Source organism: Talpa europaea (assembly GCF_964194135.1).
Source record: "Talpa europaea genome assembly, chromosome: 4".
Taxonomy (NCBI): Eukaryota; Metazoa; Chordata; class Mammalia; order Eulipotyphla; family Talpidae; genus Talpa; species Talpa europaea.
In genome coordinates this window covers 60,240,415-60,312,503 of record NC_140070.1, presented here as the reverse complement: position 1 = coordinate 60,312,503, position 72,089 = coordinate 60,240,415, and the positions used below count along the sequence as shown (strand labels likewise).

General features: G+C 39.7%; 1 protein-coding gene across 1 annotated transcript; it reads left to right on the top strand.

Moving 5' to 3' along the window:
• The first annotated feature begins 45,695 nt into the window (after positions 1-45,695).
• On the top strand, positions 45,696-67,059 carry TM4SF18 (transmembrane 4 L six family member 18). Its single transcript, XM_084231622.1, has 4 exons — positions 45,696-46,018; positions 48,662-48,751; positions 61,295-61,437; positions 66,360-67,059. Exons 1-4 carry the CDS (start codon positions 45,803-45,805, stop codon positions 66,556-66,558), a joined length of 648 nt encoding a protein of 215 aa, XP_084087748.1. The 5' UTR covers positions 45,696-45,802; the 3' UTR covers positions 66,559-67,059.
• Positions 67,060-72,089: the final 5,030 nt, after the last annotated feature.

Genomic DNA, 72,089 nt, shown 5'->3' with positions numbered 1-72,089 from the left:
ACTGATGCAAAAATCCTCAATAAAATTTTAGCTATCAGAATCCAACAATGTATCCATAAGATAATTCACCACGACCAAGTTGGATTCATTCCAGGGGCACAAGGATGGTTTAACATCCGAAAATCAATCAACGTTATCCAACACATCAACAAAAAGAAATATAAAAACCATATGATAATATCAATAGATGCTGAGAAAGCTTTCGACAAAGTGCAACACCCATTCATGATAAAAGCCCTTGAAATTCTTGGGATACAAGGAACATACCTCAACATCATAAAGGCCATCTATGACAAGCCAACAGCCAGTATCATTCTCAATGGTGAAAAGCTGAAAGCAATTCCATTAAGATCTGGAACAAGACAAGGATGTCCACTCTCACCACTGCTTTTCAATATAATACTGGAAGTCCTAGCCAGAGCAATAAGACAAGAGAAAGACATCCAAGGAATCCAAATAGGAAAAGAAGAAGTCAAACTATCACTATTTGCAGATGATATGATAATATATATAGAGAACCCCAAAATCTCCACAGAAAAACTAATTCAACTCATCAATCAATTCAGTAAAGTGGCAGGATACAAAATCAACACGCAAAAGTCAGTAGCCTTCCTATACACAAACAATAAATCTGAAGAAGAAGAAATAAAAAAAAACCATCCCTTTTATTATCGAAACAAAAAAAATCAAATATTTGGGAATAAATCTAACAAAAGAGGTAAAGGACCTATACAAAGAAAACTATAAAACACTGTTAAAAGAAATAGAAGAAGACACAAAGAAATGGAAAGACATCCCCTGCTCATGGATTGGAAGAATAAACATTATTAAAATGGCCATCCTACCAAAAGCAATATACAGATTCAATGCTATTCCAATCAAAATCTCAATGTCATTCTTCAAAGAAATAGAACAATTATTGATGAAATTCATATGGAATCACCAAAAACCCCAAATAGCCAAAGCTCTACTGAAAAAAAAAGAAGGGAATGGAGGCATCACACTCCCAGACTTCAAACTATACTACAAAGCCATAATCATCAAAACTGCATGGTATTGGAACAAGAACAGACATACAGACCAATGGAATCGAATAGAAAATCCAGAAATAAACCCACAGATTTATGGTCAACTAATCTTTGACAAAGGAGCAAAGAATATGCATTGGAGCAAAGAAAGTTTGTTCAATAAATGGTGCTGGGAAAACTGGGTCGCTACATGCAAAAGAATGAAGCTTGACCACTACCTCACACCATACACAAAAATCAACTCAAAATGGATTAAAGAACTAGACAGAAGATCTGAAACCATAAAATACATAGAAGGAAATATAGGCAAAACACTACGGGATTTGCACATCAAAGACATCTTTACAGACACATCACCCAAAGCAGTGATAGTGAAGACAAAGATAAACAGCTGGGACTACATCAAATTAAAGAGCTTCTGCACAGCAAAAGAGACAATAACAAAAACAAAAGAGAAACCCCACCGACTGGGAGAACATTTTTGCACCCAACACTAATGATAAAGGACTGATCACAAAATTCTGCAAAGAGCTGATGAGACAGCAACAACAAAGAAAATAATCCAGTCAAAAAATGGGCAGAAGAGCTAAAAAGAAACTTCTCTGAAGAGGAAATGCAAATGGCCAACAGACATATGAAAAAATGTTCAACATCACTTGTAATCAGGGAAATGCAAATCAAAACTACCATGAGATACCATCTCACACCAGTGAGAATAGCACATATTAAAAAAACTAGCAACAACAAATGTTGGCGAGGGTGTGGAGAAAAAGGAACTCTTCTGCACTGTTGGTGGGAGTGCAAACTGGTCCAACCACTATGGAGAGCTGTGTGGAGATTTCTTGACCTACTAAACATAGAGCTTCCATATGATCCAGCAATTCCACTCCTAGGTATTTACCCAAAGGACACAGAAACATCCATTCCAAAGAGCACCTGTACCCCTATGTTTATAGCAGCACTGTTTACAATAGCTAAGCTTTGGAAACAACCCAAATGCCCAAAAATAGATGACTGGATCAAGAAGATGTGGTACATATATACCATGGAATATTACTCAGCATTCAAAAAAGATAAACACATGCAATTTGCAGCAACATGGATGGCGCTGGAAGGGATCATGCTCAGCGAAATAAGCCAAAAAGAAAAAGAAAAATACCGGATGGTCTCACTCATAGCAGGAATCTAGAAAACTTAAATAAGGGACCAGGAAAATGAATATAAGAAAGTGAAAATCAAAATCAACAAAAAACTATGAACCAGAGACACTTTTTGGGGGGTGGGGGGCGGGAGGGGAAGGATTGGGGTCAGAATGGGGCATTTGCAATTGTATGGGGGAATATAAAAATAAAATTTATTATTTAAAAAAAATTACCTAATAACCAAGTAATATCTAGAGACCAATATCTCTCTGAAATACAGATGCAAAAGCTCTCAGCAATATACTAGAAAATCAAACCCAACAATATATAAAAATAATTATATATCACTACCATGAAGGATTTATCACATGTATACAAGTTGGTTCAACATTTGAAAATCAATTAATATAATCCATTGCATCAACAGAATAAAAAAAGAAAATCACAAGATTGTATCACTAGACAAAATTGAACACCCATTCATGATAAAAACTTTCATCAAACTAGGAATAAGGAACTTCTTCAACTTGATTTAAAAATCTACAAAAATATTACAGCTAATAACTTACTTAATGGTAAGTAAGTAGAAGCTTCTCTTGCTATAATCAAGAACAAGGCAAGTATGTTCCCTCTTACCACTTCCTTTCAACATCATACTGGAAGTACTAATAAATGCAATGAGACAAGAAAAAGATATAAATTTACATAGATGGAAAAGGATATCTCAAGCCTCACCCCCCCCCAAAAAAAAGTATCTAGACATAGATCTTACACCCTTCACAAAATTTAACTCAAAATAGATCACAGACTGAAATACAAAGTGAAAAATCAGAAATATCTTAAAAGATAAAACTGGAGAAAACCTAGATAATCTTGGATTTGGAATGGCTTTTTTTTAGATTCTATACCAAAGATCTGTTCTGTCTTTATTCAGAGATAATAAGATTGTCTCAGTAGAAAACAAAAAAATTGACAACAAAAAAGTACTATAACTAATAAAAGATTATAGCAAGGTTCACATACAAGGTTCATGTGCAAAAGACTATGGCTTTCATACATACCAGCAATGAAAATTTTGAACAATTTAAATTTAAAAATTTAAAAATACAATAATATTTACATTCACATTTAAAAAATGAAATATTTAGCTATAAATATTATAAAATATCTATAAGATTTATATGAGGAAGGCTATAAAATGCTTATGAAACAAATCAAAGAATTTAATAAATGGAAAGATATTTCATGGTCATGGATCAGAAGACTCAATATTGTCAAGATGTCAGCTTTTCCCAACTTGATCATAAATATCAAATCACAGCTAGTGTTACTGTGACTGTAGATAAACTAATTCTATAGTTTTCTTGGGGAGGCAAGAGACCTAGAATATACAATATGATATTGAAGAGAAACACAGAGTAGAAGGATTGACAATACTTGACTTCAAGTCTTAAAATAAAGTTATAACAATCAAAACAGTACAATTTTAGTAAATGAATAAGCAAATAGATTAATAGATCAGAATAAAAAGGCAAGAATAGACCTATACCAATATAGTTAGTACATCTCTGACAAAAGAACAAAAGATACACAATGGAGCAAAGGTAGTGTTTTTAATAAATGATGGTGGAACAAGTGGATATCACATGCAAAAATAATGAAAAAAAAAAAAGAATATGCTTGTAGATCTCCTACCCCTCACAAAAATTAACTCAAAATTGGTCATAGACCTAAATGTAAAATACAAAATCATAAAACCTCTAAAAGATAACATCTTTTAGAGAAAATCTAGATGATTTTTGGCTTGGCAACAACTTTTTAAATACAACACCAAAGACTTGATCTATGAAAGAAATAATTGACAAGCTAAACTTTATCAAAATTTAAAAACACTATCAAGAGAATGAGAAGACAAATCACACATTGGGGGAAAATTTTTGAAAAAGACATATCTGATAAAGGATTGTTAGACAGAAATATATGAAGAGCTCTTAAAATTCAACAAAAAAGCAACCTGATTTTAAAATTGGCAAAAGAGCTAGCCAGACACCTTACCAAAGAAGATACACAGGTGACAAAAAAGCATATCAAAAGATGCTCAACATTCCCTAGACATCACTAAGGAATTGCAAATTAAAACAGCAAGATACCATGCAGAATTCTATTATAAATAATTATATACATTGCTTTTTCTCAAATAACTGTCCAGAAAACTATATCCATGTGATACAGGGAATTTCTGTTAGAGTTCTATTGGCAAGACTAAGATATATGCTGCATTTTCTCAACTAACTCTGTAAAGAAATATCCATGTGATATTACAAGTCTACTGTAAGAGTTCTACTAGAGAAAAAAAAAATGACAATATACCGCTACAAACCTTTAAAAATGGTCAAAATCCAAAACACTTGCATCAAATTCTGGACAGGGCAAGGAGTAGTAGGAATTCTCATTCATTGCTTGTAGGAAGGCAATTTTGCAAGACAATTTAGCAGTTTTTTTTCATCAAACTAAATATACTCTTAACAAACAATTCAGGGCCGCCTGTGGTGGCGCAGGCGGTTGAGCATCGCGCTGTGAAGCTGTCTGCAGCCTCAGCAGTGAGGGTTCGATCCCGGCCGGCCAGTGAGTGTCCCACATGGCATGGCAGACCTCTCCTGCCTCACCCACTGCTCCCCTCAGCAGTGTATTTTGTCAGTCTGCCTGTTCTGTTCCCTGCTCTGTCTCTGGTGAATCCTCTCACCCTCCTGCGCATCTGGCCTGTACCCCGGTTCCTGTATAAAATAAATAAATAAATCTTTTAAAAAAATTCAACGATTGTGACACGTAATATTTACCCAAAGGTTTAAAATTTACATCCACACAAAAACACACACATGAATGTTTTCCTTTATTTATAATTAGCAAATTTTTGAAGAACCAAGATGTCCTTCATTAGATGAATGGAAAAATAAACAAATAAACTTTGGTACATACAGACAATAGCATACTATTCAGCACTGCAAAGAAATGAGTTATCAAGCCATGAAAGACTTGTACCAACATTAAGTGTGCATTATTAAGTGAAAGAAGTCAATCTGAAAGATTCTATCCTATATGATTCCAACTGTATGACCTTTTAGAAAAGACAAAATTACGGAGAAAGTATTGAGATCAGTGGTTGCCTGGGTTAGGGAAAAGGTGTAGCAGTAGAGGGAAGACTGAATAAGCAGTGTATAGAGGGTTCTGTAGCACAATGAAACTACTCTATATGATACTGTAATGGTGGATGTATGTCAGTATACAGTTGTCAAAACCCAAACAATGTACAACAGGAAGAGTGAACCCCAGTGTAAACATGGACTTTGGATGATTGTGATGTCAATGTAAGTTCATCAATTATAGCAAATGTAACCACTCTGATGCAGGATGTTGATGATGGGAGAGGTTTTGTGTACATGGGGGTAGGAAATGTATGGGAACAGAACTCTCTGTTCAATTTTGTTGTGAAGCTATAACTTCTCTAAAAAATAAAGTCTATAAAAAATCATCTGGTAGCTTTCAAAATTCTCAAAGCCTAGCCGCACCCCAGATCAATTAAGTAAAGATATGTAAATGTAAACTAAACATCAGTAATTATTTAATATGTAATCCCAATATACAGTCAATGCTGAGAACTACTGCCCTGGGAGAAAGTTATCTACTGTAGGGGGTCTCCGACCTAGATGCCAATTCTAAAATTGACCAGGCCCCTTTTCCTGAAATTCTGATTCAGTTGGCTTGAGTTGAGTATTTTTTAAAAGCTATTCAGATGATCTAATGTGCAGGCAAAGTCGAATTACTGATCCATAGTGAGATTGGCAAATTCCTCAGACATATGCGTCAGTCAATTCAGTTCTGACCCATGGCAGACATCACTAATTATCCCCAGAACTCTTTCACAATGAGCCCAGATATGGTCTTGGGATTCTTCTGTACTAAGCCAATCAGGCAGGAATCAATAAATCTTCAGACTTGCCAGTAGAACCCCCTTTGGCACCTCATTGTTGTATATTTACTCCATCTCCAAATCAGGATGACTCTGTTGGGCCTGCCATCCCCCATTTCTGTCTCCATCTCTATGTCTACTGAGAACTGACATAGGAGAGCTTTCTGAGGCTGCAGCAGTTGTTTAGGCTTTTATGCAATCCTGTACCTTCATACCATTTCTGTAATCTTTTATTCTCAAGGGCTTACTGCCAACATGAACTCTTTTGTTTGAACATGTCTGGTGCTATAAGAACTAATGAGATAGTGTTTAGGAAACATTCTGTATTCCCAAGATGAAAGATAGCATACTATTCATATAAAAGACATATTTAGTGGCCACTGAAAACTCCCAGGAGTTGGCTGCCTTTTTGCTTTGCTGTGAAAATCATTTAAGGCCAGGAGACAGACAACTCTGTTCTCTAGGGAAGATGCAGTGATGTGGGAGGGTAGAAGCTGGGAGAACTTCAGACTATGTCACTTTCTAGTTTTGTTACCTTAAGCAAATTTCTTAATGTCTCTCAGCCTCTCTCCCCTCAGCAGGATGCAAATGTCTGGCTCAGATTATGTATTTGACAGTGCTGGTGTGGATTAGACAATACCAGCTATTCCAAAGAGCTGGAGGGACTTGAGTTGATTTTAAAAGACCACAAAAGCAATGCATTCACACTTCAGAAAGAGGAAATGTGTAGGTCCCTGTTGATTAAGAGTCTAGGAAGGAGCCTTCCTTTACCAAACATGAGAATTAGGAGAATGTACATATTTAATTTTTTTCCACATTAATCTACAATTAAAAACAAGCCCAATGCTTAAACTCTAGAAGTCATTATGTACATTCAGACCGTTAACATTTTTATTCAAAACAAAACTCCTCAACAGACATACACTAATTGTCTATTCCACACCAAGCTAAAAAGGGGTGAAAAAGAAAGTATTCCCCAAATCACAAGAAGAAATGCCTACTACAAAATACAGATAACACATTTCATCAATCCTGTATGCACGTTTTTGTTACACTCTGATATACCTGAAATTGGAGTGCATTTTACAATTCAAGGCATATCCTATTTTAATAACAGTAATGTTTTTCTTTAATGGATTATAGAGGGGCTTCTTGAAATTGATCACATCTTAGATTTAGTGAAGTGCAGAAAAACTGTCTCTCATAGTTTCAGTGGGGGCTAACATTGGAAAAACACCTGTTTTCATTTTTTTGCAGCTGCAGAGGAATAGATTTCCCAAACCTCAGCTGCTTAAAGCAATAAACTTTTTTTTTACATAATGGTTTCTTTTTTTGTGGGACCCTCACCGGTGGCCGGGGATCGAGCTGGCGCTGCAGAGGCTAACAGGCAGCCTTGCAACCCAGCGCTCAACCGCTGCACCACCAGTGGAGGCCCTTTTCATAATGGTTTCTATGAGCCTGGAATCCAGGAACAGTTTAACACAGTGAAGGGTAAGTGATTATCAGGCTTTTCTGCCCTCGCTGCACTCCTACGTGCATGCCTGATGGCGGACACCTGGAGAAGGGTGTGGGCATGCATAGGTGGGTACACCTGCGCTAAGACTGGGTTTATAAGGGCAGCATCACAGGGACGCCAGCAGAACGGAAACAGCGAAAGAGAGAGAACAAGACCATGAGAAAACACCAGAGAGCCCAGAAAAACAGTGAAGATTCACCAGGGCTAGGAGGTCTGCCAGCCTCCTGACATTTACCCCCGCCATTTACCCCCGCCATACACACACTGCACCCCGGCCTGCTGTATACCTGGTAAAATCTCAATAAAAGCCTGAAAAAGCCACCAAGGACTCCAGGACTCTCCTTTACCCAATTGCATAGGATCATAGAGATTCTGCTCTGTGCCTTCCTGTCACTACAATTGGCATAAGTTGGCAGGATGATTCAATGCAGACAGGTATGTAGCCCCCCAAAGGCCTCGGAGGGGACGGAGGAGTAGCAGACCATAAGCCTGTGACTACACTGGAGGTTCCATGGCAGTACAGGTGGTGACCAAAGTCCAGGAGCTGCTGGAAGAGCTAAAGATGCTGCAGGAGCACAGGAGGTGGACAAGGTCCAGGAGCTGCAGGATGAGACCTCGAGTACAGGAGGCAATGGCCTGCGAGGACCAGCCCATGACCCCTGAGGCAGCAGAATCATTGGAGAAGAAAGAGGACCACGATTCGGAGCTCGCCCAGTGCTGATGGAGGAAAAAGCCAATGGACTTGGACTGACAACCCTGCCAGAAGACGGAGGAACTTTGGCAGGTTGATGTTGTATTTTGGGAACCCTGGGGGTAAATGGCATTGTTTGTACACCCCAGGAGATGGGAATCGGGGGGTAGCCGTTTGGCCTCTGTGGCCAAAATCAGCCTGTTACTGCCCAGCATTCCCAGATCCACAGTTCACAGAGTAATAGCCAGAGTAGAGGAAGGGGCAGGCATCAGAAGAGCCCAAGATTAAGGGAGGAAGCCCTCACCAAGTTCCTGTTGCCACACAGAGGAGATGAATCAACAGGTCAACTTAGAAAGGCAAAAGCTGGTGCTGAGATTGGGAAGCCCTGAGCGGCAATTAAGCAGCCTAAATACATTGAAGAAGGCCAGTGAGTCTTTTAAAATCACCTGTGAGTGATGCCCTGCTCATTGCTGAGTGAGGGTGAGGAGCTGAGGAAACTGTCCTTGGGGGACGGGTGGGGAACGTGGCTTGGGGTGGAGCCCACAGCCGAAAAGGGGACCCAAGAAAGGCTGCATGTGGATCATGTATGCCTGGATCGCTGACCCATGTGCTTAACGTAAAGGGTTGGCCTGAGTGCAGGGGTCTGCGTGTCTCATTGGTCACTATGAAAGCCGAGTGTTGGAGTGACCACAGACAGAAACCCTGAGGATTGGGTGATTACCCCCAAGAGGACAGAATCACCAGTCCAAGAGTGAGTGCATGCTGGGAGTGAACGTGGTGTGTAGCTTGTGGCAAAGACTACAGCCCGAGAAGTCCAGGAAGCCTGATGGTTCCCGCATGTGACAGCAGAGGCCTGAGTAGTTGCCCCCTCACATGAGCAGTGCCTTCAGCAGCAGAAGTGGTGGATCATCTGCTGGTGCCTAAAATCTTGTCTTTTGCCCCTAGGTTGGTGCCCTGCCTGGACTTACTTGTATTCTGTTGTATATTGTTTCACTGGCTATATTCAGTTGTATTCTATTTACTTTTGTGGGTCATGGCTGCAGCATTCATAATTCACCAAGGGAAACTTGTATATAACTGGTATATAGACTGTAAGGCAGAAAACCCTGAGGGGGTGAATCGTAGTGTTAATGATTATCAGGCTTTTCTGCCCTCCCGCCCTTGGCATTGATGATGGATTCCTGTGGTCCCACATGCATTCCTGATGGCGGACACCTGGAGTAGGGTGTGGGCATGCATAGGTAGGCACACCTAGGCTAAGACTGGGCTTATAAGAGTGGCATCATGGGGACACCAGCAGAAGAGAGAGAATGAGACCATGAGAGAACGCCAGAGAGCCCAGAAAAAGTGACTATTTTCCAGAGGCTAGAAGACCTGCCGTGTACCTGGTAGAATCTCAAAAGCCTGAAAAAGCCACCAAGGGCTTCAGGATTCTCTTTTACCCATCTGCTTGGATAACAGAGATCCTGTGCCTTCCTGCCATTACACATAGGTTCTTGGTTTGCTCATGAAGCTGGAGTCAAGGTGTCATGTCATCTGACTTCACTGGCAGTGAAGGATTCACTTCCAAGGATCATTTATGAGGTTTTGGGAAGAGGCCTCAGTCCCTTACAGTATGGCCCTCTCCAGTGAGTTTCTTATAAGGATAAGTGATATGGGAGGGAGGAAGGGATGGAGGTCGAGAGTCCAAGATGGAAAGATTGAACCTGCAGGATTATATAGTTACATGTCTGGGTCACACAAACCAACCCTTGTATAAAATGGTAGGACAAAAATAGATGACTGGCTCAAGAAGATGTGGTATATATGAAATACTATTCAGCAATCAAAAAAGATAAACTGAAGCCATTCACAGCAACATGGATGGAGCTAGAAGGGATTATGCTCAGTGAAATAAATCAGAAAGAAAAAGAAACCAGAAAAAAAAAAAAAGAAAAATACCAGATGTTCTCACTCATAGCAGGAATTTAGAAAACCTAAATAAGGGGCCAGGAAAAAGACTAATTATAATAATAGGTAAAAATCAAAATCAACAAACAACTATAAACCAGAGACACACTGAGGGGGGGAGGAGAGATGGGATCGAAGCAAGGGGGGTGGTGGGAACTGCATGGGGACTATAACCAAGATGAAAATGCATACATTGAGCAAAAATGAAAAATGATATAAAATATATATAATTAAAAATAATAAAAAAAGGAAAAAGAAAAATATCAGATAGTTTCACTTATAGGAAGAATATAGGGTAACCAAACAAGGAATCAAGGGGAAGAATAATAGCAATAAAAAACACAACAAAACCAAACAAAAATAAACAGACAACTAAAAATCAGAGCTATTCTGCAGGGGTGGGGGAAGGAGAGGGGTCAAAACAAGGGTGAGAAGAGCTCTAGGGACTATGGTGATGGTGCACAGGTCAATTGGTGGTAAAAATTCTATGGGGACTACACTTGAAAAAAGAAAGCAAACATTAAAAAAATGAACAAAGATTAAAATATAAATTATTTAAAAAAAATCTCCTGTTTGCAAATCTCAAAAAAAAAAAACCCAAAAAACTAGAAACTGGCTTTTATGGCACCCAAAGCATTATGTCATGAAAATAAAGTACTAAATGCTATTTTATCCTCCTGTAGAGCACTTTCCTTTTTACCTCACATGAATTTTGTTGGAAAAGATTGAGTATACATTTAGGTTTGGACTTTAGACTTTCAAGTTCATAGTTTCAAACTCATAGTTCAGCTGGTGCAGTGCTATGGTGGAGCAGCAAATGCAACGATGATGGAAGAATGTTGCAAAGGACATTTTGGGTTTTACTATTTTGTTCGGCTAGCAATGGAGAGCTTTCCTTCAGGCTTGTGGGAAAAATGGGGAATCAGTTTATTTAAGGAGTCTCTCTTGAAAGAAATGTCATCTAAACACTGAGGTTAGTTATTCAGTAATACTCAGTACCTTAGTGCTTGTGACCTGTATAGAGCAGTTTTGGCACCAGATGGGGCTGTAAGGAGAACATACACTCTGGGGATCTCAAACTTAGTCTGTTTTTGTATTCCAGAAAGGAGAGGCTCCATGTTCCCTGTCTCACCTATTGGAGGGTAGAGATGAGGACCAGAGAAAGCTAAAAAGGACTTGAAGAGAGGAGACTGGGGAGAGAAGAATTGGAGGAGGCACATGGAACAGAGAGACATGTGAAGAAGAACCCATACTTGCTTCTGATTTTGAACTTGCACCAGAGACTTGGGGGATATGGAAGAGACAGTTGAAAGAAACATGGGTGAAAGACCCATAGAGAGGTTGACAATGGCAGTCCTTATATTGATCTGCTTTGATTTTTATCATTTATTTTCAGACTTTCTTGGCCACTTTGGCCCCTTTCCTGTCGTTCCATACCAGAAGGTGTCTTAGACTTGTGGCAAGATTTTGTGCCTCAGTGGCCCTACTTTGGATAAACCCTGTTTGTCTGGGTATTTAACCACAAAGGGATGGGTAACATTGGATGTTTTATTGAAAGCTATTATCCTTTCATCTCTCTGTTGTACCTTAATCCTATTAAATTTCTTTATGTGGCAGAGGGCAGAACCCAGTTAGAGTGGGCAGGTTTGGTGGTCTTTGGGTGTCCCTCATTCTGCCTGCTAACATTTTTATTGAGAATTGACTAAGCAAATAATCATTGATAGAGTAAAAAGAATACACAGATATAAAATTCTGAAGCCATCAAATTCTGATTACCATAGTGTTATTGAAAATAAGAGGCCTGGTCATCTAAGATGAATTTAGGGAAGCCCTGGATATAGTCCACATAGCCTACTTGTGCTCCTGGCCCAGCACCATCAGCATTACTTGAAGCTGGTTTGAAATGAAAATTCTCAGTTCTCAATGCAGACCTATTTAAACAGCCCACCTGGGAATGGAGTCATCTGTATTTCAATGAACTCTTAAGGTCATTATGATGCTTATGGAATTTAATAAGCTGTTGGAGAACTACTGCTCACTGTAAAAGTCTTTCCTTTGGTATTAGATATATCCTCTATTCCAGCATCACCACCACCAGCCCCCTCCCAAGTGAAAAAACTATAGTCTTCCAGAGATACATGTAAGTAATAAAACTGAGAAAAAGTAAGGAAATGATTACAATAAAATCAACATAGTGATAACTTCCATGGAAAAGGGGAAGAGTTGTGTGTTGTGTATAAAGAGCACATAAAGGGCTTCTTAGCTGGGGGTGCTACTTATTTAAAGGAGTGTAAGCATGCCCATATGTCTCAGCCCAGAGTCTAGTAAGGCAGACAAATGCAAACATGATAGCTGACAGCTACACTCACAAGCTTCCCCCTAGGACAGTGTGTCAGAACAATTCTCTCTTTAAAAAGTAGATTCTCAAAACAAGTGATACCCAGCAAATTTTGTTGTCCAAGAGCTTTTTTTTTAAAGCTTTATCTCTAGTCTCCATTCCACCTCCTGGAGGTCAGAGCGGGGAGCTAAAAGTGACAGTCCTCCAGTCATGTGATATCTCTGGTGGCTAGCCCCATTCTGAGGCTTCACCCTAAGTCACCTCACATACATAAACTCAGGCGTCAAAAGTGGTTCATTTTGAAAAACTCCTGTCACTGAAGAAATTCTAAATATTTTAGGAGCTCTGTGCCTGGAAACAGGGATAAAGACCAAATATATTTCATATTATACCACACAAAGGAAAAGGTCGGAGGGTGGCGATTTGTCAATAAGAGATTTCTCTGTTAAGTTTGACATTTAAATGATGTATAATCTCAGTTTAGTTAGCCAAGGTGGAAGAGAGCTAGTATTTCCCAGTGTCTGTAACTAAAATTCCAAGGATGGCATTAATTGCATTGTGTGGGTCACAAGACCAACTTGTAGTCTCAGGGATATTTTGATGGTCTGGCAGGGACCATGTGTTTATACCAATAAGAGTTTCAGGGTGGTTGGGATGGGCCAAAGCTACTGGTATCACATGTCCCCTGAGGGGGAAAAAATGGATTCTAGATGGTCAAAACAATAATACGTCATAGCTATTAGGAAATGTGATAGGAACCCCACATGGGAGTACTTTTTGCCCAGGATGAAAAGAGATTCATGGAAAGCAGAAAACAGAGTCAGGTGACTCCAAAGATTAGTTGCAATTTGAACTCAGAAGTTCCTGGAAAGACATGTGTGTTCAGGAGTGAGCTGCAGAAAATTAGAGCAGATAATGGAAGGAATCTGCCTCCATCAACCACCTTGACTCATTTCTAGCCTGTTAGCTTCTCCAAACATGGAAATACAAGGTCATGTTGCAGAAAGAGCACATGGGACTAAGACTCAAGGCCCCTGACTTGATCAAGATAACACCCTTCACAATAAACATAGCATTAGATCAAATACAATTTATGGAGAATACGGTAAAACTTGGGCAGGTCTAGGGTGGAAGAAATGGATGGTGGATCAAACACTCTCTACCAGGAACTAGATACATTGTCACAAATATATTATAAATCTATAACTTATTGAAAAATAAGGCTTAAAACATATTTGATATTATTTTATCTTAGTCCTATAAGAGGAGTTCATCTTCTCATGTATCTCTTCACTTCTTTAGTGAGACCTACAAACTACTTTTTCTTTGTGGATCAAGATGGAAAACAGTTTAGTGGACTCCTGGGGGTGGAATTTCCCTTAAGAAGGGAATCACAGAACACAAGTACGTAAAGGATGAGTAGTCTAGAATGTCTAGGGAAAGGTGATACAGAGAGACCCTATGTGTTTTGGGAGTTGGAAGTGTACATGAAGGGACTCATGCTGTGCGCCCCCCCCCCCCCTTGGTCATCACTGGAGTTCTATGAGCAGTGGAGTCTATTTTGACTTAGAGCTTCAGTGGTTGGCTCTTAAAGGATAGAAACCAAAAGAGCTGTATTTAAGGGACAGCAACATGGGAGCCCCTGGCAGAGCTGAGAGTTGAGGGCGTTGTTCATGGTGAAAGACACCAGTGGTTCCTACAGGGACCAGCATCCTGAGGGTTCCAGGGGGAAAGGAGACATTGTAAGGGAACCAACTGGTCTTCAACAGTGACACTGGGTGGCCTGGAGAAGTAAAGACAGCACTGGATCAAGATGCTCTCCCCGGTGTAGAGGACACCTGAGCCTTTTGAGAGGTTCAAGAGGTATCACCTGAGCTTCTTGTACTAGACAAGGTAAGGGCTACAGCTATTTTGGTCAGTATCAGTGCTTTGAGATGTTGAAGTTTATACTAAATATGTTATAAAATGAAAGTTATAAAATAGATATTTCTTACATTTCTAGAAATCTTCAAATATGTCATTTTGACTTTTGCCAGTTTCCCTGCACCCCTAATGGTGGAAAACTAGTATTACTTTTTTGTAAATCTTTGTTTTACAGAGATATTATATAAAATGGACTCAATCATTACAGCTGTACTGCTAGTGGTGGAAAACTCAGCTCTTGACATCAGAAACATAACTTACTAATAGCAAGTAATACAGTTCAAAAAAACACATATCTAATCTCCACTGGGCATTTGATTTCATTCATGTAGTATTTTATGGTTGACAAAGTGTTTTCTGACATAACACCTTTTCAGGGTGATCAGGCAGGACATTTTTGTTGACACAAACAGATACAGAAAACAAAACCAGGATAGGGTAGTGTAGGGTAAGGAAAAATATCAGGCTTTTCTGCCCTCCCGCCATCAGGATAGATGAGGGAACCCTGTGATCCTGAATGCATGCCTGATGGCGGGCACCTGGAGTGGGTACACCTGGGCTAAGACTGTGATTTTTAAGGGCGGCGTCACAAGGACACCAGGAGAAGCTGAAGCAGAAGCCGAAGCAGAAGCCGAGAAGCAGCAGAACGAACGCCAGAGAGCACAGATAGAATGAAGACTTGCTGGGGGCTGGGAGGCCTGCCAGCCTCCTAGCCCCCCAGCCTGCCATATGCCTGGTGAACCCCAATAAAAGACCTGCAAAAAACCCACTAAGGACTCTGACTCCTTTACCCAGTCTGCATGGGATCAGAAAACCTGCACTGTGTCCTGTTCCTGCCCTTACAGGTAGTTACCTATGGTCTCTTGACTTTTGAAGAAGGGCTGTCCCGGGTATCCCAGGGCTGCAAGCTGAAGAATATGCCATATAACTTAAGGACTCACAAATGACTTATGAGGTTAGAATTATAGGAGCTTCAATTAACCTTTAGCTTCCAGTTCCAGGTAACACATTCTTTCACTGCTATCATTCTGATTCATGGCCATGAATGTAACAAGCAGATCCCTTCTGAGAGCACCAGTTCTCAGCTTCACCCAAGCTCGCTACCACTGTGATGATGTCATATATCTGGTGCCCCACACAGGGTGGCAGAATTGCCATAAGGAATCCAAATGAGTGTAAGGGCAGGAGGAGGGCACAGCGCAGGATCTCTATGATCCGAGCAGACAGGGAAAGGAGAGTCCTGGAGCCCTTGGTGTCTTTTTCAGGTTTTTATTGGGATTTTACCAGGTACACTGCAGGCAGGGGTGCTGGGGGACCAGGAGGCAAATCTTCACTCTTTCTAGGCATTCTCTCGTGGCCTCGTTCTCTGCTCTCTCGCTTGTTCTCCTTCTCTTCTATTCTCTTGTTGTCTTCTTGTTTGTTTCCATAACGCCCCCTTACAAGCCTAGTCTCTCAGGCAGCTGGGCCGCCACAGACGATGGAGTTCACCACATATCCGTACACTCAAGTGAAACTGGTGGACTTGGGTAAATGGTTCCATCAGAAACCGGGAAAGCCCCTGGCAACTCGGCTGCAGCGTTTGTGCCACCCAGGTGTACCCACCTATGCGTGCCCACACCCTACTCCAGGTGTCCGCCGTCAGGCATGCATTCAGGACCACAGGTATCATTAATCTAATGGCCAGAGAGGGGAAAAGCCTAATACTTTTTGCTTACCCTACAATGAGTATGAAGGGGAATTCTCCAGTAGCAAATTCCTCATTCCTGCTGTGAAACGCTCAGCATCAGGACCATTTATATTAAACTGCCTTATTCTCAGTTCATCAAGTACCTGCACAAGCTCAATGTATGTTTGCCATTTGGCACATGTAACGCAACCACCCCATTCCAGGTAGGTTTATAAACGGTTCGAGCAGCCACATGCTCGTCGCCGTTGTTTGTAGTCACCGTACTCCTCCGCACACTCCACGCACTCCTTCACCCTCGACACCGCACCATCACCACACCACACTCTGCTGCGTCACCCTTCTAAGCCAGTCTCTTAGCTCAGGTGTACCCAGCTACACATGCCCACGCCCTACTCCAGGTGCCCGCCATCAGGCATGCATTCAGGCCCGCAGGGTTCCGTCATCCATCCTAATGGCGGGAGGGCAGAAAAGCCTGATAGATTTTACCTACCCTACAGTCCACCCCCTCAGGTTTTCCTGCCATACAGTCCATATGATTCTCTTAGTTTATGAACACTGCACCCATGGCCCACAAAAGCAAATGAAATACATAAAAAAATGACTAAATTCAATTTTCCTAGGGGCAGAAAGACAGAGAAGTTATTGGTACCAGCAATGGGAGATCCCTCCCATCTGGCAATATACATGCTAATTTGGCATCCGAGGACAATATTGTCGCTGGCATCAGTGGCCTTCCAGGTCGTGAGTACCACACTCGCTTTGCCAGTGAAGAGGCATCAGTGGGTTCTACATGCAGCAGGAGTGGAGAGCTCATAATGGGCCACAGAGTTATTACAAATGTCCCCTTGAGGATTGCCCGCTGATCTGCCACCCCAGGGTGGGTAACAAGCATCCGTGGCGGCCACTGTGCAGTCACCCATGGTGTTATCTGTAAATTGGCCTCCAGGCCATGACCCCAAGGGGCTATCACAGCCACCCAGTGCATGGGGGGAGAGTTCACAGTCCAGAGCCATTCCCAGCCCACAGTCTGCCCTGGGTCCACTCCAGATGGGGCTGGCAATAGGATGTTGCTCTACTGTCCAAGTCCAGGTTTTAACAAAATGTCCGAAGTCTGTATTTGTAATTGGATGGGAGCAGCGGCACAATGCAGCGATGCCTCCACTGGAGCCAGGCCACCTTTCCGGCTCCTCTCATTTAATGTCTGCAGCACCTCCCATCTGGCCAGCATCTGAGTGGGGGCAGTGGCTCTCAGTCCTTGTTTCAGCAGGCCATTATACTGCTCTATGATCCCTGCAGCTTTGGGATTATAGGGAGTGTGAAACTTCCATTCAACACCCATGTTCTTGGCCCACTGCTCCACCCGGGCTCCTGTAAAATGAGTCCCTTGGATGCTCTCCACTACCAGTGGACATCCATATGCAGCACATAGGCGTGCCAATGATGCCAAAACTGCCTTTTGGTCCACATGTGGAGCAGGGTAAGCTGCCAATAACCCAGTAGCAGTGTCCACAGAGGTGACTGCATATTGTTGTCCATCAGAGCAAGGTAGTGGTCCAATGATGCCAATCTGCCAGCGTGTCAGGGTTACCTGCTCCCACAACACCTGGCCTGTGGATGCAAAAGAACTCCAGGGGTAAGTCCTGGAACACACTACACATTGCTCACAAATAGTCTGAATTTCTTCTAAAGTTACAAGTAGACCCCAGGCACACACAGTGGCCCACATTGTCTTTAGCCCTGCTTGGAGCAAGAGTCTGTGCATCCACTGCACAACATCCCACTCTGGAGCAGTTTCAAGCCATGGAACCCGGGCTAGGGTATCTGCCTCATCGTTGCCTGGTGAGGCTAATGGGGCATGTCCTATGACATGATAAACAGTCACCTGCTTCTGATGCCCCAGATCCCATAGATCTTTCCATAGGGCCTGGCCCCACAATGACCGATGCTTGACTGTCCAGTCATTTAGATTCCACATGGAAATCCACAGTATCAGGCCCCTGTACACAGCCCAACTGTCAGTACAGATTACTAGAGGGGAAGGCTCATGGGCCACCACCATCCATACTCCTCGCAGTTCAGCTCATTGGCTGCTCTGTCCTGTCCCAGTTTCAAACCAAATAGTGTCTGTTTCTGGGTGTACAGCCACCGCTGTTCAAGAGGCTGGCTGGACCTGGCTGGAGCCATCCGTATACCTGGCCTTTGCTGGAATCGTTGCTCGACCCTCCTTGTAGGGACTAGCTTCAGGTTTGGCCTCTATACAGGCTTCTGAAGTTGGTTCCATACTAACATATGCCACAGGACCAATAACCTCCTGCAACTCCGCCCTTAAGGGGCTAATTGACAGGGTGCAGCGCTGTTCTAAGTATGCCCCCCACTTTGCCAAAGTGGGCGTTTGAGCAGTACCACTATGGGGTTTTGTTGTCCAGTCCCGTACCCATCCAGCTATTGGGTAAGTGGTTCTCACTGAGACAGGGGCTGTGGCAGTTATAATTTCAGTAGATAGTAAGGCTGTATACACCACAGCTAACTGTTTCTCAATTAAGGAATACCTAACCTCAGGCCCCTTCCAGAGTTGGGACCAGAACCCAATAGGCTGTCGTAGCCTCTCTGATTTCTGCCAGAGTCCCCACCCGAACCCTTCCTGAGTAGCATGTGCATCGCGCTCATAGGGTTGGGCTGGGTCAAAAACCTGCAAGGCCTGAGCAGTCTTTACAGTTCGTTTGGCCGTGGCAAATGCTGTGTCTGCCTCAGCTGACCAATCCCACCTGGATCCCTTACGTATTAACATATACAAGGGTCATAGGAGCTGGGCCATGTGAGGTATAAATGCCCTCCAGTAACCCAGCAGACCCAGAAAGGCTTGCAGCTGCTTCACTGTGGTTGGAGTGGGGTAAGCTTGCACTTTATCTATCACAGCTTGAGGGATAACCTTTGTCTTACCCAACCAAACAACTCCCAGGAACTTAACTGACAGTCCAGGCCCCTGAGTTTGCTTTTGTTGATTGCCCAGCTGCATGTTTTCAGGCATGTTAATAAGAGAGGTACCGCCTTTTCCAGATCTGTAAGAGAGTCACTTGTCAATAAAATATCATTGATATAATGGTATAAATCACTGAAGATAGCCTTTCCCACCGGGCCAGATCTGCTGCCACCAGCCCGTGACACAGAATAGGGCTGTGCAGCTATCCCTGTGGCAGCACAGTGAATGTCCATTGCCGGCCTTCCCAGGTGAAGGCAAACTGGTCTTTACTTTCTGGGGCTATATCTATGGGGAAAAAAAGCATTTGCCAGATCGGCTACAAAATGATACATTCCCAGCTGGTGGCTCAGTCAATCCATCAAATCTGCCACTGAAGGCACTGCAGCATGCAAGGGGGGCACTACCTCTTCATGCAAGGGTGGCACTACCTTATTCAACTCACGGTAATCTACTGTCATGCACCAAGAGCCATGGTGTTTCTTCACCGACCACACAGGCGAATTGTAGGGGCTGTGGGCAGTACGCACAATTCCCACTTTCTCCAGCTCTGATATTGTGCCTGTAATTTCCTTGTAGCCTCCGGGCAACTGATATTGCTTGGTATTAGTCACTCGCCTAGGGACTGGCAGTTGTAGGGGCAGATGCTTAGCGTGTCCTCTCACCACTGCCTTTACCACACGCACTCTAAGGCGAAACTCTCCGACTGTGGTTTCTAGCCTTAAGCCACATAGTACATCCACCCCCAGGATGTAGTCCGGGATGGGCGATACATATACTTTATACTCTTTCGGGGGTAATCGCCCAACCCCCAGAGATAGTCTCACTGTACTCACCTTGACACTCTGGCCTCCATAGCCATCAATATAACATAAGTAGACCCATGAAATCTTTCCAGATTTCCATAGAGCAGAGTACATTCTGCTCCTGTGTCTACCAAAGCAAAACCCTTTGCACGTTAATCGGGGACCAGTGGATGGCAAGCTGCACAAGTGGCCTCTGGTCCCCGCCCATCCCCTGTGGATGGGTTCCTTGGCCCTCACCCTATTCAAAAGATCAGGCCATCACCCGAGGACGGGGTTGGCAGCAAGTGGTCTTCCAGGCACAGAGCTTGTGCCTGAGGCTTCCAGGCTCCTGCTGAGCAGCAGCCCTTCTCATAGGTGTGAACCTCTGTTCTTCTCGCAGCTGCCATAATTCCAACAAATATGCATTTTAGTGCTATCTACACCTGCTCTCACTAAATCTGTCCATATTTGATTATGGGTGACTTTAATAGGTTCTGTGATGCCGAGAGGCTTCCTTGCCCTCGGCATTCCTTTTGACTTTTCAGAAACTACCCGTATTCCTTTCTGAGAGCGCTGGCTCTCAACTTCGCCCAAGCTGGCTATCATTGTGACATCATGTATCTGACGCCCCACATAGGGTGCTAGAACTGCCATGAGGGATCGAAATGAGGATGAGGGGCATTCTTTAATACCAAGTCTCTCATCCCTGCTGTGAAACGCTCGTTGTCAGGACCATGGGTATTCACATTAAATACGGCCTGCCGCATCCCCAATTCCCGAAGTACCTGCACCAGCTCGGCGTACGTCTGCCATCCGCTCACTGTCTCCGGCACGTCTCCCGCATCAGCCCAGACTGTCCGCATGGCAGCCATTATCCACTCCAGGAGGGGGTGGTCGCCCCGGCCATACCGCCGGCTGTTCTGCAGCCTCTGTCACAAGGATGGGTGTGAAGTCACGCAGGCCAGTCTCTCCATCTCTTGAGCCGTGCAAATAATCCCATCCACCCCCAGGTCCCATAAACGTAGCAGCCAGGCTGCCAAGGGTTCCCCTGGTTTCTGGCGGAACTGTTTGCCCAAGTCCACCAGTTCCGCCTGGGTGTAAGGTCGGTAGGTAGTAAATTCCGTCATCTGTGGTGGTCCCGCAGCCTGACCCCCTGGGGCCATGGGTCGCTGCTGCTTCATTTTCTGAGTCACCACCGGGCGGGCCCGGAGCATGGGACCAACCTCCTCCTCCTCTCCAGAGGAGTCCGGCATCTCCGGGGTGGCAGGTTGGTTTACCACCGCCGGTTGAGACTCAGGCAAAGGGCCAGCCTCCCTCTCCTCCTCTCCTGAGCAGGGGTCTGGCATCTCTGGAGTCGCAGGCTGGTTTGCCACCACCGGCTGCGATTCGGGCAAAGGGCCAGCCTCCCTCTCCCTCCTTCCTGAGACGGAGTCTGGCATCTCCGGAAGGGTGGGTTGGTTTCTCCGAACTTCTTCCTCCAGAATCCTCAAATGTTGTTGCAGTATCCACATCTCTTCCCGCATCTCATTGTGTATGTGCTGGATTCTAGATTGCTCTTTCTGCCTGGACTCTCGCAGAGCTGTGAGAAACACCCACCCCACGGCTCCTGCCGCCTCGCGGGCCCTGCATCCACTCAGGGTTTCTTCTATTTCATACAGGGCCTGCTCCAACTGCCCTGGGGATCCATCTTCCTCTGGCCATACCTGGGGAGGTGCCCACTGGGCGAGGAGGTCGGCCACCGAGTACCATCTGCTCGTGGCCGGCCACCCAGCTATCTCTTCCCAGGTTCCAAAGGGTTTTGTCTGTATAGAGCCGTCCTGCTTCGAACCGTCCTGCCGTCTACACCAGTTGTAAAGCAACCAACCCATTCCAGGTAGGTTTATGAACGGTTCAAGCAGCCACATGCTCTTTGCCGTTGTTTGTAGTCGCTGTACTCCTCCGTACACTCCACTCCTCCACCCTCGACACCACACCACCTCTACACCACACTCCGCTGCGCCACCCTTATAAGCCAGTCTCTTAGCTCAGGTGTACCCAACTATGCATGCCCACGCCCTACTCCAGGTGCCCGCCATCAAGCATGCACTCAGGACCACAGGGTTCCGTCATCGATCCTAATAGCGGGAGGCAGAAAAGCCTGATACCTTTTACCTTACCCTACAGCACATCTCCCGCATAGGCCCATACTGTTTGCCCAGCAGCCATTAACCAGTCCAACAGAGCGTGGTCACCCTGGCCACACCAACGGCTGTTCTTCAGTCTCTGTCTCAGCAATGGGCACAGGGTCACTGAGGCCAGTTTCTCCAGCTCCTGTGCTGCACAGATGAGCCTGTCCACACCCGGGTGCCACAAAACCAGCAGCCGAGTTGCCAGGGGCTTTCCCGGTTTCTGATGGAACCATATACCCAAGTCCACCAGTTCCGCTTGAGTGTATGGATGATATGTGGTGAACTCCATCTGTGGTGGCCCAGCTGCCTGACCTCCCAAGGGCCATGGCTCCTGGTGTTTCCTTTTCTGTGTTACCACCAGCTAAGCCTGGGCCCGGGGACAAGCCTCCTTCCCCTCTCTGGAGGAGTCTGGCACCTCTGGAGTGGTGGGTCGATCTCTTTGGATCTCTTTCTCCAGAAACCTCAAACGTTTTCATAGGGCCTGTGTCTCATCTAGCAGTTACCAGACCTTGGATTCTTCTCTCAGCAAAGAGTCTCATAGAACTGTGAGAAACACCCATCCCATAGTCCCTGTCACCTCATGGGCTCTATGTATGTCCAAGGTCTCTTCTATTATGCACAGGGCTCGTTCCAACAGCAACAAGATTCATCTACCTCTGGCCATTCATGGGGAGATGCCCATTGCAAGAGGCTGATCACCCTTCACTCCTTCCCTGGTTTAAAGGCTGGACAGGACACGGTGCAGGTTTTCCTATCCCATGCAGACCGGGTAAAGGAGGAGTCAGAGTCCTCAGTGGCTTTTTTGCAGGTCTTTTATTGGGGTTCACCAGGCATATGGCAGGCAGGGGTGCTGGGAGGCCGGGAGGCTGGCAGTCCTCCCAGCCCCCAGCAAGTCTTCACTCTATCTGGGCTCTCCGGTGTTCTCTGCTTCTCTCTCGGCTTCTGCGGCTTCTCGGCTTCTGCTGCTGCTGGCGTCCCCGTGACGCCGCCCTTTAAAAGCCCAGTCTTAGCCCAGGTGAATCCCATCTACCTATGCCCACACCCTACTCCAGGTGTCCGCCATCAGGCATGCATTCAGGACCGCAGGGTTCTGTCATCTATCCTGATGGCGGGAGGGCAGAAAAACCTGATATTTTTCCTTACCCTACACCTGGTCTCAGAGAGTTCCATATCCACCTGCATAGAGCTGTCCTCCCAGCTACACCACTTATTGCACAACCATCCCAGGCTGGGTAGGTTCGTTGTTGGTTCTTGAGGACAAAAAGATAATTTTGGAGCCTTCAGTAGATTTTTTACAGGCCTTTCATGCAGAATCGGGGGACAGGCCAGTTTTCTGTCAGAATTTCTCTGGCTGGCTTCTCCCTCACCTCAGAGTGACACCATCTTTATAGGCCCTCCATAGGCCCAAGTGTGGACAATAATAGGAGGCATGCAAGATCACAGGTGATAGCCATAAAGCTAATAGTGGGAGGGCATAAAAAGCCTGTTTTTTAAACTCATTTGCCCTACACATGTTTTCACACATGCAACCCATACATCAAGGTTACATATGTATTTACTGCTCTCCATACATGCAGACTATACATCAAGGCTACATGTTAACAGCAAGGCCACTGTAGGGTAAGTGAAAAATAATCAGGCTTTTCTGCCCTTTCACCATTAGTATTAATGATGGATCCCTGCAGTTCTACATGCAAGCCTGATGGCAGACACCTGGAGTGGGGTGTGGGCATGCATAGGTGGGCATGCCTGGGCTGAGACTGGGCTTATAAGGGTGGTGTCAGTGGGGAGCTGTAGAGGGCAGGACTGGACACAGGCCAGGTTTTCTGATCCCATGCAGACCGGGTAAAGGAGGAGTTCTGGAGCCCTCAGGGGTTTTGCAGGTCTTTTATTGGGGTTCACCAGGCATATGGAGGCAGGGGTGCTGGGAGGCCAGGAGGCTGGCAGGCCTCCCAGTCCCCAGCATGTCTTCACTATGGGCTCTCCGGCCTTTTCTCAGCTACTGCTTTTCTTCCTTCTCTCTTGGCTTCTCTTTTGGCTTCTCTTCTCAGCTTCTGCTGGTGTCCCCATGACGCCACCCTTAAAAAGCCCAGTCTCAGCCCAGGTGAATCCCATCTACCTATGCCCACACCCTACTCCAGGTGCCAGCCATCAGGCATGCATTCAGGACCGCAAGGATCCATCATCTATCCTGATGGCGGGAGGGCAGAAAAGCCTGACATTTTTCCTTACCCTACAGGAGCCAATAGAGAACAAGAAAGAGCAACAGCAGAACGAGAAGAAAGGAAGAAGCAGAGACCATGAGAGAATGCCAGAGAGCCCAGAAAGAATGAGAACTCGCCAGGCCTGCCGGCCCCCCTGCCTGCTGTATACCTGGTTGCCTCACTACATATGGTATAAAAAGTGCACCAAAAAAGCCTGAGGAAAGCCACCAAGGGCTCCAGGGCTCCTTTACCCATCTGCCCAGGTCACAGAGATCCTGCTCTGTGCCTTCCTGGCACCACAGCCACCTGTGCTGGAAGGTCACCACATAGAACAGCCTGAGAAACTTTTATAGGCCTAACAGGTATGGCAGCCTAGAGCACAGACCACATCTAGAGTCATGTAGCCGGATGGGAACCCTGGCTTCAACTGTGACGAGCTGTGAGACTTCAGGTAAGTAATTTAACTCCTCTGGTGCTCGGGTCTTACTTCCATTAACTGGAAGCAATAATAGTACCTACTATTTTGTTATAGGGTTAAATAACTGAATATTGGTAAAAATGAGTAGTGGGAACATAAGGACCATTGGTGTTAAATAAAATAACTTTTTTTTTTAAGATTTATTTATACAAGCATTGGGTACAGTCAGAAGCACAGGAGGATGAGAGAATTCACCAGAACCAGAGCGGGGAACAGAACAGGCAGAAGGACCGAAGTACACTGCTGAAGGGAGCAGTGGGCAGCAGGAGAGGTCTGCGCGCCATGTGGGACCCTTGCCAGAGGCCGGGGATCGAACCGGCACTGCAGAGGCCGCGGGCAGCTTCACAGCCCAGCGCTCAACTGCTGTGCCACCAGGGGAGGCCCAAAATAACTTTTTAAACTAGTATTATATTGTCTGTAATTTACTTGAAGATGTACATATATGGTCTATAGGAGTATAAATTTTTATTTTTTAATTTTTTTTCAATCAGGTAGACTTAAAGATCTCATTGGTTTTATTAAACAATTTGTAAGTCAGGTAGCATCCCATTTAGCAAGTAGAAAGACACTGCTAAATTAATTTTAATCTATTTACTGGTGAGAAATTAACAATGAAGTATCAAAATGCTTTAAAATATCACTGTAAATCTGTAAGGTAAGCTGTTTGATTTATTGTTAAGGAAAAAATCTAATAAAAAATAACTAAGTAACTTATTGAATAATATGCTTTGTACAATGTCATTTATTTGTACATTCTTTTATTCAACAAACCCTTTTTAAGAACCACTGTGGGACAACACAGTGAGAGCACTGAATGTACATTTATCTAAAATAAATGAAATCTGCCCTTTTATGGCATTTAAATGGAACCAACCAGAGCAGGTGGAGATAGAGTTTCAGGTGATGAGGACAGCAGGGATAGGACCTTAGGGCAGACCACTCTGTAGGTTCTGGGAAAATGATAAGCAGCTTGGATGACTGGCTAGCAGAGGGAAGGAGATGGCAAGCAGTGGATGATTCTCTGGGCATGTTTCATGTGAAGACTCCCATCCCCAGGCACCAGACCTGAATTTGGCAACTCTTTCCCCATTACTTTCCATGCTGCTTCTACCCCTTAATTTTCTCCCATCTTATACTGAATTAGTGTTCCCCCTAAATTCGTATCCACCTAGAACCTCAGAATGTAGCCTTATTTGGAAACAAGGTCTTTTCAGATGTAATTAAGTAAGATGATTATTTGGGTGATTAGGCCCTAAAATTAGTGATTTGCATTTTTACATGAAAGCCCTGTGAAGACAGGGACAAGGGCCATTTGATGCCATAAGCAGAGATTGGAATGAAAACAAAAGGATGCTAACGATTTTCACCCATCACAAAAGCTGAGAAAGAGGCATAGAACATATGGCCCCTCAGAACCTCCAAGGAACCAAACTGCTGACCTCTTGATTTCGGATCTCTAGTTTCCTCAATTGTGAAATAATTTTTTTAAACCATCCTAGTTTGTAGTAATTTGTTATGGAAAATTACTTGTATAATTACAAGTTATGTTATCAGCAATCCAAATATAAAAAGTAGCCATAAATGTAATCGAAGAAAAGCTTTAGGAAACTAATACAGTTCTTTTCAACTGCAGATTCTCAGTCCTTTTAAGGGTTTCCTTAGTCTGTGGGTACACATAATATAATTCAAGTTTCCATCTTTTGTTGGTACTCTCTCCATATTACCTCTCCTTCATACCTATTGGCAAACAGCTTATTCTCCACCTAAGGCAAACAGGAAAAATATCTTGGAGTTAACCTAGACACTCTTCAATTTCAACTTCTAAATTCAATAAGCTGCCAAGACCCATGAACACTACACTCTTTTTAAAAATCATTTTTTCGAGGAGGATGGGAGAATACTTATGATTTAAATAGATTGAGTGACTAGATATACATAGATTAGATATTCCAAAATATACCTAAGTATATATGTATTAAGTATATATAGAATTTAGTCAATGATAAAGGCAATCACTAGGGCAAGTATTGATTTTTAAAAATAGGCATAGGTACAACTGGATAGCTATTTCAAAAAAGATAAAATTAGATCCTTATATCAGAAGCCAGATTAAATTGCAAATGTATCAGCAATCTAAATATAAAAAAGTAGCTATAAATGTAATTGAAGAAAACAACTGGATTTGGACAGAACTTCTCAAACCTATAAAACTAGATCCCAAAGTAACAATAGAAAATACTGATAAAATAGACCACATAAGATTCATAAGATTCACTTTTTTGCAGAGTATAATAAATAGGGGTGCTGTTGTGCCAGCAAGCAGCACAGGGCAGGTTCTCGATCCATTCAGGCAGATGGGTAAAGGAGAGTCCTAGAATAGTCAGTGGCTTTTCAGGCTATCTTTCTACACCATTTGTAGTGAGACAACCAGGTGCAGTGCAAGCAGAAGGTGTGGGGGGGCCGGGAGGCTGGTGTGCTCTCATGGTCTCTTTCTCTCACAGCCATCATTGGTGCTCTCTGCCACTGTACCATCCTGTAGAGACGGAAAGAGACCGAGCAGGATGTCTATGAACCGAACAGATGAGTGAAGGAAGAGTCCTGGAGCCCTCGGTGGCTTTTTGCCGGCTTTTATTGGGATTTACCAGGTACAGCAGTCAGGGGGCCAGGGGGCCGGGTGGCTGGCAGGCCTCCCAGCCCTAGCAAGTCTTCACTATTTCTGGGTTCTCTGCCCTTCTCTTGTAGCTTTGCTTCTCTGCTGGTGGTTCTGCGCTTCTCTCTTCTGTTCCCTCTGGTTTTCCCATGACGCCACCCTTATAAGCCCAGTCTCTCAGCCCAGGTGTACCACTTACATATGCCCACACCCTACTCCAGATGTCGGCCATCAGGCCTGCATTCAGGACCACAAGGATCCATCATCAGTCCTAATGGCGGGAGTGCAGAAAAATCTGACATTTTACCTCACCCTACACATCCTCTGTGTGATGCTGCCCTGATTTTATACAAGAGCTGGGGTACAGGCCAGAGGCTCGGGATGGTGAGAGGATTCATCAGAGACAGAGCAGAGAGCAGAACAGGCAGACGACAGAAGTACCCTGCTGAGGGGAGCAGTGGGCATGACAGGAAAGTTCTGACATGCCATGTGGGATTCTCGCAAGCCAGCGGGGATTGAACCCATGCTGCAGAGGTGCTCAACTGGCTGCGCCACCGGGGAGGCCCAGATGATGCTACCCTTATATGCTCAACCCTCATGCTCAGGTGGCAGTGCCCACTTATGCACACCCACACAATACTCCAGGTGTCCACTATCAGGCATGCATACCCCGGAGCCCACACTCCAAGCGCCTCCTGCATGCAAGGCTGCAGGTGATAGCCACAGAAGCCAGCGGTGCAAAAAGTCTGAGCATCTTCATTTACCCTATACTCAGGCTCTTTTTTGCCTCCTCCTGTGAGCCTCGACAGCTACCTGTGGCTTTGCTTTCCTTCTAGGTTTCATTGTCCATGTGTCCACATGTGATAATGTGTTGTTGGGGTGGGGTGGGGGCGTACCTCAGCTGAGAAATGAGGGAGATTCACACAGGCTAATAGCCTCAGTTGATGCCTCCCTGCCTGATGGTCTACCTGTGAGTCTGGTCCCCTTATTCAGCTTTAAAGGCCTGTCAAATAAATCAAAGGCTCCAAAATTCTCTTTTTTGTGTCTGAATCAATAACAGACCTGCCCATCATGGGATGGTTGCACAACACAAAGTATGAAATATAATTAAGCAAAGTCAAAAAGCAAGTCACAAATTAGTGTAAAATAATTATAATTTATATTGCAGACAAAAGAGTAATTTCATATCTATATATGCACTTAAAATGAGATAGAATATAATCTAAAGCTTAGGGGGAGAAGAAAAATCATAAACTGACAATTCACAGAAAGAGAAGCCATGCGGTCCTGGGATTTTATTTTCAGGGAGGCCTTTTATTACTTTCAATTTTGGCAGTTGTGATTGGACTATTTAACCTCTCTTTTATACAGGTTCAATCTCAGGAGATTATATGAGTAAGAATTTGCTCATTTCTTCTAGGTTGTCCAATATGTTTGCATAGACTTTAAAATAGGTTCTTATGAGCCTGTATATTTCTGTAGTACCTGCTGTAATTTTAAATTTTTCTTTCTGATTTTAATGAGTTTTCTCTCTTCTTTGATTCATGAGCATAGCTATTGGCTTGTCAATTCTGCTTATTTTTCAAAGACTCAACTCTTGATTTCACTGATCTTTTGGACTGTCCTTTTGTTTTCAATTATAATGATTTCTGCTCTAATTTTTATTATTTCTTACCTGCTACTGGTTTTGGGGTGCTTTAGTTGTCTTATCTAGTTTCTTTGACTACAGAATTACATTGTTAAATTGAGATCTTGTTATTTTATTTGGGCTTGTATTGGTATGAACTTCCCACATAGGACTGCCAGCCACTTGGCCCCCCGGCAACCCTGCCTGCCGAGTACCTGTTAAATCCCAATAAAACCCTGCAAAAGCCACCAAGGGATCCAGGACTCTCTTTTACCCTGTCTGCTCAGGTAATAGAAAAGTGCTTTGTGCCCATCCTGCTGCTACAATCATTACAAGACTGAAGAGGCCACTGAGGGCTCCAGGAGTCTCCTTTGCCCACTCTGCCCTGCTGTCTGTCTGCACTACAAAGATCTATCCTTTCGTGTCCATGGTATGTTAAAGTCTCTGACAATTATATTTTTGTTGATATATTGTTTTAGGTCTATTACCAGTGACTTTATAACTAGGTGCTCCTATATTTGGAGCATAATGAGTTATATCTTCTTGGTGAGTTGTTCCCTTGATCAATAGTGTCATCTTTGTCCCTGACTCCCTTTTTTAGTTGAAAGTCTAGCTTATTGGATATAAGAATAGCATTACCTGGAGGGTGGATCAACATGGTGGCGAGGAAATGCTGCGAGTAAGATCTCCCATTAAAAAAAATTTAATAGGAAGGAAAAGTGGCAGGTCCCAGTGAGAACTGGGACATGGAAGATAAACGGATGACTCCAGCAAACTACCCGAAGAAGAAATTTGCCATAAAAGGGGACTAGAAAGGAGGAAAGCTCAGAACCCTGCTACCCTCCCCCACCCACAAAGTCGGCACTCTCCGACCAACAGAAAGGAGGAAAAAACAAAAAAAAACTAAAACAACCAACAAGAACAAACTATGCATCGAGTGGGTCTGTGAGTGGAAAAGAACTATTTCAGCCACCACACCCTGCGAACTGGAGCTGTGGAGAACCCTGCAGGATTCGCCAAAGAAGTGAGGGAACGGCTCCAGGCACCATTAGAGAAAAACAGAGACTCCTGGAAACCTACAAACAGCCCCAGGCCAGCCGGTAAGCTTGTGCAGGAAAGCGGAGTGCTTGAAGAAGCAAACGTAGATAACGGCTGCCCAGGTCCCCGCGCCTGCAACCTAGGCTTGCAGGGAGATGCGCGGGGGCCCTCACTGAGGTGAATGTCCCTCACTGAGTAATCAGAAACCAGGCGCCCAGACACGGGAGCAGGGTGCAAAAGGCGCCATTTCTGCGGACACTGAACTGGGCTACAGCTCATGTGCTGGACCAGAGGGCTTTGGAACTGAGACTCAGGGCACGAAATTCGGGATGTGGGTTCCAGACAACGGTGGGCCACAAGGCAGACACAGCACCCCAAAGCCGTTGAGGCTTTCCCCACCACTCCCACTCTGTTCCCCGTCTCACGGGGTAAAAAAAACAGCTTCCCAAGGACACTAGGAGAGATCTCTGGCACCACCTAGCGACCAGAAAAAAATCACCAACACCCCATAGAATAGGGACCTTTCTTTAGTAAAGACTGCTTGAAACCGGCAGAAGGCTCCCGGAGGAGCCAGTGGTGAGCTGGGAAGTTTGCCCATGCCAGGCCCCTTCTGAACAGCAGTCCGAGCCCAGAGGGGGAGCGGGCACCCATGGCCAGGGCAGACCGGGCGCGCCAAAGAGTGTACCTGTCTCCAAATCGCCATTGTAGAATAGGGACCTTTCTTCAGTAAAGACTGCTTGAGAGAGGTGAGTTGGGAAGTTCACCCACACCAGGCCTCTTCTGGCCTGCAGTCTGAGCCCAGAGGGGGAGCAGGAAACCACAGCTGGGGCAGACTGGGCGGGCAGGGGAGCATGTCCCCACATCGGCATTTTAGAACAGGGACCTTTATTCAGTAAAGACTGCTTGAAACCAACAGATGGCTCCCAGAGGAGCTAGAGGGGAGCGGAGAAGTTCACCCAAGATGCCAGCCAGTACCAGCAACACAGTGTCCCAATGCATACGGCAAATTAGAAAACAGACAGTAGGGAGTAGAAGAACCACACGCAACCTAGCAACTCCTTGAGAAAAAAGCACACCACAAAAAGAAAACCACCCTCCAGACTGCAATGAGAGTAACTTGGAAGAACTTCTGAGCCTTCCAAAAAGAGAATTTAAAATTGCCATGATTACAAAACTGACAGAAATCATAAAGGAAAACAATGAAAGGGAAAAATAATCAACGATCAGAAGAATGAAATTGAGTCCCTAAAGAGGGAAGTAATAGAAATGCAGAAGAACAAAAAAATTAATGCAGGCGCTAAAGAACTCTGGGAAAAGCAATGAAAGCAGAATAGATGAAATGGAAGAACGAATAAGTACTCTTGAGGGAACAGAAATAAAAAGAACCAAAACAGAAAAGGAAAGAGAAGTAAGAAGGAAAAAGACCAAAGAAAGACTTCGGGAACTATCTGACTCCATGAGGAAAGGAAATATAAGAGTTATAGGAATCCCAGAAGGAGAGGGGAGAGATGTAGGAACAGAGAAAATATTCCAGGAGATAATTGAAGAGAACTTCCCAAACGTGAAGAAGGAGCTGAAAATCGATATACAAGAAGTAAGAAGAACACCAAACATCCACGACAAAGGGAAAAATACAGCAAGACACATAATAGTAAAGCTCCCAAGAATCCAGGACAAGGAAAAAATAATGAAGCTGGCCAAAGGGAAGAAACAGATAACATTCAAAGGAAAACCAATCAGGCTGACATCAGACTTCTCTGAAGAGACACTATGGGCAAGAAGAGAGTGGAGGGACATAGTCAACAGACTCCAAGAAAACTGATGCCAACCAAGAATACTCTATCCCGCAAAGCTCGCCTTCCTCTATGAAGAAAGAATGAAGACCTGCCCAGACAAACAGAAACTCTGGAATTTCATTATGACTAAATCCCCACTCCAAAAAATACTACAAGGAGTCCTAAAGCCAGAACCTCAGAGGGACGAATAACAACAAAAGAAGACCAAAAAAAAAGTTATTAAAAGAATAAATAAATAAAATCAAAGAAAGGACAAACAAAATGGCAAATACAGATGCTAACATATCAATATTAACTCTAAATGTAAATGGACTAAACTCTTCAATAAAAAGACACAGAGTCACAGGCTGGATTAAGAAACAAAACCCAACCTTTTGCTGTCTCCAGGAAACACATTTAGCTACAAAAGATAAAAATAGACTCAAAGTTAAAGGATGGAAATCAATCCTACAAGTAAATGGACCAAAAAAGAAAGCAGGAACAGTTATACTTATATCAGATAAAACAGATTTCAAACTCAAAAAGATAAAAAGAGACCCCAATGGTCACTACATCATGATCAAGGGGACAATACTTCAAGAAGATATAACACTCATTAACATATATTCACCAAACAAAGGAGCACCAAAATATATCAGACAACTATTGTCATCTCTCAAAACAGACATCAGAGAAAGCACATACGTAGTGGGAGACTTCAACACACCACTATCAACAATGGATAGATCAATGAGACAAAAAATAAGTAAAGACACTAAAGCTCTAAATAAGGATCTAGAGTGCTTGGGCTTAACAAACATCTATAGAACACTAAACCCAAAAAAAACGGAGTACACATTTTTCTCAAGTGCACACGAATCATTCTCCAGGATCGATCACATACTGGGACACAAGACAAACATCAACAGATATACCAAGACTGAAATCATACCAACAATCTTTTCTGACCATGAAGGCATCAAACTAGAAATAAACCATAAAAAGAAGGCAAGGAACTTTCCTACCTCATGGAGATTGAAAACCACACTTCTGGAAAACCACTGGACTAATGAGGAGATCAAAGAAGAAATTAAAAAATTCTTTGAATTGAATGACAAGGAGGACACCAATTCCTAAATGTATGGGATGCAGCAAAAACAATAATAAGAGGAAAATATATAGCTATAGTGGCTCACATCAAGAAACAAGAAAGAACTCAAAGAAACAAGCTAATCTCGAAGCTCAAAGATCTAGAAAAAGAACAACAAAAAAAACCCAAAAGCAGTAGAAGAAAAGAAATAATAAAAACCAAAGCAGAAATAAATGAAATTGAAACTAAAAAAACAATCCAAAAGATCAATGAAACCAAGAGCTGTTTCTTCAAAAAAAATCAATAAAATAGACAAACCCCTGGCCAGGCTCACAAAGGGAAAAAGGGAGAAAGCACAAATACACAGGATCATAAATGAAAGAGGATAAATCACAACTGACACAGCAGAAATCAAAAGAATAATCAGTAACTACTATGAACAGTTATATGGAAAGAAGTTCAACAATCTAGAGGAGATGGACAAATTCCTACAACTCTACAATCACCCAGAGCTAGATAAAAAAGAAATAGAACACCTAAACAGACAAATTACAGGCAGCAAAATTGAAATGGTAATCAAAAACCTCCCCAAAAACAAAAGCCCAGGACCTGATGGATTTACAAATGAATTCTACCAAACATTCAGAGACAAATTAGTGCCTATCCTTCACAAACTCTTCCAAAAAATTGAGTAGGAAGGGACAATACCAAACACGTTCTATGAAGCCAACATTACACTAATACCAAAACCGAACAAGGACAACACAAAAAAGGAAAAATACAGGCCAATCTGCCTAATGAACACTGATGCAAAAATCCTCAATAAAATTTTAGCTTCCAGAATCCAACAATGTATCCATAAGATAATTCACCACGACCAAGTAGGATTCATTCCAGGGACACAAGGATGGTTCAACATCCGAAAATCAATCAACATTATCCAACACATCAACAAAAAGAAATATAAAAACCTTATATGATAATATCAATAGATGGTGAGAAAGCTTTCAACAAAGTGCAACACCCATTCATGATAAAAGCCCTTGAAATTCTTGGGATACAAGGAACATACCTCAACATCATGAAGGCCATATATGACAAGCCAATAGCCAGTATCATTCTCAATGGTGAAAAGCTGAAAGCATTTCCATTAGGATCTGGAACAAGACAAGGATGTCCACTCTCACCACTGCTTTTCAATATGATACTGGAAGTCCTAGCCAGAGCAATAAGACAAGAGAAAGACATACAAGGAATCCAAATAGGAAAAGAAGAAGTCAAACTATCACTATTTACAGATGATATGATAATATACATAGAGAACCCCAAAAACTCCACAGAAAAACTAATTCAACTCATCAATCAGTTCAGTAAAGTGGCAGGATATAAAATCCACATGCAAAAGTCAGTAGCCTTCCTATACACAAACAATAAATCTGAAGAACAAATCAAAAAAACCATCCCTTTTATTATTGAAACAAAAAAAAATCAAATACTTGTGAATAAATCTAACAAAAGAGGTAAAGGACCTATACAAAGAAATCTAGAAAACACTGTTAAAAGAAATAGAAGAAGACACAAAGAAATGGAAAGATATCCCCTTCTCATGGATTGGAAGAATACATATTATTAAAATGGCCATCCTACCAAAAGCAATATACAGATTCAATGCTATTCCAATCAAAATTTCAATGTCATTCTTCAAAGAAATGGAACAATTATTGATGAGATTCATATGGAATCACCAGAAACCCCAAATAGCCAAAGCTCTCCTGAAAAAAAAAAAGAAGGGAATGGAGGCATCACACTCCCAGACTTCAAACTATACTACAAAGCTATAATCATCAAAACTGCATGGTATTGGAACAAGAAAAGACACTCAGACCAATGGAATCAAATGGAAAACCCAGAAATAAACCCACAGATTTATGGTCAACTAATCTTTGACAAAGGAGCAAGAATATGCATTGGAGCAAAGAAATTTTGTTCAATAAAAGGTGCTGGGAAAACTGGGTCGCTACATGCAAAAGAATGAAGCTTGACCACTACCTCACACCATACACAAAAACCAACTCAAAATGGATTAAAGAACTAGACAGAAGACCTGAAACCATAAAATACATAGAAGGAAATATAGGCGAAACACTATGTGATATGCACCTCAAAGACATCTTTACAGACACATCACCCAAAGCAGTGATAGTGAAGGCAAAGATCAACAGCTGGGACTACATCAAATTAAAGAGCTTCTGCACAGCAAAAGAGACAATAACCATATCAAAGAGAAACCCCACCAACTGGGAGAACATTTTTGCACACAACACTAATGATAAAGAACTGATCACAAAAATCTGCAAAGAGCTGATGAGACTCAACAACAACAAAGAAAATAATCCTGTCAAAAAATGGGCAGAAGAGCTAAAAAGAAACTTCTCTGAAGTGGAAATGCAAATGGCCAACAGGCATATGAAAAAATGTTCAACATCACTTGTAATCAGGGAAATGCAAATCAAAACTACAATGAGATACCATCTTACACCAGTGAGAATGGCACATATTAAAAAAACTAGCAACAACAAATGTTGGCGAGGGTGTGAAGAAAAAGGAACTCTCCTGCACTGCTGGTGGGAGTGCAAACTGGTCCAACCACTATGGAGAGCTGTGTGGAGATTTCTTGACCTACTAAACATAGAGCTTCCATATGATCCAGCAATTCCACTCCTAGGTATTTACCCAAAGGACACAGAAACATCAATTCCAAGGAGCACCTGCACCCCTATGTTTATAGCAGCACTGTTTACAATAGCTAAGCTTTGGAAACAACCCAAATGCCCAAAAATGACTGGATCAAGAAGATGTGATACATATACACCATGGAATATTACTCAGCATTCAAAAAAGATAAACACATGCAATTTGCAGCAACATGGCTGGTGCTGGAAGGGATCATGCTCAGCAAAATAAGCCAGAAAGAAAAAGAAAAATACTGGATGGTCTCACTCATAGCAGGAATTTAGAAATAAGGGACCAGGAAAATGAATAACTATAAGAAAGTGAAAATCAAAATCAACAAAAAACTATGAACCAGAGAAACTTTATGGAGGGTGGGGTGCAGGGAGGGGAGGAATTGGGGTCTAAATAAGGGTGTTGCAATTGTTTGGGGAATATAAAAATAAAATTTATTAAAAAATGGTATAGCATTACCTTATTATAATAATAAAGTAAAAATCAAAATCAACAAGCAACTATAAACCAGAGATACACTATGGCGGGGATTGGGCAGTGGAGGGATTAGGATCTATACAAGGGGGGTGGGAATTGTATGGCGACTACAACCAAGATGAAAATGCATACATTGTTCAAAACTGAAAAATGATGTAAAAAATGTATAAAATAAAAAAAATTAAAAAAGAATAACAGTACCTGATTTAGTCTCTGAGTTATTATCATCTATGACATCTATGACCTTATTCCAGCCTACTATTTTTTGTTTTTATCTTTTGGTTTTTTAAAATGGGTCACTTGTAAACAAAGTATTGATGACTGGAATTTTTTCACCTACATTGGGAGCCTATGTTATTTTATTGGTGAGTTCAGATCATTTTCATTTAGGGTGATTATTGATATGAATTACTTTCAGTTTTTTTTTATTTTTGATTTTTTTTGTTTCTTTTTTTTCTTTGTTTCACTGTACTCTTTCTGAATGGCTTTTCTTATATTTCTATCAATTTCTTTGCTTTTTTGTCTGTGGGTGTCATGGGGGTTTTACTTGAATTTCTATTTTTTAGGTACTTTATGAGCTGGTGTCTACTCTCTGACATTAACTCTACTGGTTCTTCCCAGTTCTTCTTCCCCCTTATTATGTGGTGGTGTTAAATCATAGTACTCTTGCTCTTGGTGTTATATTGCTCCTGTCATTTTTTTTTTAAGATTTATTTATTTATTTATACAAGCACTGGGTACAGTCAGAAGCACGGGAGGGTGAGAGAATTCACCAGAGCCAGAGGGGGAGCAGAACAGGCAGGGTGACGAAATACACTGCTGAGGGGAGCAGCGGGCGGCAGGAGAGGTCTGTCGCACCATGTGGGACCCTCGCCCGGTGGCCGGGGATCGAACCTGTGCTGCAGAGGCTGTGGGCAGATTCGCAGCCCAGCGCTCAACCGCTTCACCACCAGGGGAGGTTCTGCTCCTGTCATTTTACCAAATAGTCTGTGCTTCAGTTTTTATTTTCATCTAGAACTCCTTTTAGTATTACTTATAGAGCAGGTCTGGTCATAGTAAACTCCATTAGCATCTGTTTGTCTGTGAAAACCTTTATTATCTCTTCATAATTAGTTGATAATTTTTCAGGATAGAGAATTCTTGGCTGGCAACTCTTGTCTTTTAGGATTGTGAATATTTCCTTCTACTCTCTTCTTACCTGGAGAGTGCCTGGGCTGAAAATGTGGGGAAATCCTAATTTTGGAATCCTTCTAAGTTATTACTTCTTTTCCATGCTTCCTGCAAAATTTTTTCTCTGTCTTTGATTTTTGATAGCTTGACAATGACATGTCTGTATGCAGATCCTTTTGCATTTAGGAATTTAGGTGTTCACTCTGTTTACTGGATTTCTGCGTTTAATTCAGTCTGTAGGTGTGAGAATTTCTCATTTATTGTTTTTCTGAATAGGGTTTCTACTCCTATTTCCTTTTCTTCCTTTTCTGGGAGCCCAACCATTCTTAGGTTCATTCTAATTGAGTCTGATATTTCTCATAGGTCCCCATTTTTCCTTTGTTTTGACACTCTTCTAAATGTGTAATTTGAGTATTTTGCTGAAATTCTTTCTTCTGCTTTTTGATTTTACTTAAAGCACTCTTTACATTTGTCTGCATTTCATCAGAATATCTTTGTGATCTTTTTATATGTTCAGTCTCTTTAGTGAAGAACTCTCTTTGTTCCTAGATCTCTTTCTGAGATCCTATGTCTGCCTATCTGTCTTTGACCTTCCAGTATCTAATTTAACATTTTTAATCTGGTTTTGAAGTCATTGTCAGATAGTTTCTCTATTTTGGTTCCTTTATATTTGTCCTGGGATGTCTGTCCTTCTCATTTTGTGTTTCCATCTTGTGCTGAGATGTTCCCTGCTTTATTTAGTGTGTGTGTTATTATATACGTAGTTGGGGGGGGGCACGGGGGATTTATCTTTGTTCTCTTAACTTTCCTTGGTGTGTAATGGATGTAGCAAAAGCTAGAGTTTGGAGGGCTCTAATTCTCAATCTTGGTTTCAGAAGTGATGTTAGTCACCTCTACCTCTTCTATTGTTCCACTAAGATGTATTCTGTGTTTTGGTTGTCTTTACTTCCCTCCCTACCTCCTGTTGTTCCTGTCTTCTGGGATCATGATCTGTGAAGCTTAGGCCTCCCCGTAGAAAGGGCAAAGACCTCCAGACTCATGGTCTGCTAGTAATTTGCACTTGTTTCAAAGATGGCACTGTGTGTGTAGCTGGCACATGTGTGCCTACTTAACATGGGTGTCCACAATGGCTATCACCCCTCCACCCTAGCCTCAGTTACCACTTCTGCAGGGCTGGGAAGTATATGGACTGTTGGTTTGCCTTCCTGGAGGATTTGTAAGTTCACGCTAAAGTCCTTTTTTATGCTATAGGACTTTTTATCTTTGTAGTTCAGTCTGGCTGCACTGGACTTTTCTCTGCTCTCTTCTGCAGCAAGGAGGGAATTGAGCTTTCACTGGGCTTGCTGCCACAATTGTAGGATTCTCGCTTTCCCAGATTGGAGTATGCTGACCTCTCACTGCCCCAGTTTGGGTCCAGATCCACCCAGGCATCAGGAAAATTCCTCCACAGAATTTCATAATGTCCTGGGTTTCCCTCAGCATGGCTTGGGAAATCAACCCCCAGGTATATTGATAATATGGTGAAGTTTGAATTTTATAGGTATACAGACATGCTCTTCCTTGCCCCCTATTTTTTCCTCTCAGCAACCACCAACCTTAGTTCTTGAACTCCCTGGAGAATTGCTGGAGTGGTATAACTGGTTCAAGGCTTCTGTATTAATGGTAAGAGCTCATATCACTCTTACGTTTGTAGTTGTTTTCAGAAGAGAGTGTCATTTCAGTCTCTCTATTCTGCCATGTTCTCCTAGATGTAGCTTGATTCAGAATTTCATTATTGCAGCAGTTAATGGCTGTATTGAGTGGTATCCTGACATCTCCACTTTTTTTTATTAATGTGTCAGGTCAGAAAATCAGGACTCATACACTCTGAATTTTCAAGATGAAATTTCTCACTGAATATTAGCCATTTCTGAAGTAAAATTTTTGTTTCTGTGGCAAACTTTTTTTTTGGTAACTTATCTCAAGATACTTCCTTTTTTCCTCTTCCCATCACTTACAGGATCAATTTCAGGATCATACATTAACTCTTATTTCAAAGTGACTCAGAGACTATTTTAGATGGAGTGTTTCCTCCTGAGTCACCTTGTCCCCTGGTAACAGGCATCCTGCGGATTTCCTCAGTTCTGCTATTGACAACAGGAAGCTGAGTCCAGAAGCATCCAATGAGCAAAGCAATCCAGTGACTCTTCCCAGTTCCTGGAGCCCAGCAAAAAATCCTGAGACAGTTAAAAGTCCTTGGCAAGAAAATCAGGAGTTTAGTGAAGACAAATGTTTTCAGGAATATTTTTTATGAGTACACACTTTTTTCCAGGAGATATGTTAAAAATTATTTTTTTTTGAGGAATGAAATTAAATTAATTATTTAATTGTCTGGGAGACTTCTTTAGGTGTTTTCATTAATGGGATAAGCAAATAAAAGAAATTTGCTTAACTCCTCCCCTTTTCCCAATTTTGTTCAATTTTTCAGGTAACCATATCCTCTTTGTTCACTCTGTCACCCTCACTACACAATCTTCCAAATAACAAATCATCACCCAAGTCTGCATAACTCCTGGTGACATGGAATCATCCCTAGAGATGTCTCTTTGGACTGGTCCAGAACTGGGAATTACTAACCATGCATAGCAGCCTTCCCTGATCCCACAATATTCTTCAATGATCTAGCTAGCTAATCCGGCTGGTTGGTTTATCTCTTCCACTAAAACCAGTGTGTCTTCAAAATAGCGCTATAGGGAACCACTGCCAAGAAATCAGATTGTCCAAATTTGACACCTATTTGTAATGAAGAGAGGTTTAAAGCATAGAAGTGTATCTGAAAATTGTATCTGAAAAGTGTATCTGAACAGAACTAAAAAACATTTTAAAGACTATGAAAATCTTGAACCTATTTTTCTAGTTCTTGGGCAAGTAAAACATTTTTTTCTTAAAAAAATTAATAAAGTAAAAATCAAAATCAACAGGCAACCAAAGACCAGAGACATTCTGTATGGGAAGAGGAAGGAGAGGGATCAGGACAGGGAAGGGAAGAGCACAGGGACTATGGTGATGATGCGTGGGTGAACTGGTGGTAGGAATTTCATGGGAAATCATACTTTTTACAAAAATGAAGGATGATGTAATAAATATATAAAAACCTTTTTTCTTAAGACCTAGTTATTTTTCACGTATAAAATGAGGTTAATAATGACTTTATTTAGTGTCATTTTCAGAATTCATTTTTTGTTTGTTTTTAATATACGTAAAAACTTCTAGCACAATGGCTGGCATTAAGAAGACAATAGATGCCAAAATATGAATATTTTGAGAGAGGATCCAATTGGAAGTGATTGTTTACCTCACTGACACTGAAAATTCTTGGAAACTAGAGTGTTGATATAAAGTGGAAAATCCTCAATGACTCTACTCTCCAGAAACTTTAACAAAAAAGGCATACATAGTTATTTCCCACAAAGTACAAAATATCATAAAATCTTTCATAAAAATCTCTTAGAACACTTTTACCAGATAATTTCTTGTCACCAGTTATCTTTGTAGCCAATTATCCTGTTCTCTCCTTTCTCCTCATTTTAGCACCTGTTAGGATTTCTATGACAGGAGGTTTTTAGTATGAGAAAAACTACAAGCTAGATCAAACATTTTTTGATTTTTTTAAAACATCTCTGTTTAAAAGTTAGTGGGAAAAGTGGTAGATAAATATTGAGTGAAGAGATTATAAATTTCATTTTTGGGTAATATTGTATCTTCTCCTACCTTCAATTCACTGCATCTCCAGATTACCTTGCTAAAGAAGTTTAGCAACTGGTTTCTAAGTGAATCATTTTCTTCAAAACTATCTTGTCATAATTGTTGATTTTAATATTCATTGCAAGTGATCATTCCAATATTTAGGTTTCTCAATTCCTTTCTTCTAATTTTCTTACCTTTCACTTTGCCTTGGTTACTTATTCCCATGGCCACACCATGTGTTAGTCTGTGAGGGCTGACATTAAAAAGATACTGCAGAGTAGATAGCTTAAATAACGGAAAATTGTTTTCTCAGAGTAATAGGAGCTTAAATTCCAAGATCAAGATATTTCCAGGTATGGTTTCTTCTGAGACCTCTCCTGGGCTTGCATCCACTTTCTTGCTGTATACTATTATGGACTTTCCTCTGTGTCCAGGAACCCATTACATCTCTTTGTGTTCTGAAAATTCCTCTGTAAAAGTTCTATTTTAAATATGGTTACATTCTGAGTTTCTAAGGATTAAGGGCTCATCATATGAGGTGACACAATTCAGCCATAGCACAGCTCTGGACTATATCTTACGTCAATTCCCGTAATAGCTGAATCTCAAATTCTTGCATATCATTTCACAATCACTACCTCCCTTCCTAACTCTTTTTCTGCTACCCCAAAGCAATATTTTTTTATAATTTTTAAAAAATATTTATTTATGCAACAAGAACTGGGTTACAGGCCAGAGGTATTGGGGGTGAGAAGATTCACAAGAGATAGTGGGGAACAGAACTGGCAGACTGGCTGAAATACACTGGTGAGGGGAGCAGCGCGTGAGTCAGGAGAGGTCTGCTGTGCTATGTGGGTAGCACCCTGGCCAGGGTTGAACTTGTGCTTCAGTGGCTGTGGATAGCTTCATAGATTACATCTGAACCCCTCACGCCACCAAGGAAGCCCCAATATTTTTTTTTTAATTCATTTATTTATTTTAGGTAACATTCATTCACATCAGTTTATGTAACTCAGAAGAATAGATTCATACCTCCTGAGATGTGCATTAGCACACCGCACCCATGCCAGAGCACTCATAGCCCTTTATGATATACCATTGGGCCCCTCACCTGTTAGTTCCCATACTCCTCCTGCCCTCTAAAGGCCTTGATTCTGCAGTCATTTGTAGACTTTGTTTGGGTTTAGTCCCTTGCATTGTTTCTCTATATTCCATATGAGTGAATTCAATTGGTATTTGTCTTTCTCGGTCTGACTTATTTCACATAGCAAAATTTCCTCCAGTTCCATCCATGGTGTCACAAATGGCAAGAGTTCATCTTGTATGTATGTATACTACATGTATGCATGTATGTATACTACAACTTCTTAATCTACTCATGTATTTGGGCACTTTGGTTGTTCCCATGACTTGGCTATTGTATATAGCGCTGTAGTGAACATAAGAGTGCATAAATTAAAAAAAAAAAAAGAGTGCATAAATTGGGCCTCCCCTGTTGGCGCCACACGGTGAAGCTGTCCACAGCCTCTGCAATGTGGGTTTGATCCCGGCCAGCTGGTGAGGGTCCCATATGGCGCAGTGGACCTCTCCTGTTGCACCCGCTGCTCCCCTTGGCAGTGTATTTCGTCCATCTGCCTGTTCTGCTCCCCGCTCTGTCTCTGGTGAATCCTCTCACCCTCCCGCACATCTGGCCTGTACCCCAGTTCTTGTATAAATAAATAAATAAATGGTTAAATAAATAAATAAATCTTTAAAAAAAAAGACTACATAAATCCCTTTCAATTAGTGTTTGCAATTTTTGGATAAAGGCCAAGGAGAACTACTGAGTCATATGGTATATCTATTTTTAATATTGTGAGAAATCTTCATACTGTTTTCCAAAGAGCTAGAAAAGTCTGCATTCCAACCAACAATGTATGAGGATTCCTTTTTCTCCACACCCTTGACAACTTTAATTCTTTTGGGTTTTGTAGGGTTTTTTTGTTTTTGTTTTTGTTTGGTTTGGTTTTGTTTTGTTTTAATATATGGACCATTCTCACTGGAATGAGGTGGCATCTTATTGTGGTTTTGATTTGTATTTCCCTAATGATAAATGATGTTGAATTATTTTTCATTTGCCTATAGGTCATTTGTATATCTTCTTTAGACAGTGTCTATTTAGCTCCTGTGCCCCTTTTTTTTATTGTGTTCTTTGTTCTCTTTTTATTAAGTTGTTCGAGCTCTTTGTAGATTTTGGATATTAGCCCATTGCTAGATATATTATATACAATTATATTCTCTCTCTCTCCCTCTCCCTCCACTCTTGTTTTTTCTTAAAATTATATAGAACCCAGCCCCTACTCACCATCTCTACTACTACTATTATGGTCTGAATCACTGTCTCACCTGAATTGTTGAAATGACTTCAGGATTCCTCTAATTTCCTCCACCGTTACCCTTTACAACATATTTTCATCACAGTAGCTAGGATGAGCTTTTTAACATAGTAAGTCATTTTTCTATTCAAAACTGTGCTGAGATATCATTACTCTTCTCTCTTTCCCTTGGCTCCAGCCACAGTGGTCTCACCATCACTGTTCACATCTATCTTAAAGCTTCTGCACACTTGCTGTTCTTTGTGTCTATAATGCTTTCTCCAAGTTCTCTCCATGACTTACATCCTCCACTCCCTTCAGATCTTTGCTCAACTGTCACCTTCTCAGTAAGGTCTTCTCTGATCACCCTGTTTAAAATGGCATCCCACCCTCATTCTCCAGCAGTCCTAGTTGTCCCTTTTCTTAACTTATATCCACAGTTAACACTACCTCATCAGCTGTATGTTTAATAGTCGGTCTCTCTTATTACCTCCAGGAGGGCAGGGATTTTGGACTATCTTGTTCATTCATCTCCCCCTACCTCTTAGAATGACACCTGGCACATAGAAGTTGCTCAATAAAGAGTAAACAAAAATGTTATTGCTCTTATTTCTCATCCATAACCACAAGATCATTAATAAATGTGAATTTATCTTACTTCTACATTCCTGAAAAAAAATATAATGCCCAAATTTTGTTGGTCCACTTTGATCAAAATGCAAGAGAAAAAACATCCTCTAGAAGATGCCAAGAAATCTCTTTGAAACCTATCATAGTACATTAGACTGCTAGTTTCTAAGTTTTTGTTTGATCCAAAAATGATTCCAAGCATCTCAATTTTTTAAAAAGTGTAAGTTGCAGCATATAAATGTGGGAAAGTAACATGATATTCACCTTAAACTTACAGATTAATATAGGTCAGATTTCTTCTAAAAAGATACAAAAAAGAATGCAAGCCCCGTAACAGCAAAAAAAGCATAACATAATTAAAATTATTCATATAAAATAATTTTTTATTCTCTTGAATTAAAAGTATACGTTATAGAGTATTAACACTTCTTGAAAGGAAATAAATATAAATACATTGGGATTTTAAGATTTTAAGAGTGTGATACAGAACTCTTTGGATACTGAGAGTGTAAATAAGTTAAGTATAAATAACTTAACCTCCATTATCTGTATTATTTTGACAATTGTGTTCTTGTAACTCCTGTTCCTGTAACTCCTGTAGCCCCTGTTTACTACCTACTTCTATTTGCACTGAATTCATCATTGCACATGTAATCTCATTATCCTTCTGAGTAAGGTATTATTTTTATGTTTTTATTTCACAGCTGAAGAAATTGAAATTTAAAAAAGTTAAGCAAGTTCTGAGGTAACCAGACCGAGCATTCCATGAATTATTTCCACCATTGCCTACACTATTTTTAACATATTAATTCTTTCCCATAATCCTCTTCTCATGTCATCAAAATTAGTGGGAATCTGTCTGTGGCTCTTTAAATTTAGGGCAATAATCTGGAAGGGAGAATGCTTAAATCCTTCTTTGAAACTTTTTACTTATTAAACCATAATCAAATGACCAATCTCTCTTACCAGTTTTTCTTAGCAGTAAGAAAGGTACAAATTTATTCCTGTTACTGTTTTTCAAAAGAAGAGGTAATAGTTATGAACTCTTGGAACAAAGTTGTACTGCTCTTGTAACAATAAACTCGCCCATGTCTTGTTTTCTGACCATTAGTCTGACTCTGTTTTTGTCCTTTCCATGTTTCCTGCGACTTGAACAATGCTTGGAGAATAGTGAGCAAACAATAAAAAAAAAATTCACAAAAGACAGAGATATAAGTCAGGGTATTTGAAAGAACACACCATCACCTATTATCAACTCCCTTGGTAGTTTCTTTTTGAACCCCCTATTCACCATTAGATGAAATTTGCCAGTCATATTTCCAATACCCTGCACCAGTTTTCTTCTTAAAATAGGTTCAGGGTTAAGTCTCCAGGGCTCTAATCCAGAGGAAAATGACTTATTTTAAAAACAGTGAAAACACCACATTCCTCTGGCACAGGATGAAGACCAGCTCAGCTCTTCAGTTGTCGAATCATTGTCTATTGTTTTCCAAACAGTAAGCTTCTCTTTCACAGATTGTGGACTGCTGTTATATCCAAGTCCTAGGCTCCTCATGAATATGAAGTAAAAGGCTCTGAAATAAAAAGAGGTAGGTAATCTCAAAAAGGAAGAGAGAAATAAAAAAAAAATAACAGGTAGTAAGATAAACAGACCTCATGTAATTCTATGCTCTTGAAATTTCCTGCAGTTGCCGAACAGGGTGAAATGGGGGCTCGACAATGCGAAGGCTGCCTAAGTGGTCTACTGATTCCTCTGGCACTTTGGAGTATAATTGTGAATATATTATTGTATTTCCCAAATGGACAAACTTCCTATGCATCCAGCAATAAACTCACCAACTACGTGTGGTATTTCGAAGGAATCTGTTTCTCAGGTGTCATGGTAAGTGTGACTTTGGAAATGTTTTACTAAGAATTTCCTTGCTCTAGTAAAATAATGAATAATGGAAAAATTATTCTACTAATCCTGGGCTTGGGACTTTGAATATCGGTGGGGGTTGAAGGGCCACTAGGCCCTTAGGCCTTGGAAGTAGCTTTGTTTGCAGGAAGCTGTTCGTTTATGTAGGCTCGCAATGCAGGAAATCAGTCCTAATGAAAGTAAGAGATTCACTGACATGTAGAAATATATGTTCTCATGAAACTTGTGTACCAATTGAAGCTATTTTATCCCCAGTGGCATCTCTCTTTTCCAAAAAGATTTTCTGTCTCTATTTATAATTTCTCTAGCTTGGAGGGGTATTAAGACAGAATATGAAAAACAGAGACTAAGCTCTATCATTTGTTCCATGAGATATTGAGCAAGTTGCTGAAGGTCTTTGGTCCTCAGTGTCCTCATTTGTAAAATGCAAATAATTACAACTACTTTTCAGGGTAATTGTGGGGATTAAATCAAATGTCATGTATGAAGTATCCAAGCCTGACATGTAGTAGGTAGCCAGTGACCATTGTTAAAGGGCGGGTCATGGCATCGTTAAATCCTTTGATGTTATACTCCCAATAATAGAGCTTTGAAAAACTAAATCAAATGATTCACAGTATGAATCTATGAATGTTTTTCTGATGACTTTGTGCCTTTAAAAATAAACTGAGAGTTTGTTTTTATGATGGCAACTCAGAGGAAAACACTTTTCCTGATTCTATTATTTCTAAAACAATACCTTGTGCACTGTCTGCTCACTATACCACGTATAATATACAATAATATAAAAGAAGATAAATCTGTTTCTCCATTTTGTGGATATTTAGCTGTATTTGAATAGGTATGTTGGAAAAAGTTTTCATTTTACTCTTTGCACATTGGTAAATTTTAAGACATTAAAATTATCACTATGTGATAGGTACATAGTGAATGTGGTGGTGGTACTACACATACATGCAAATCCTGTGAAGATTTTGTTATGATGTTTAAGATCCATGAAGCCGCTTTTGTCTTTTGACTTGGCAGTCTTAAATCTGAGAATTCATTCTGAGAATATAATGCAAAATACGGACAGAGATGTATACACAAATGTTTATGGCAGCATTATTCGTAATAATAAATTAGAAGTATCCAAACATAGAAGAGACCAAGTGATTTACTTCATATGGCAATAAAAATTTTAATTATGAAGATGTAACAACATGGAAAATACAAGTCATTTTGTATTAAGTGGAAAAAAAAGAAAAATTGTGAATAAATTATGATTGCAACTATAGAAAATGTGCATGTGTGGGAAAACACTGGGAGTAAATATGGAAAAAAAATATGACAGTGGTGGAATTTTGGGCAATTTTCCTCCATTCTTGAGCACTCTGTACATTTACATTTTACAACAGCAACATTACACTGTTTTCTCTTTTTAGATGGGACTCTAGGGTCTCAGTCAAATTATTTCTACCAATATTGTAATAAAGTTGATTACTGTATTTGGTTTACAATAGTTTATCTTGTCATTGTTTCCCTCAACATGCAATAAACGGAAGGGTTGCAAGGAATTGATACAGTTAAACCAGAAATTATTAAAGTCTGTGATTATGAGTGGTGTTAAAAAAAAGAGGAATATTGGACTCTTGCTTATATTCCATTAATGAAATTTAAAACTGGAAAAAGAAACTGTTCTCTGTATTTCATTGTCTAGAAATTCTTTAAAAATAGTATTATATTGAATCCTTTAGGAGACAGGAGAGAAATATTTATAAATAAATAAATGAATAGATAAGTAAATGAAGTCTGAAAGAATTTGGAAATTGGAAATAGTGACCAAAAACTCTAAAATAAACATGAACTCAGTTTAAGATTCAGTGGCAATAATGGGAGTAAAGGCGAGGTGGAGAATTTCCCAGGTTCAATTCACAGTGTACATATGCCCAAACCAGAAACTATACTAGTAAAAAGAAATTACATTTGTTCCACAATTTGAAAACTTTCTCTGGAAAAGGGAAGTTAGATACATTGTATTCTCCCAGTTTGTTGGCTTGGTATAGACAAAATACACTGGAAAATTTGAGCCTGGCATGGCTTGAATGCAGAGGGAGATTGAGCTTGCTTTAATTTGAATTAAAAGATGTAGTTTTAGATTAACCAAGCTTCCCACCTACATTCCTAGAAAGCAGTAAAAGGAGAGACGTAAGCTAGGGACTAAGTCTGACAAATGATTTTCCTTTGTCCTCCATAGATGAGCCAGTAAAAAATGCAGGTTTGCTACCCTGGGTGGTATTTCTATGTTTGTATTATTTACTCTTTAATTGTTAGCTTTCAATGATTCATGACCATGATTATAATAGTTGACCTTTATCAAGCACCCACTATGACTAAGCTCTATGTTTCAAATTTTAAGCACATTACCTCACAACAACTCAGAGAGGTTAAGTATCAACATTTTATGAGAAGGACTAGGGTTCACACAGCTAAAGCGTGGCGAAACTAAGGTTCAAACCAGATTTACCAGACCCCAGAATCTTTGATCTGAATCACTGTGCTCTTATTTCAAATATGAATGTAACCCAACATTCTGTTTCTCATTTTGTTTTCTCCTCCCTACTATAGATGCTCGTAGTAGCAACAGTCCTTCTTGTACTGGACGGTGGAAACAACTATCAATGTTGCCAGAGTGAAAACTGCAGCAAAAAGTATATGGTAAGAATAATGGTATTTTGAGGATGGTTGAGTGGGGTCTAGCTTTCTTTCCCTCAGAAACCCCCAGGTATTGCCACTTTTATACCCTCTCCATGATCCTTTCAGCTCAGAGCCCAGAGATTTATTACAAGAATTATCTCCCATTTTATTTATTTATTCCACATTTGTTCTGCTGAGTTTTTTTTCTAAAATTCAGGATTCAAAAATATATAAAAGTAAAAAATAATACTACTGAACTGGATTTCTGTTGGTTTGATTTTTCCTTTATCAAATTTATTAAAGACTAATTCGCGTGCAATAAATGGCATCCATTAAAACTATAAAATTCCATGAGTTTTGACAGTTGAATATACTCATGAAACTACCATCAAAACAAGATACAGAACAAGAGATCATTTACATCACCTCTCAAAAGATTAGTTGTTGATCTACTTTTTGTCAGTATAGATTAGTTTGTAATCCACACAAATAGAATTGTATAGTATTTGTTTTTGGTATCTGGCTTCAACAAAATGATTAGACTTATCCAAGTGTTGGGTGAATGAAATGTACATTTTTTAAATTATAACTTTAAAAACAATTAAAATGGAATCAAGAGAGAATAATACAACCAAATTTTCTTTTTTAATTGATCTTATTTATATGTTTTTAATGGAAGTGAAATTGGGATAACCCTATGATATTTTACCATCCATCATAGTCGTAGAGCACCCGCACCAGTTCACCCATATTCCACCATCATAAACCATTGTGCTTCCTTCCCTCTTTTTCTCACCCCTCCCCCATTCCCACCTCTCACCTCAAATCCAGTGCTTCAGTTCTGTATTCAGCTATTAACCGTTAGCTTTTAAGTTTGTTTTTATTTGACTCTTAGTTTAGTTACTTTATATCCCACACATCCAGTATTTCTCCTTCTGCTTTATTTCATCTAGGATTATCCCTTCAAGCTTCATCCATGTTGCTGCAAATGGCATGAATTTACCTTTTTAAATCTCTGAGTAGTATTCCACTGTGTGTGTGTGTGTGTGTGTGTGTGCGTGTGCCATATCTTCTTGATCCATTCATCTGTTCTGGGGCACTAGGTTGTTTCCCTAGTTCAGCTGTAGTAAATAATGCTGCAATAACATGGAAGTGCAAGTTTCCTTTTGAATTAGTGTTTTGTTTTTGTACTTTTGAGGTAGATGCCTAGGAGTGGAATTACTAAAAGGAATGGTAAATCCATATTTAATGTTTTGAGACCCCTCCATACTGCTTTCCATAAGGATTGGAAGAATTTGCATTCCCACCAGCAGTGTAGGAGAGTTCCCTTTTCTCCACATCTTCACCAGCACTTGTTGTTTCTTGTCTTTTCAATAGTGAGCATTCTCACAGGTGTGAGATGGTATCTCATTGTGGTCTTGATTTGCATTTCTCTAATAATAAATGATTGTAAACTTTTTTTTTATTTTACTGCTTGCTGTTTTAAGGTATTCTTTGGAGAAGTATCTGTTAAGTTATTTTGCCCATTTTTTGATTGGGTTGCTTGTTTTGGTTTTGTAGAGTTCTATGAGTTCTTTGTATACCTTTGTATCAGTCCTTTGTCAGATGTGTAGTGTGCAAATATTTTCTCCCATTCCGTGGGGTTCCTTTTCATTTTAGTTCTGGTTTATTTCACTGTACAGAAGCTTTTTAGTTTGATGTTGTCCCAGTTGTTTATGTTCTCTTTGGTTTCCTGGTTGTTGGGGATGAATCCCTAAAGGCATCACTAAAACTTAATTATGAAATGTTTTGCCTGTGTTTTCTTTTGTGTATTTTATGGTTTCATGTTTTACATCCAAGTCTTTGATCCATTTTGAATTGACTTTTGTATATTGTGTGAAATAATGATGTAGTTTTAGCTTTCCCAACACAATGTGTTGAAGAGGCTATTCTTCTTCCAGTGTATGTTCATGTCTCTTTTGTCATAGATTAACTGTCCATTTTTATGTGGGTTTATTTCTGGGCTCTCAATTCTAATCCATTGGTCTGTGTGACTATTTTTATTCCAGCACCAGCTCTTTTAATTATTGTGGCTTTATTATATAGCTTGAGGTATAGAAGGGCAGTGCCTCCATTCTCTTTCTTCTTTGTCAAGATTACTTTTGCTATTCAGGTCTTTTGGATTCCACGTGAATTTCAGTAGCGTTTGCTCCATTTCTTTGAAATATCCCATTGATATTTTTATTGGGTTTGCATTAAATCTCTACATTGCCTTGGGTAGAATGGCCATTTTGACAATGTTGATTCTTCCAATCCATGAGCAGAAAATATTTTTCCATATCTTTGTATCTTCTTCTAGTTCCTTCAGCAATGTTTTATTGTTTTCTTTGTATAGATCTTTTACCTCCTGTTAGGCTTACCCCTAAGCATTAAGCTTTTTATGGTACAATTGTAAATGGGATCACCTTGATTTCTTCCTTTTCTCTCTCATTGTTTGTATGTAGGAAATCAAATGATTTATGTGTGTTAATTGCTAAACTGATTGCTTCAATTGTTTTTCCAAAGAATGAAGGTTCTCTATGTACATTTTCATGACATCTGCAAATAATGATAGCTTTACTTCTCTATCCCAATTTATATTTTTCTCTTGTCTAATTGCGCTACCTACAATTTCCATTATTATGTGGAATTGCGATGGTAAGAATGGACATCTTTGTCTTGCACCAGATCTCAGAAAGCTTTCAGTTTTTCAACATGGAGAATGAGGGCCTCCCCGGTGGCGCAGCGGTTGAGCGCTGGGCTGCGAAGCTGCATGCGGCCTCTGCAGCGCCGGTTCGATCCCCGGCTGCTCCCTGAGCACTGGAAGCAGGTCCCACATGGTGCGCAGACCTCTCCTGCCACCCGCTGCTCCCCTCAGCAGTGTACTTCGGTCCTTCTGCCTGCTCTGCTCTCCAGTGAATTCTCTCACCCCCCTGCGCTTCTGACTGTGCCCAGTGCTTGTATAAATAAATAAATAAATCTTTAAAAAAAAATTTTTACTTAAAAAAAAAAACATGGAGAATGAACAAACCTATGAGTTTCTTGTAAATGGCTTTACAATGTTAAGGTATGTTCCCTTAATCCCTAGTTCGAGGGTTTTCATCTAATTTATTTTGAATCTTATCAAATGTTTTCTCAGCATCTATTGATGTGTGGTTTTTATCTTTCTTTTTGTTGATGTGATGAATTACATTGATTTTCAGATGTTGAACTATCATCCTGTGTTCCTGATATGAGTCCCACTTGGTCTTGATGTATGATACTATAATGCATTGTTGGATTCAGTTTGCTAGTATATCATTAAAGAAAGATATATGCATTTTGTTCAATGGAGAGATTGGTCTGAATTTTCTTTTTCTCTTCTCTTTGTATGGTTTTGGTATTATAGTAATATTACTCTCATGGAAAGTGTTGGATATAGTCCTTTTTTCAATTTTTTAATTTTCTTTGTCATTGCAATTCTTAACTGTGTATCTGATAGTAGAAAATAGCTTCCTTGTTTATGAATTTGAGTTCTGAGGATTTTTTCTCTCTCTGTGTTTTACTATTCCCTTGAGGACGCATGTTGCCATTGGTGGGTTTTTCTTTCTAACCCAGCTGCAGTGTGTGTGGCTTCCTCTGAGTGTGGAACCCCTCACTGGTCAGGCATCTCATCCATCTGGGCAAGCAGCTGGCTAGGGTCTCATGCATGGTTATGAGGCCTCAGCCCCAGTCTGGCTCACTCCCCAGTGTGGGCCTGGGGTCTAACCAGTCTGTGAAAGTGCTTTTAGGATCTTGCAGGAGGTCTGAGACCTTTGCAAATCTAAGTAGGGACTGGTGGGGTCTTGCGAGCAATTGCAAGGCCTCTGGCCACTCTAGTGCCCTCCTCGATGCAGGTCTGGTGTCTCACAAGTCTGGGTGGTAGGGTAAGGTGGAATCTAATGAAAGGTTGCAAGACATCTGGCTCTTCTGGCACCAGGGTCTTACTAGTATGTTCAGGTGCTGGTGGCATCTAATGGAAGATTGTGAGACTTCTAGCCATTCTGGCACCTTCCGTGATACGGATCTGGGATCTTACTGGTCTGGACAGTCACTGGTGGTGTCTCACAGTAGGTTATATAGCCTCTGCCTGTCTGGGCAGGGACTAGCATGGTCTTCCTAGAGGTCATAAGGCCTCTGATTACCCTGGGACCTTTTCTGACTCGGGTCTAGAGTCTCACTGGTCTTACAACTAAATTTTCTAGCCTATACTCAACAGGCAACTACTGAGCTCCTGCATTTACACTACTGCCCATCTCCCTCCTCGTGATCATTTATTCATATATGGATAGCACTTTACAGTTTTTTCACATTTATCCAGGAAATTAAGCCATAGTTTATTCATTTTATAGATGAGTCACCTGTGACCCAATGAAAACATTTGATTTATTAAATTGGAGAAACTTTGCTAGGGGTCTGATTGGCATTCTTTGTACCCATGCAATCTTTCACTGCAGTGTACAATTATCTGGGCTGTTGGAGTTGAGATGTCACCTTTAGTTACCCTGAATTAGTTGGTCTGAGTTCAACTAGATTTTAATGTGCAACCAAGATAGTATAGTCAGGTTTCTTCAATGCCTTTGGAATATTAAATTACTTGTTTAATTAGCACTGTGCCCCTAGTGGAGAATTGAAAAATTAAAACTGATTCCTTGGGTGCATGAATATTTTCTGAAACAATTGAGTCAGACATCCCTAGATAACTGCTGGTATTACACTTACAGAAAAAGTTTTCAAATTTGCCTAGGTGAAGCAATGGATTTAGGTACATTTTAACCTATGACACTCATGAAATTTCTAGAAAGCAAATGTGCCAGTAAATAATAAAAATCAATGTGTTCAGTTTACCTTAGCTCACTATTGTCATCTCCAGGACAAATGGATGGTAGAAATACATGGGATTATTGTCAACACCAAATGAAATGACTGACATCACAAAGGGACAATTAGGGAAAAAGGAGGAAAGATTTCCTGGATTCTCTGCTTCACTCTTTTAAAGTAGGTTCTAGAATAGAGTTCTCAACTTTTATTCCCCAGGAGCCAAATACCTGATGAAAATGAAAAAAGTGATCCTGGTAGACATTAGAACATATTTCTATTTAAGAAAGACAAAGAGCTGCTTCACAAGTACATGCAGTTCATTGTTACCACAGCAAATCTAAGCATTAGTTCTTAGTTGTAAATAGAAAGTAGAAGTATGGAGGTTTATGTAAATCTTCTCAATTATAAAACTTTAGCAATTAATTTTCTTTTAAACTAAATAAAACACATCTTACAGGCCTACTGTTAGTGTGTACCAGTTTATAACTTCTCTGAATTTCCAGAAGAGGTCACCCAAGATTCACTTTATAAAAAAGAAAGTTTTTCTTTACCCTCTTAGGGTTCCTATGTTGACCTAAATATTAAGATGACAAAGACAAATTAACAAGAAGAAAACATGCCAATGTAATTGAATTTGTACATATACATGGGAACCTTCCACATGAGAATGAAGACCCAAAGAAGTGACCAAAGGGAAAAACTTCTCTATCTTTTAGACAAAGAAGGAGCAATAAGTTTGTAAAGGATTGACAAGACTGAAAGTTTTGTGTTAGGGGCTGTCAATAGTGAAGAAAGTAGAAAAATAAGGTTTTATTTATTTATTTACATTAAACTATTTTATTTTCTACATTGTTGTTCATTTTTGTACAATATTTAATTTCTCCACTTAGGTACAGTCCCCATAAGTCTTCCACCACCCTATCACCTGTGAACCATCACCATAGTCCCTGGTGCTCTTCCCTCCGCCATTTTGACTCGTCTCCTTCCCACTCCCTGGAAGATCTATAGTTTGCCTGCTAGTTTTGTCTTTTTTATTTTCCCTGGCCCCTTGTTCAGTTTCCCTATATTCCTCTTAGAAATGAAACCATCCAATATTTTTCTTTTTCCTTTTGACTAATTTCATTGAGCATAATCCCTTACAGCTCCATCCATGTTGCTACAAATGACATGAATTTATCTTTTTTGATTGCTGAGTAGTATTTCATTATATATATATATATATATATATATATATATATATATATACACACACACACACACACACACACACAACATCTTCTTGATCCAGTCATCTGTTTTTGGGCATTTAATTTGTTTCCATATCTTAGCTATTGTAAATAGTGCTGCAATAAACATAGGCATGCAAGTTTCCTTTCCAAGTAATGTTTTCATGTCCTTTGGATAGATTCCTAGGAGTGGAATTGCTGGATCATAGGGTAGATCCATTTTTAGTAATTTTTTAGGAACCTCCACAAAGCTTTTCATAGTGGCTGGACCAATTTGTATTCCCACCAGTAGTGTAAGAAGGTTCCTTTTTCTCCACATCCTCACCAGCATTTGTTGTTGCCAGTTTTTGGTTTCTTTTTTTTAAATATGGGTCATTCTCATAGGTGTGACTTGGTATGTCATTGTGTTTTTGATTTGCATTTCCCTGATTATAAGTGTTGTTGAGCACTTTTGGCCATTTGCATTTCCTCCTTGGAGAAATGTCTTTTTGATTCTGCGCATTTTTTGACTTGGTCGTTTGCTTTCTTTTTGTAAGTTGTGTATACTCTTTGTAAATCTTTGATATCAGTCCCTTGTGTGGAGTACAAATGTTTTCTCCCAATTTGTAGTTTATCTCTTTATTTGGGTTATTGTCTCTTTTGCTGTACAGAAGTTTTTTTTAGTTTGCTGTAGTCCCAGCTGTTTATCTTTTCCTTCATGGAACATAAGGTTTAATTTTAAAGGGCAATTTAACAAATAGATATTTTGATTATACTATACACTTTTCAAATGGTTTTTGTGTCCACTGTGCTCTTTTATTTTTGAAACCACCCTTTTTATAGGCGTTATAATCACCTACATCATTTATGTCTCACCAAAAAGTGAATCCCCCAAAGAGATTTATATTTCCACTTTATTTTGAGGCTTATCTTGATTGTGTAATAGTATTTTCATATATATTATGTATAGTTCCCAATTTCCCCACTTACCTTCCCAGTGAACTGCTTTAAGGCAACATTGGTAAACAAGGAACTAATCTTTTCAAACATCCTTCTTCCTTTTTCGAAGATGGCATTGCTAAATAGGTAATTTTCCTTATAAAATGAAATAAGTAAACTACGTTAAACAAGTAGCTCTGTTTATCTTACTCTGTAATAGAACAAAACTATTAAATATCAATATGACAAATATAATTTGAAAAAGATTTTAAGCATATGCAAATATGTCAATGAAATGGTTAGTATCAAATAAGAAAAAAGCAGTTATTTGTATTTTTGATGTTGTTATTAAAGGATATGCTTTTTATTGAGGTAACATTGATTTACAACACTATACAAGTTTCAGGAGTACAGTTTTACACCTTGTAGATACCACACTATAACTACCACTAAAAGTCTGGTTACCATTAACCTCTGGTAACCATTATTCTATTGTCAGTCTATTGTTTGATTTGTTTTGCTTTTTCATTTTTTTTCTTCATTAGAGTCCACACTAATGAAATCAAGTGGTATTTGTCTTTCTCTTTCTGACTTATGTCATTCTCCTTAATCCATCCTTTCAAAGTCAATACATGTTGTTACAAGTGACAAGATGTCGTATTTCTTTCATGGAGAATTAGTATTCTATGGGACTTGGGTAGTTTCCATATCCTGGCTAATTATATAGTGCTGCAATGAACATAATGTTGCATATAGCTTTCAAATTACTGTTTTTATTTTCTTCAGATAGATACCTGTAAGTGAAATTACTGGATCATGGTATTTAAATTTTCAAAGAACCCCCATACTGCTTTCCATAGTAGTTGCACCAATTTACATATCTACCTACAGTGTACAAAGTTTCCTTTATCTTCACATCCTCACAACACTTCCTTGTATTTTTGATGTGAGGCATTCCCACAAGTATGAGATGATATCTCATTGTTAGTTTTGATTTGAATTTTTTTTAATAATAAATGATGATGAGCATTTTTCATTGGCTTCTAGATCATCTGTGGTCCTCTGCTTTTTTTTTTTTAAAAAAAAAGGTTATTTGTTTTCTTATTGTTGAATTTATGAAATTTTAACGTGATCTAGTAAAATGATCTGGTTTTATTCTTTCACATAAGACTATCTAGTTTTCCCCAGCATCATTCCTCATTTACCTATACAGATTCTGTCATTTTCTTCCTCGTCTTGAATGCATTTTGTTGTCTCATGTTACTCCTTTTTATCCTGTCAAATTAGAGCAGCTGTAGCTGTTTTAAATGTTTATTTCCCTTTAATTTTTCTGCTGTACTTAAATATTTTGCACCTTATTCCAGATATAGTTACAAACTTCTGATTCTATTTAGCAACTTACTAAAGGTTTTGTGTACTTTTCTTTGCATATAGAAAAACTCCTTTCAACATTTCTTGTGACACACATCTGGTGTGTGAACTCTATCAGATTTGGTTTGTCTGGGAATGTCTGTATCTCTATCATGTTTGAGTAATAATGATGATTAGAGTGTTCTTATTTGGTAGTTTTTATCTTTTGGTATTTTGAATATATTGTTCCACTCTTTTTTTGCTGAGAAATCTAATGATAGCCTGGTGGCGGTGACTGTATAGCACATAATTTTTTTCCTATGGCAGCCTTTAATATTTTTCCTTATTAACTTTTGATAATTTTACAATGTAGGTATTTTGTAGTCAGATAGATAGATGTTCTCTTGACCTAATGGACTTATATAATTAGTTCTTTCCTTAGGCTTGGGATATTCTTGGCTACTTTCTCTTTAAATAAGTTTTTGTTCCCTTCTCCCTCACTTTACTTTCTGGGATACCCATTATCCTTATATTTCTATTCCTAATATAGTCTATTATTTCTGAGAGTTTCTTCATTTTTCCTAAAACATATTTATCTCATCTTTTCCACTTGAGTCATTTCTCTATTTCTATCTTAAATTCCACGAGTTATTTTCTCTATAAAAAAACTATATTGCTTTCTATGCTTTTCATTGTAGTCTTCATTTATTGAATTCTTCATATCCAGAATATTTTTTAATGTATTCAATCTCTTCGATGAAGAAATCCTTGTGATAATTAATTTCCTTTCTAAGTTGTTTGTTTTTTGTGTTTCATGTAGTTTTTTTAATTTCTTCATGGTAACTAATTTGAATTCTTTGCCCATTAGATCACAAAATTCACTGTCTTAAAGTTGTTTTCTGACTTTTTTTGTTCTCTTTCTGCCGTATAGTGTTGCTGTAATTTCTAATCCTGTTGGATGTGGGCTTTTCTATCTGGGCAGTCAACATTGCTGGATCTTTGAGTATATCCTTTTTTCTTTGCTTTTGAGTTCACTGAGGGGCGAGACATGGGCTTTCACATTGTCTCTGTGCTATACCTTCTTGTCTTCAGACAGAGTTAGTGATTCTCCTATCATTCTTGTCCCAGCTCTAACACCTTGACAAGCCCCAATCTACTAACCTTCAGATATATAAACATGTATGGGTCACTGAAATGATGAACATGATGAGTAGAATTACATTTGCATTTTAAGGATTCTCTGGTTGTGGTTTAGAGAGGAAGTTTGATGGTGATTGCTTATTCTGCCATGTTAATAGCAATGCTTTCCTCTTCTTTGTGCTTTTAAAATATTTTTTTCTGGGGCCTCCCCGGTGGCGCAGCGGTTGAGCACTTGGTTGCAAAGCTGCCGGCAGCCTCTGCAGCTCCAGTTTGATCCCCGGCCGCCAGGCAAGTGTCCCACATGCAGCGCAGACCTCTCCTGCCGCCCGCAGCTCCCCTCAGCAGTGTACTCCTTCAGTCTGCCTATTCTGCTCCCCGCTATGGCTCTGGTGAATTCTCTCACCCTCCCGCGCTTCTGGCTGTATCCAGTGCTTGTATAAACAAACAAACAAACAAACAAATAAATAAATCTAAAAAAAAAATTTCTGATTTTTCATAATGAGTATGTAGTAATGTTATACCCAGTAAAATAATTTTAAGCAAAGTATAATTTGAAATAAATTTTGCCCTAAAATCACAAATTTGTTTTGCTTTTTTTCAGTTCAGCCTCTGAAATTCTCAGTAGGCTACATGTTTCTGTTTGGCTGTTCTACTCTCACTTAAAATCAACAATTATAAAACTAAAATAAAATTTTTCCCAAACCAAACTACATATTCCTGTTTCTTTTTATTCCAAATCTCTAAATCCAGAATTTTTTTTCAGTCCATCTCCAGGTATTCATTTCCTCACTGTCTTTCCTCCAATGAATAGCTTTGTCATCTCAACTTGAAGTAGACTCCACATGGTATTCTTATTTGGGGGTTTCTCTTTTGCCAGAGCAATCTTCCAAAACATCATATATTGCTTCACATTTTGTACTTTTTCAAAAACCAATTCATGGTTTCTTGGAAAAAAGAACAACTCCAGATCTATGGCAGCATATATACAAATGAGTTTAAGATATCTTATGCCAGGAAGCAAATAAGTATTCAAATGATAACAGAAATATGTCAAAAAAAGCTCATGAACTGACCTGGAGGAAGATTATTACTGGCCATATTTGAACCAGCTGAGCTTCTAAATAATAGTAACTGTTATGAATTTTAACACATTGAGTTCGAAAAATCTGTGAGTCTACAATAATACAGAGAGAAGCGGAGGAGACATGCATTAGAAATGGATGTTCTGTGCAGAAAAATGATAACATCAATGTTACTAAAATCATAGCACTTTAAAACTAGCACATTGCAAGCAACTATTGACAATAGCTCTTGAAAAGACATAAGAATCATGAGTGGGCGCCAAATCCCTCAGTTGAAATGTCTTCACATAATAGGGTATGTCCATTTTAAAATATCACCCTTCAAAAAATTTGCAAATTGTAAAATGGAGAATGTATGTTATGAAGGATACCACCTTAACCAAGAGAGCAAGTGTAGCATCACATATACCAATGAGAGCCCTATGATGTATCCCCACCAATCAAATGTTCATGCCAAAATGTTTAACCCAAGTCCCGTAGTGAGGAAACAATTAGGGAAACCCCAAATGTGGAATATTCTACAGACAAGTGGCTGAGAGTCTTCAAAAATAATTCAATATTCTGAAAATAGAAAAGCAACAAGACAAGTATAGATTAGAGGAGACTAAAGAGATATATATATACCTGTGTCTAAACTTTCACTGGATTCTGTATGAAAAATTAAAAAATAGTTGGATAATCATAGAATGTGTTTATTCTAAGACAGTAAGTATTGTTTTTAGGGATGAAATATCACAATATCTGCAAACTACTTTTAAGTGGTTTGGCTACAAAAGTGTGTAAATGAAGACATATGCATATATACATCTGCATATAGAGTGAAAGGGAAAAAGAAAGAGCAAGCAAAAATTGTAAAATATCAGAAGACATGTCTAGGTAAAGGGTGTACAGTAGTTCATTGTGCTATACTTTCAACTTTTTTGACATTTGAAATTTTCTTAATAAAAAAGTGTAGGTGGTAGAGCCTTTCCCTGAAGGTTAAAAACTGTTCCCCTTATGCAGCTTTAAAGGCCATCAAGAGGTAGATTGTATGCTATCAACCCTACCAACCCTGTTTCCCCCATACCATATTAATTTGGCCTTCAGAAACTTTCCCCTCTACTCCTCAGCAGGAATCTCCTCTAAATCAGACCAATCTACATACTTTCACAATTCTGCTTATACTGATGTGCTAATGAGCATTGCTCACTGTCTCTATTCAAATGCAAACATCCCCTTCCCATCAATCCCATCCTTCTTTGACTATACATGACACCTGATACTTGCCCTCATATGCCTGTATGTGACAATATTCAAATATCATCTTCATAAGAGAAAAACAGAACTCACAGCTTGTGATTCTTTAAAAAAAAAACAAACAACTCATAGTTTGTGAAAAATACCATGTCTTCAATAAATAAGTTAATTGATCATAGCCCTTCACTGTGTTTATGAAGTGACCTATATTTTAATATAAAAATTACTGAAAACAAGGAAAGAAATTTAGTAAATTAAGTATTTTCTCATGGAAAGACAAATAAAACCATCATTTAAAACTCACTTTTAGGGCCTTCCCTGGTGGCGCAGGCAATTGAGCGCCGTGCTATGCAGCCGTCCACAGTCTCTGGAGTGCCGGTTCTATGCCCACCGGCTTCGGAGCAACCAACATGGCCGCCAGACCTCTCCTGTCTCACCCGCTGCTCCCCTCAGCAGTGTATTTCATCAGTCTGCCTGTTCTATTCCCTGCTCTGGCTCTCGTGAATCCTCTCACCCTCCTGCGCATCGGGCCTGTACCCTGGCTCTTGTATAAAATAAATAATCTTTAAAAAAATAAAATTCACTTTTAATATCAAGTAAATATGGATTAAGTATTTGTTTTTATGTGAACATTTTGTAATACATAGATTGCAATAAACTTGGATGAGTAGGGGAAAGTACCTATCAGATCATTTACCTGCAATATCTATTTATCTCATCCTATGGTACTAACCTTTCTTCTATGTTTAATTTAGACACTACTGTCAATTATTTTTTCTGCCCTTGGAATCGCCTTCTCTGGATATTGCTTGGTCATATCTGTGCTGGGCCTCGTTCAGGGGCCATATTGCCGCACCCTCAATGGCTGGGAGTATGCCTTTGAAGACACTGCAGGACGGTAAGGAATAATTTCCCAAATCAATGTTTGAAAGTCAGAAACACCTGGTCTCAGGCTGATACTCATTTTCCATTATCACTTTTGGATTTTGTGTGGGTACTTTAGTAAAGAATATCCCTATTAGTTTACTAAAATCCAAACCAATTTGTCCTTATGCAGATCCTCCACATCTAAACAATTCAGATGTTTTCCTCCATTCTTTTAATGCAATGTACATTTACTATTTTGAAACTGCCATGAAGATATCCAAATGAAAGAAAATTTTCTCTGCACTTCAAAATAGGAATTTGTGGTTATTGTGTTCTGACAACTTTGGACCTGGGTCTTGAGTCTAGCAATTCAGTCTTGCTTTATGGCTAAGTTAGAGATGTGATCTGTTAAAGATACAAAAAGGCTTGGCTGAGAGAGAATCACAGGTATGAAAAGGCTTTGTTGAGAGAGAATCACAGATATATATCACATCAGTGGCTACATATTGATAGAAGCAGGTGAAGGGAGCAGCCCAGTACAGCCTGAGATCCAGGGACATGGCAAGGAACAATAGTTTGTAGAAGTTACCATAACCTTATCTAGCATGTACTGAAGAATATTGTAAGAAGGTAGCCTTCTTCAACAGAAGGGTGGTTCAGAAATGTTGGGGGACCCAATTCTAGAAATCAGAATGCTTCACACTGGCATTGTGCTGGGCGTATTGACTACCAGCACCTGCAGAAGCAGCTCAGGAGATGGCAGGGTCCAGTAGATATAGTGGAAAGGTTCACTGAATCTTTCTTGCACTGTGATAAGAAATCTAATGGAATAAAATGGGAGAGTATCTGTACATTCCCTAGGAAAGTTACAATTTCTTTGTTTTTTATAGCCTAAAAATTTATTTTTAAGTTCATCTCTTTTTTTTCTGATATACCATGAATGAGTGAAATACTATGGTATTTGTCTTTATCCACTTGACTCATTTCACTAGCATAATCATTCTAGGTCCATCCACATTGCAAATAACAAGATTTCATCTTTTTTATGCCTGAATAGTATTCTATTATGTAAATATACATCTTTTTGGGCCTCCCCGGTGGCACAGGCAGTTGAGCGCAGCACTGTGAAGCTATCCACAGCCTCTGCAGTGCCAGTTTGATCCCCGGAAGGCCATGGAGAGTCCCACATGGCAAGCAGATCCCCTCAGCAGTGCTTTTGGTCCATCTGCCTGTTCTGTTCCCCGCTCTGTTTCTGGTGAATCCTCTCACCCTCCTGCACATCTGGCCTGTATAAATAAATAAATCTTGTATAAATAAATATATCTTTTAAAAAATATATACATCTTTTTTAAATCCATGTATCAGTTCTTGGTATATTTTGGAGATCAACACCTAGTCGGTTGAATATTATACAAATAATCTTCTCCCATTCAATAAGCTATCTGTTTTAATATATGTTTCTTTTGTATTACAAAAGCATCCTAGTTTCATATAATCCTATTTGTTTATTTTTGCTTTTGTTTCCCTTGCTGTTGGAGTTGAGCCCCCAAACACACCTGTAAAGCTGATGTCAAAAAGCATACTGTCTATAATTTTTATATATATTTTGGTTTCAGGTCTTACATTCAAATATTTAATTCATTTCTAACTACTTTTTGTGGATGGTGTTAGTTGTTTTATACTATTTGTCTTGGTGTAGGCCTCTTTTCATTTTGATATTCAAGTGTTAGCTCTTAACTATATATATTATATAGTTCTTATAGATTTTATGTATAGATCTTATAGAGCTTCTTATATAGAGATCTTTTAATAGATCTTATATATTCACTTCTTTTCCCAGGTTTGGAAAGTTTTCCATTGTTATTTCTCTGGATATGTTCTCTGTTCCCCACTTCGGGGATATCCTTTATCCTTATGTTGCCTTTCCTAATGGAACTGAATTGTTTTCATAATGTTTCTATTTATAGCTTTTTTATTCTTATTTTTATTTTTTAAATTTTTTATATATTTTACATCATTGTTCTTTTTTTAATAATTTTTTTTATTTTTTACATCATTGTTCATTTTTAAACAATATTTGTTCCCCCCTCACCTTTCAGGTATTGTCCCCATAGAATTTCCTTTTACAGCTTATTTCTCTCTCTTCTTTGAACTGTATCATTTGTATGTCACTATCTTTGACCTGATTTATTCCTCCATTTGGTCTATTCTGCTATCATAAATTTCTCTGGCACTCTTGATCTCATTTATTAAATTCTTCACATCCTGAGTCTCTGTTCTTTTCTTACTAAAGCTTCATTTTTTTTTACCTTCTGTTAATTAATTTCATTTTTGTGTTCAAAGTTTTGTCATATTTCTTTCATTACTGAGGTATCTTGTATTCACTTTGACGTGCTTTTCTGAGTTTTCTTTCATCTCTTTGAGTTTATTTGTTATAGCCATTTTGAACTCTCTACCTGATAGGGAGATAAAGTCTTCCATATCTTTGAGGTTGGATTCTGGAGAATTGTTCTCTCCTTGTAATATGATAATCCCTTGAGGTCTCAAGTTGCCAAGTGCTACATTTGTTTTGGTATACATATTTTGCTATTTTAAATTTCCCTGTTTTGGGTTCTTTTAAATATATGGGTCACTATCTAGAGAGTTGAACCTCTTTTGCTTTTCCAGTTTGCAGCACTGTGGATTTATTTTACTATTTTATTATTTTATTTGGACTCCGCTGGCTTCCATAGGTCCTGGTGCCTGCATTTTCTGTTGCTGTGTCAATGGGGTGGGGTGATAAGAAAGGAGGGGTCCAGCTGCTATTTTAAATGTGTATTTTAAATGATGGGAGGGTGGCTGGTTTTTGTTTGTGACACTACTGTTATCCCTCCTCTCTAATTTCCCAGATCTCTGGACATTTCGTAGTGAGGAACTCTGTGTTCCTACCTCTCCTTTTAATATTTTGCACCTGCCTATCTGTCTCTGACTGACCTTCCAGTACCCAATTTAGCATTTATAATATCATTGTTTTATATAGTCTTTGTCTGATATGTCCTCTATTTCTGTGCCCTTTATATATTTCCCAAAACTTCTGTTCTTCTCTCTTTTCTTTTCAATCTTATGTTCAAATGTCCCTTGCTTCTGAGGCATGTGTATTGCCTTATTTGCTTTTTGTTTGGGACTGCAAATTAGTTCTGTTTCTCTTCTTTGTTTACCTTGGTGTGAGGTGAGGGCAGAAAAGGAGGCTTGGACTTAAATATTTAGCCTCAATCTTTCTGAGGCGTGAGGGTGGTCACCTCTGCCTTCTCTCTTCACCTCTCCAGGGCGAGCTCTATTCAGTGCTACAGTTGTCTTCACTTCCCTCTCTGGCTCCCTGCTGCACCATCCTGCCACTTGTCATGTTCCACCAAACTTTTGTCTCCTGGCAAGGGGGCGGGGGCTAGGAATGATCCACAGGGCTCAAGTGCTGGGACTCAGTTTGGGGACACACGAGAAAGCTGTTTCTTCTTGCCCAGCAATGGCTGGAGGCAATGGCTGCCACTGTGACACCACTGCCATTCTTCCACCTGAGGGACATGGGCTACGAGTACTGAGTGCCCACTTTATTCTTTTCAAGGGAATGAGATTTCTCACTAGTCCTTCCCTCAGCTATTGGGCTCATAATCCGTCCAAGTAAGGCTCCATTTGAAGACTCTGTTTTCTTTTCTTACCTCCAGACAGGGGTTGGGGAGGTTTCCTTGATGACACTGGCATGGAACCCCCATGACCTAGGCTGGACCCGTGCCCATGTATAACTGCATTGCCTTTCTGAAGTCTCTCCAGTGAAATTAAAAGTGTCCAAGCTGGCCCTGTTTGTCTAGGACCAGTTCTACCACCCAGAGTACTTATTTGCTTGCCCATACTCCCCTTTGCCTTGTCTCTCTCCTCCCCTGAAGTAAGTCACCAACCTTAGTTTAAGTCCCTCGTGGAAAAGTCCTGGGATGCTGTCAGAGAACTTGAGTAATTATTTTTTATAGTTGTTTGTTAGGGAAGAAGGTGATCCCAACCTCTCTATTCCTCCATGATGTGAGTAGCTCTGTTTGGGGACATTTTAGGGGAGACTAATTTACCATTTTGATTTAGTTGAACAGAGCAACTGTTTAATTGAACAGCCTAGTGTGCAAGTAATGGCATGGATGTAAACACAAATCGGTTAGGTAAATTCAGTATAGTTTTTAAGATTATCTTGGGAATGGTTTAAATTTCATAATCCTGTGCCAAATTAAACAGCTCAAATCTTTCCATTTGTTTGCATTCCCCCCTCATAATCTAAATCTTCTTAAATAGCTACAGAACAGCAATGTTCCCAAGCAGATTTTCTTACACTGTGGACCTTAGCCCAGCAGCAGCAACATCACCTGGGAATTTTGAAATGCAGTCTTGAGGAACATTCAGAACTTCAGGGTCAGCTATCCTGGGAAGGTCCCAGTCAACTGCAGTTTCACAAACCTCCCAGATAACTCTGAATTATGCTCAACTTTGAGAACTATTGTTCTAAAGGAATTTGGGACAGAGTCTAGGAATTTATAGTAACATTTGTCTTTACTATTTTGCCAAGTATGTGATTTTATATAAACTCAACCCTTAACTTCTGGATTCTTAGATTAAGAGGTAATCTTTACCTCTTGGTATTGCCATGTGCTATCTTTCATTGCTATTGAGTCTTCATTATATACCTTACCTCCTATAATTAAATAATTGCTCTGAGGCAGTCACCATGTTTATAATAAATATAGCTTAGTTCTATACACACTATGTACTCAACATATGTATCCGAATGAATTTTTAAAAATACTAATTCATATTTAATAATGGTATGTATTTTAATCATATGTTAATTTACCAAACATATAAATACCTGTAACCTTGTTCCTTGAGCCAAATACCTAGGCTTGGCCATGGGTTTTGTTGACCATTTCCTTTCTTTTCTAGTTTCCTTACAGATTCCAGCACATGGGCTCAGTGTCTGGAACCTGCACATGTAGTAGAATGGAACATCATTTTATTTTCCATCCTCATAACTCTCAGTGGGCTTCAAGTGATTGTTTGCCTCATCAGATTAATTATTCAGTTAATCAAGATACTGTGTGGAACCTATTCAGTCATCATTCAGGTAACAGACCCCCACTAGTGCCTGTACTTCCTCACTGCTCAAGATTCAGTGAGTCTTTTAAAAAGATTTCCATCATGTTCTTTCCATCCCTATTGCCTTCATCTTTACTGAAGCTCTAATATCTCAATTTTTTTCTGATATTCCAATGTGTCTGTTGGCTTGTCCATATGGATTAAATCAATGAAATAATTGTAAAATCTACCTTCCATGTTAAATGGTGAAAACAGCACATGTGTTTTGAATAAACACCGTTTCAGTATTCTAAGGAAAAAAAAAAAACAAAACACAAAAAAACTTAACATTTATTGAGAATTACCCTTTCATAAGGTAAATGTAGACTCACAGCCTTCCATTGACATATTCTCTCTTTTGAATGCTGCCGCATTCAAGTAATAATCTTTCTTTATACTGAGTCATTAGTGAATGGTTTTGAGAAGAAATATGTCTTTATTTTGTCATAACTGTGTTTGCTTCACTTGCTAAAATACTAATGTTAATTTGGTTATGTTTGAAACTGCTATCCTATCCAGCAAATACAGAATGAAGAGATATCATGAATGTAGTAGCTTGTATCTATCTAAAAACATATAATATATGCCTTTCCTAGTAGTTTTAAATAGATATTTTTCTATTCCAGCATGTTTTAAATATGAACTCTAAATTAAGGTTGTTACCTGGATTATAGATTAAATGAAAAAAAAAATCACTACTTTACTGTTTTTCCTTTTCTCATAGCCTGGAGTCATTTGAATAAGATCAAGAAAGTTTTTCATGATGAAGAAATGACTATCTCATATCTACTTGAGGACAATATTCAAATGATGATGTTTTCTCCATGTGGTATTTATTTTGCTGTTTGTGAAGTTTGCAGTCCTCATTGCAGATGCCACTCTTCAATTTAGAATTTTTTCTAAGCAATGTGTGTCACTATCTTTAGAAATGTTTGTACCTTTTGATCAAACAAATCCATTTCTAATAAAATATATTATGAAAATAAGAATATAAGATAAAACTTTATGCAAATGTACATATGGCAGCATTATGTAATATTCTGGCAAATTAGAAATATCCAAAAAGCCTAATGTTAGGAGAAGGATTAAATGAAGTATGGTATATTAGTCATACTACGCAGTTGTTACAAATGATGTTATGTAGTCATTACAAATGATAGTTTAAAAATTATGAATACTGCTATGTGAAACTGCATATTTAAATTTATGTTTAATGAGTAACTACCTAAAACAAACAAAACATCGAATACTCTAAATTTAACATAAAACTAAATCTGGAAGAGATTTAGTCATCTGTGGTTGATTTTGGTTATAGGTGACACTTCTTGCCTTTTGATATTTTCCAAGTTTTCTTTATTATGTTTCATAATTAAAAGACTTATAAAAACCTCATTTTTGCTATTTTTTATTTTTCCAATATTTATAATACATTTTTCCAACCTTGAGTCACAGAATCACATTTCAAGCAATGTACAATGAAGAACAAAGCTAGACAAGCCAAAAAACATTCAATATAAATTTATAAAATCTGAGCTGTTGTCCTTAATTTCTCATTCCTAGAAATGAGGGTAGTGAGATACAAGTAGTAGCCTTGAAATAAGTGAGCACATGAGGGCATGCTCAATGGGTTAGAAAAAGTGACCACCTGCCAGTTGATAACTATGATATGGGGAATTACCATAAGTCATATTTATTTTTTTAATTTAAGTAAAACTTTCTACTATACTTACCATGTCCTGAGGACAGCAGTCATGTCTTATATTTTCACATCATCCAGAAGATCTAGCACAAGTGGGCATAGTAGACACTCAATGTTGGATATTCATGCCAGGTCCTTCTGTTTTCTGCTGAACACATGTCTCCATCACAAGTCTACAGGACTGTGATACTTCTGACACTTCCCCATCTCTCTCCTTCATGGACATTGTCCACAGATTCTGTGATACCCACCCTATTCCAAAGCTGAGAAGTTGTCTAGGAAGGATAATGTCTTTCCTTGGTCCTGCTCTGCCTACAGTCTCCTTTAAGAGACAATGCCCTGTCTGTCCACTGCCTTTGCTGAAGTAAACATCTTGGAAATAAGCTATACTGTTACCATTCCACCCCTATGCCCGGACCCACTGAAAGTACTGGGATTGGTGCCAAAACACAGACAGCCTATTCTCACCCTACTGGCTCTAATGTATTCTAAAGTGAAACTCCGCTTAAGAATCTGAACTAGAAATCCAAGAATAAAGCAACACAGGCCTTACAGTTAGGAAAATAATGGACAAGGAAGGACACTAACATAATGAATATCTGTTTGAGCTATCAAGTTCATAGGCTTGTCATATCTAGCACCCTCAATTTTTCAGCTCCCTCAAATACCCCTCAATCCTCTTGTAAACAGATTTCTGGCACTGACCAGTTTGTCAGACACAATCAGACAATTTTTGTCTTGTTAAATTCATTATGGAACCACGCATTGAATGGACCACAAATAGATGTCAGCTGAGTGATTTCACCGCAGAATTGGGAACATGGCTAACAATGAGCACAATCAGATGCAGTACAATCTACCTATCAGTAAATTAAATATTAACACAGTCACCTGAATTTTGTTTTGCTCGTTGGTGGCAAAAAGAGAAATAAATCAGGGACAGACAAAACTAAACTAAAACAAACCCTAGAAACCTAACTTCAGAGTTAAGACTATAAGAGGAGAAAGGTAGGGATGGGAACAAAGTGGAGAAGGCCCAGTGGACTATCCTCAAGGAGAATGGTGGTGGATGTGGTGCTGATTCACATCTGAAGAGGCATGAACCAGTGCCTCTGAATCACACATGCTGTAAGTCAACATTATGTCAATAAAAAATACAATGAAAATAAATCTCTTCTAAAGAGCAAGTATCAAATTCTTTCTGTAAAATCTGTTTAAGGAGCTTACCTGCACTAGGAAAGAACTAGACATGAAAGTAATGGATGAGGACCCTTTCTTCTTACTCTTTTTAAAAGGTAAATCTTTCCATTTGCTAATTCTCAGGGAGTCTGGGTATTGTCAGCTAATCCTCATTGAGAATTTATTCTATTTTATGCATTTATATGTGTTTACTTATTATTGCTCTTGTTATTTTCATAGATTCTACCTCATTGTACTTTGCTTCTTAGATTAAATTAATTTTCAATCTTTTTTCTTAAACATTTCGGATGATGTATTTTTTTCTTTACCACTTTGGCTACATCTCATGAACTTTGAAATGTTGTATTTTCCTTAATATTCAGTTTTGTGTTTTTTATGTGCTTTATTTTTCAATCTATGAGTTCTAAATCTGCTCTAAAACTCCCAAATATATGAGTTTGAGTTTTGTGGTTGATTTCCAATTTAATTATACTGTGATCATAGAATGTGGTCTTGATGATTCTGATACTTTCAACATTTTAAGACTTATTTATGGTTAATATTTGTAACTATACTATGTACTTAAAATGTATATGCTTTCTCTAAATACTTTGTGTAAGATTCTATATATGTCCATTAACTCAAGTTGTCAACTTTGTTGTTCAGAACTTCAATGTCCTTTTTGATCATTTGCTTGATCTAGTGTTTTTATGAGGATTAAATGGATGAGTACACGTATACTAATTGTTCCAACTATAGATATATAATATACATAAATGTATAATATATATGTGTATGAGTGTGTGTGTGTGTATGCCAATAATGGCTTGCACACCAGAATACAATTTATAAATCACATAAAACAAGGTGGCTTAAAGATGCACCTGGGGTCAGATTGCTTAGACTCAGATACAGACACCGAATAATTAGTAAACTAATTAATTTACTTAATCTCTCTGTGCATCATTCTCTGAATCTGTAAGATAAGTTAAATAAGAGTGTTGTGAAGATGAAGTGGGTTAGTATTTTTAAAGCTCTTAAATGATGGTGACTTAAATCAGAAGCCAGGTGCAATTGATGCAGATTTGGATACCTAAGGCCTGCAAATGCCATAAAATAAAGGGGGGAGAAATAGAGGAAGCTCATAGACTCATAGGAATATAAGGTCAGATGTTTGGGGAAAGGAAGACGGCAAAGGTAAGAGGCAGGCATTGCAAGGCTAAACAAAGTGCAAGAGAGGCCAGTATTTCCTTCTGTCACATATTCAGAGATGGAATATTATAGGCATTATTCTGAAGTTCTTAAAACTTCCTAATAGTTCTTCCTGAAGTTCCAAATAACTTCTGTAGCCTCTGGCCTAAATACACTACTATCTACTGAAAAGCCACATGGATAGCTCAGACTGCAGCTTTGTAAGGACAATACTAGAGGAAAGGCTAACTAACCGTGGTAGGCTGAATAATAACCCCATCACCACAATCAAATGCCATGTACTAATCCTTGGAGCCTATGAATATGTTGTGTTGAAATGGTCTTGGCAAGTGGGATCAAATTAAGAACCTTAGAGTGGGAGATTATCCTGGATTATCCAGGCGAGTCCAACATAATCACATGAGCAATTATATGAGGGAGGTAAGAGTACCAGATTCAGAGAAAAAATATGTAAGTGCACAAGAATCAGGAGAGAAATTTCCATATTCCTGGCCTTAAAGATGGAGGGAGATCTGCCATCAAAGTGAACTACGGGCACCAGGAGAGAACGCAGGCCCTGCATAATTGTTGGAAGACCAGGACATCATGATCTCCCTATGGAACTGAGAGAGAATGGGCTCCACAAACAAAGGTGAGCAAGGAAGCATGCATGTAGCAAGGCTGCTGCAGGCCCTGCACCTGCTCATGTTTTGGAACTGAGAGCTGGGGCAGGATCCGCCATCAAAATGAACGGCAGGAACTGGGAGAGTGCAGTTGCTGAGCCATTGTTGGAAGTCAAGGACCTCATGATCCCCTTTGGGAATTGAGAGAGGGAAAGCTCCATAAACAATGCCAGGGACCCATGATCCCCTTCTGGAACTGAGTAAATACAGAGGGAAGGGATCTTCAGGGACAGTGATCACAAACATCCATAGCATCACTGCACTTGTGGAGTTTTGGCATATCAGTGCTGAGTTGGTCTGGACACCAGTTCCTGACAAACCAGAAGAAGCACCCCAAAGAGATGCCTGCCAGTACCAACAGCACAGTGTCCCAATGCACAGAACAAATTAAGAAACAAACAACAGGGGGAAGGAAAAATACAACTAATCAAAAAGCCCACAGGGGAAGGACACTACACAAAAAGAAAATCAGCCACCAGAACTCAACAACAATGACATGAAAGAACTTCTCTGCTTTCCAGATAGAGAATTTAAAATCACCGTGATGAAAAAACAAAGACAAAAGGAAAAGATGATATGAGAAAAATAATTAATGAACTAAAGAATGAAATTGAGTCCCTAACAAAGGAAATGAAAGAAACGCAGGAGGTTAAAAGATTGACGGAGGAGCTAAAGAACTAAGGGAAAAGCAACAAAAACAGAACTGATAAAATGGAAGAACAAATCAGTACTCTCAAAGATAAAGCAATAAAAAGAACCAAAAAAAGAAAAGGAAAGAGAAGCACG

Bases quoted from the DNA above. Each gene is read 5' to 3' on its own strand.
- TM4SF18 (XM_084231622.1), top strand. From the start codon at position 45,803: ATGCTCTTGAAATTTCCTGCAGTTGCCGAACAGGGTGAAATGGGGGCT. The intron at 46,019-48,661 runs GTAAGTGTGACT...TCCCTACTATAG, and splicing joins TCTGTTTCTCAGGTGTCATG to ATGCTCGTAGTAGCAACAGT. The intron at 48,752-61,294 runs GTAAGAATAATG...TGTTTAATTTAG, and splicing joins ACTGCAGCAAAAAGTATATG to ACACTACTGTCAATTATTTT.